At 44.6% G+C, this 71526-nt stretch overlaps 1 protein-coding gene across 1 annotated transcript; it reads right to left on the reverse strand.

The window, feature by feature from the left end:
* Positions 1-12514: 12514 nt before the first annotated feature.
* Positions 12515-34515, reverse strand: LRRC25 (leucine rich repeat containing 25). Its single transcript, XM_075610827.1, has 3 exons — positions 34383-34515; positions 16327-17246; positions 12515-14555 (listed from the first exon to the last, which is right to left on the reverse strand). The coding sequence occupies exons 2-3, from the start codon at positions 17235-17237 to the stop codon at positions 14399-14401; spliced, it is 1068 nt and encodes a 355-aa protein (XP_075466942.1). The 5' UTR covers positions 17238-17246; positions 34383-34515; the 3' UTR covers positions 12515-14398.
* Between the last annotated feature and the right edge of the window lie 37011 nt (positions 34516-71526).

Below are 71526 nucleotides of genomic sequence, written 5' to 3' on the forward strand. Positions count from 1 at the left end.
TGTCCATTTCAGTGTGTCTCTGTGTACGCATCAGTGTGTAAGTAAATGTATGCAGTAGAGCATCAGGTGCTGACACAGTGATCAGCAAATCATTGCTGTGCCTCTTATTCAATTGCTCTGTAATGTGTTGTGCTGCTGCCCTCTTTGGCATACTGTACTGTAGGTTAGTAATTAGAGATGTCATAAACTGTTCAAAATACCTTCACAAACATTTTAAGTGTTTATTCCCCAATTCCATTGCCTACAAACTGTTTTTACTAATCCTCACAGAGCCAATAATGTCGCCAAATTAATCAGCTTTCAGAGAAATATCTGTGAGCAAAATTTGGTGCGTGTCCTATTTATAGTCTGCATTAAGCCAATCAGGCAATGTTTGTGTCATTTTATTAGTGTATTAACCCCTTTAAGGTCCCTAGTGGTCAGCTAGTTATGGAAACTGTAACAGGGACTTATCACTGTTTAAATAAAGCTGCCTCTAGTGGTCTGAAAAATCCAGCAGAGAGCTGGTTAATTGCATCTAGTCAATTAACCAGCTCCACCTGGGTAATCAGACAAGGGGGAAAAAAAAAAAACCCTGCTGGGGACAGACCCAGAGAATCCTTAGCACAGCCACAACAGTGCTGACAGGAGATACTGTATAGGGCATTGTGGCTGTGCAGAGATCAAGACACCATGACACCATTAACCTGAAGGGTCACGTGCTTTGAGGTACAGCTTGAGACTTTGGGGTGGTAGGCTGGTAAGGGACTTTTCCTCCCAGTCTTGCAGATAGGGATGGGGGAAGTAAGTTAGCTCTTACACAGGGATAGGTGTTTTGTTTCTTTTGTATATATGTTTTGCCTTCAACTGCTGTTTAAAGGGACAGGCTAAATAAAGCCATGTTTTAATTTCCCCAAAACTGTCTCCTTGTGTGTACGTCTGCACCTGCCTCTTACAGAAACCCATGACTTGCTGACCACTTGTGCTACTAAGGGGACTACATTTTCTATTACCTATTCCCTGTTGGTTTCTCTTATCGTGCCTATGTATATAATGGCCATTATGTACATAGGTAAGAAAGGGTTATCACTAGCCTGGTTTTTTTTTAACGTTAGCCCAGTTCTAATAAATATCAGGACTTGATTACTAGCATGAGAATTACAATTTGCTGTATTTAGTCATTTTGGTGCCGGCCCCAATATTTTTATCAGCCGTGGTAAAAAAAAATGCGTTATTTTTACCGGTACCAAGTTGATGACTTGCACCATAAAAATTAACACTAACAAATATTTTGCTTAACGAACTTTGATTACTCCAGGCCTCCGAGTCAACCACAGCTTTTTTCACGACTCAAAAAGGTTACATGGTTGGCAACATAATGGGTTTTGCACATCTCTAATGGTAATATACAAGCTATTAGTCCTATCGTCCTCCCCTGTTCTTAATGCTCTAAGCCAGGGGTGGCCAATTCCAGTCCTGAAGGGCCACCAACAGATCAGGTTTTCCAGATATCCCTGCTTCAGCACAGGTGGCTCAATCAGTAGTAGCTCAGTCATAATGACTAAGCCACTGATTGAGCCCCCTGTGCTGAAGCAGGGATATCCAGAAAACCAGACCTGTTGGTGACCCTTGAGGACTGGAGTTGGCCACCCCTGCTCTACGGTGATAGCATTCAGAAACCTTAGGCACAAGGTATAGAGGTGAGCAAGGGTTATCTGAGAATCGTAAAGGCTAAGCAAATCCTACCCGCTGTCAGTAAGTGATGGGTCACCGTGAATCAGAAACACTATGGAATTTACCTTCTCCCTTTTCTGTTCATGACTCAGTCCAACTAAGCTCCAGAACATGTACTAACATTCCCCTTTCTTTAATGTGGTTAAATATACCAATAAATAAATAGCACTACACACCTTCAGAACAACAATGTGTAAACTTTGGATTCCTTCAACGGATGCTGTGAATCAAAATGTATTACTCCTATTGAGTAGGCACAGGGTTATTAAAAGAATGATATCTGTGGAATGGAGACATAATGGTGTACGCCTCCTCCAATACAAATATGAGGTTTCTGTGGTGAATAAATATTAACACAAGGCCAGGATGTTTCTGTTACAAAGCAAGACAAGACTGTCATTGACTCATTGGGGCCAATTCACAAAGCAGTGATAAGTGGTTTTAAGTGCGATAAATACTTTTATAGCGCGATACTGCTTGCTGCGCGTTTCACAAAGCAGTGATAACTGTGCAGTATCGCGCTATAAAGGATTTTTATCACCAGTCAGTTGGAAAAAAAAGTCGCACGATCGGCCAAAAAAATGGCAAACGCAGTTTTTTGCCAGTAACTGCTATTCACAAAGCAGTGATAACTGATTCGTACTATAAATGCTCACCATTTCTTTCCACCAGCTAAAGGCTCATGCAAAAGAGATAAACAAACAAAATAGCTGCACAGTATTGATACCAGAGGCTGGTGGGGGCTTCCGGGTGGTTCCCATGGGTGTCTGGGGTCCTTCAGATGGTCCCCACGGGTATCTGTGGGTCCGCAGGTGGTCCCCGTGGGTGTTGGGGGCCCTCGGGTGGTCCCTGCGGATGTCTGGGGGTCCTCGGGTGGTCCCCGCGGGTGTTTGGGGTTACTCAGGTGGTCCCCATGGGTGTCTGGGGTCCCTCTGATGGTCCCCGTGAGTGTCTGGGGTCCTTAGGTGGTCCCAGTGGGTGTCTGGGGGCCCTTGTGTGGTCCCAGCGGGTGCCTGGGGGCCCTTGGGTGGTCCCAGCAGGTGTCTGGGGTCCTGAGGTGGTCCCCGTGAGTCCCTGCCAGCCTGCGGTTCCAATCCTGAGGGCACATTTTCCACCCCAATAAATTATAATAAATATTCCCCTCCCCCACACCCCCAACACAAACAGTACTGTAATGGGCAAAACAACTATTATCCAGATATTGATAATAGCTAATTTGCCCATTGTAAAATAAAACCAGCCAGCATAAATAAAGTAAATAAACCTTTCTATTTACCCCTGCCAGCATGAAGGGCATCCTGTAGGCTGGTGCAAAAGACATGCATAAAAGCATAAACAAACAAAATGTCTGCACAGTATTGATACCAGAGGCGGACGGGGCTTCCGGGTGGTTCCCGTGGGTGTCTGTGGGCCCTCTGGTGGTTCCCGTGGGTGTCTGTGGGCCATCTGGTGGTTCCCCCCCCAATAGATTGCAATAAATACACCCCCTTCCCCTCCACCCTTTGCCTTTCACCTGCCTTGACCTCAGAACCGGACCTGACGACCATTTGCCAGCCACCTGCTTCGACCCCGGAATGTACCTGATTACCCTGCATCCCAGGCCTCTGATCCCAGGCCAAGGTCGGTGTATTACTCCCTACCTCTGCCCTGCGGGTCCGTATCCTGTTATGCAGTCGGCAATGTTACACGTTGCACGAGCCACGCAATGGACCCCCGCAGAGGTAGCGAATGCCGTTATCCGTCAGGGCCAGCTTCTGGGCACCCATACCACCCGTCTAGTTACGCTGGATCAGAAACTAGATTAAATCTCTGCTACACTGCAGACTCTGTGCAGCCACCTCAGTACCCCCAGGGTGATCCCATCTATGTCCACGCCTTTAGCTAGCAGGGCCGCCAACAGAAATCATGGGGCCCGGGACTAAAAAAACAAGCAGGCCCCCCCCCCCGAACCCATAGTGCCCCCCAATGAAACCAAAACGCCCCCCCCCGAACCCATAGCGCCCCCCCCCCAGAACCCAGAGCGCACCTACCACGAAAAAAATATTTTTTAGCGCGCAACCTTTACTTAACTGTTTTCTTATTGTGATACAGAAAAAAACATTACAATGCAACCTGTTTATTTTTATATTTTCAACAAAAGACAGATGACTGTCTGTCTGGGTGGGTGAGTGAGTGAGTGGGTGAGAGAGTGAGTGGGTGGGTGAGTGAGTGGGTGAGAGTGAGTGAGTGGGTGAGAGAGAGAGTGAGTAGGTGGGTGAGAGAGTGAGTGAGTAGGTGGGTGAGAGAGTGAGTGAGTAGGTGGGTGAGAGAGTGAGTGAGTAGGTGGGTGAAAGAGTGAGTGGGTGGGTGAGAGAGTGGGTAAGTGACTGGGTGGGTGAGAGAGTGAGTGACTGGGTGGGTGAGAGAGTGAGTGACTGGGTGAGTGAGAGAGTGAGTGACTGGGTGGGTGAGAGAGTGAGTGAGTGACTGGGTGGGTGAGAGAGTGAGAGACTGGGTGGGTGAGAGAGTGAGAGACTGGGTGGGTGACTGGGTGAGAGAGTGAGTGACTGGGTGGGTGACTGGAAGAGTGACTGGGTGGGTGACTGAGTGACTGGGAGGGTGACTGGGTGGCTGGCTGGGTGAGTGACTGGGAGGGTGACTGAGTGACTGGGTGGGTGACTGAGTGACTGGGTGGGTGACTGAGTGACTGGGTGGGTGACTGAATGACTGGGTGAGTGACTGAGTGACTGGGTGGGTGACTGAGTGACTGGGTGGGTGACTGAGTGACTTCCTGCTTCCTTGCCGCTGCCCCCTATGTCCCCTTGGCAGCTGCCTGGGGTGGGAGGTGGGCACGGGGGGGAGGGCACGGGAGGTGGGCTCGGGGAATGCACAAGAGGGGGGTGCACGGGAGGTGGACTTGGGGGGCGCACAGGAGGTGGGCTCGTGGGGCGCACGGGAGGTGGGCAGCTGGGGGGGGCGAGATGCCGGACGGCTGCAGCATCCTCCGCGGATGCTGCATGGGGAAGGAGGCGCACGCTGGGGCTGCAGGGTTGGCGCTTCCCCGCCCTCCGTCCCACGTGGGGATCAAGGAAGCGAGGGGGGGAGCGGGCCGGGCCAGGCCAGGCCCACAGGCAGCAGGCAGGGCCCACAAGCAGCAGACAGGACACCCGGCGGGGCCTCTGCTCTGCGCATGCGCAATCGCCGCCATTTTTTATTTTTTTAAACTTTTTTTTTTTTAATATAACGGCCAGGGCCGCGCAGGGGCCTGGGATGCCCGTGCCCTTTGTCCCCCCCCCTTGTTGGTAGCCCTGTTAGCTAGTGACGCTGCACCAGTATCTGTGGTCCAAAGGGAGCCTCGGATCCCTACTCCTGTCCGCTATGGAAGGCTCCCCTCGGCTTGCAGGTTTCCTGAACCTGTGCTAGGTGCAGTTCGACACACAACCATCATCCTTTTCTACCCACTGCTCTCGAGTGGCATATATCTTCTTGCTCCTCACGGATGAAGCATTAGCTCGGACGTCACGTCTTTATGAAAAAAAAATCCCCCTTGGATGATTCCGTTGCCTTCATGCAAAACTTCCGAACAATCTTTGATACCCCCGGCTATGCGGCTTCTGCTGAATTTGCACTACTACAGTTAAAGCAAGGCTTTCACACTATGAGACAATATGCCATCGAGTTTAGGACCCTGGTAGTGGAGACCAATTGGAACGAGGGGGCTTTGAAGGCTGCTTTCCATCAGGGCATTGAGGAGAGGCTGAAGAACAAATTGACGTACAGGGACCTACCCGCAGATCTGGAAGGACTGATCGCCCTTTGCATGTCTCTGGACCTTTGGATGGGGGAGAGACATCAGGAGCAGGATATACCCATAGGTATCTCTTCCATTGATGGTAGACCATTGGGATCAAGGGTCGTATCACAAGAGATGGTCCAAATCAAGGCTACAGTTGGTGTTTTGTACAATGAACTCATCCAGCTGGACGTCATCAATTCCCCAGCCATCGATGTGGTTCTAGGACTTCCCTGGCTACGCACCCACAATCCCCAGATCGACTGGCTTTCAGGTCAGATAATAACTTGAGGATCTGCCTGCCATGGCAATGTCTATCACCATGTCATCCCGTGGGTACTCCTGCTACCGGCATTGGAGGATTTACTCAGTCTCCCGGCCTGTTACTATGATCTTAAGCGGGCAGGCCGAAGAATTACCTGTGCATCGACCGTTTGATTGTGCGATCGATCTCCTTCCTGGGATGACTCCTCATGGATGTAAGTATCCTCTTTCCGAACCGGAGACAAAGGCGATGAGGACCTACATTGATGAGAACCTGAAGTGAAGATTCATTTGCAAAACCTGTTCTCCTGCTGATGCAGGCTTTTTCTTTGTGGCAATGAAAGACAGATCATTGAGACCCTGTTGTATTGATTATCGGGGATTGAATAAAATGACTGTGAAGAACAGGTATCCTCTTGCTCTGATCACCGAACTCTTCGATCGTCTACGTGGGGCAACAGTTTTTACCAATCTCGGTTTATGAGGGGCTTATAACCTTATAATATAAGGCAGGATGACAAGTGGAAAACCGCTTTCAACTCATGCGATGGTCACTACGAGTACTTGGTGATGCCCTTCGGCATATGCAATGCCTCCGCAGTATTCCAGTTCTTTGTGGACAAAATTTTCAGAGACATGTTAGACTCCTCAGTTATCATATACCTTGATGATATCCTCATCTATTTTAAAACCCTGGAACAACATCATCAGCAGGTGAGGGTGGTCCTTAAATGCCTCCTGAAGAACAATCTCTTTGTTAAATTCGAGAAGTGCGAATTCGAGAAATCTTGTCTTTCTTTTCTCGGATTCATCATCTCTGCCCAGGGCCTAGAAATCGATCCTGCCAAGGTTGCTGCTGTTCTGGACTGGCCAGTACCAAACGGATTAAAAGCCATCCAGAGATTCTTGGGTTTCGCAAATTATTACAGGTGATTCATTCGGGATTTTTCCAAAATCGTTTCACCCATCACAGCCATGGCAAAAAAACAGGCAGGTCACATGAATTGGTTTCCGCAGGCTCAGGTGGCTTTTCTGAAGCTCAAGATCTTTTTTTCCTCTGCATCCATCCTGAAACACCCCGATCCTCGTCATCCTTTCATCGTCGAAGTGGATGCCTCTGACGTCTAAGCAGGTGCAGTCCTATCACAGAGAAGTGAGTTTCAGGGTCGGTTACATCCATGTTCCTTCTCTAAAAGTTTTCTCCTGCGGAACACAACTATGATGTGTGGCAATCGTGAACTTCTAGCCATTAAAACGGCTCTGGAGGAGTGGAGACACCTTCTTGAGGGAACCGCCGTACCAGTTACGATTCTTACCGACCATAAAAACTTGGAATACCTCGAGGGGGCACGCAGGTTAAACTCTTGCCAGGCTAGATGGGCACTCTTTTTTTTTTTTTTTTAGTCGCTTTAATTACGTGATCTCCAACCGCCCGGGTTCCAAAAATGTAAAGGTGGATGCCCTATCATGCCAGTTCTCCACGGATGACACTGATTTGACGGACAAAGGTCCCATCATTCCCTCCTCTAAGATTGTGTCTGCTATTTCGATTCTTCATCCTATTCAAAAAGCCCAGGCCAAGGCTCCCGCTGGAATAACGATTCCCCTATCCAAACTTTTCATTTCCCCCTCTCCTTCGGCAGGAGGTTCTTCGATGGGGACATGAATCCAAGTTCGCAGGCCACCCGGGGGTTCAGAAAAGATGTGATCTCCTGGAGAGGACCTTATGGTGGCCAGAATTAAAATCAGAGGTACAGTACTTCGTCTCGGCCTGCAGTGTGTGCCCGAACTAAGGTTCCTCGAACACTTCCTCGTGGGCTTCTGCAGCCACTGTCTATACCTTCCAGTCATTGGACGCACCTTTCCACAGACTTTATTGTGGAACTTCCACCCTCTCAAAGCATGACCACGATTTATAATATACCGTTTGCGCGTGCGTACGAGCAGTTGTCCTGGTTTTTGCCGGGACAATTATGGTCACCCTAATACATACACACACACACTCACACACAATCAATGCATCATACACACACATTAAATACTACATATATTCATATATACACACTTACTTCCCATTACCAGCAACACACTGCGGGCAGGTCAGGACAGGAGTTGCTGGCTTTTGCTGCTCCACCTGCTGGCCAGAACGTTAAGCACGCACAAACACAACTTTTCTCCTCTGCTGCCTGCCGGACCAATATTTTCCAATCAGACCGGCCAAGGGGGCGGCAATTTCCCTCTGGCAGCGATATCCTACTGTATGTAGCCACTTTTTGGGAGATTCATTACAAATCAATGTTTTAAGGGCCCCTTAAGGGGGAATGTTTGTAATCAAGTATTTCCCCTACCCTTTATCCTAATCTTATCAGAGACCCAATAAAGATAAGGCAAATGGGAGTCTTCCCTGTGCAAGCTCTTTTTTTGGGCACACAATGACATCAGACAATAGGGAGCAGCCAGAAGAGATCAACCCCCTCCCAAGTCTCAGCTCATCGTGCTTACAAACTAACTTTATAAAAAAATATATTTAAAATACTTGTACAGTAGGTGTCAGATTTGGGTAAAAAATGAATCAATCTTCCCCTAAATGTGTTACTGGCATTATTAATCACATTGTCAATCGAATGTGCAATAAATCAGCAAATGCAAATATCTTGCGTAGTGACCAATTTTGCAGAAATGGTTAACAAACTTTTACTTTGACAAATGTGAATATTAACATCAATTAGAGATGCGCACACAGTCACAACTCTCAGAAATCTGCAAATGAACGAGTAGCTTTTGTTCCAATATTTTGCAAACTTCTTAAACCGTTTGCGGGAGCTTTTTGCCGAGTGAAATAGGACAGGTTTGCACATCCGTGAGTGAGACTGTGAGATGCCGATGTTAAAATCCACTAACACCGACTGCAAACCAGTGAGACCGGCAGAAAATGAGAGGTGATACAGCAGCAGGTCTGCAATAAGGAAAGGGAGAAATGACACAGACACAGGTTTTGATGCCTGCTGTTATAACAGGCGTGTGGTTTCCATCCCATAACTCTTCCCCAAGTACCAAACTTATTTTATTAAATGTGCTGTGAAGTCTCATGTCAGCGCTGGAGGAGAACTCGATTCCACTCTACTGAATGTGTCTCTGATATTCTCCAGCACAGGGGATTTGCTTTATAACGTAATAATAGATGGTTTAGGGCCTAAATTGTGTTGATAGTTGGGAATATATTTACTAAAGTCTTCCATCTAGCACCGTATTTCTGAGACAATGAATCCCATTTAGTAATTGGAGTTTTCCGAACAAAAAAGTATTATTTTGTGTGATAAAACAGTGACCTCTAGTGTCCAAATTGGACATGTGCTGTATCAGATCAGTGGGATTCGTTCTAAGAGGCCAGGTATTGCAAACTTCCAGTCATGGCCAGTGACAGATTTCCAAGGGGCCAGGACTGACCTAGCCCCAGCTTATTGGGTGGAAGGGGTGGAGGGGGATTTCCCATTAGGCCCGAAAGGCCTGGGCCAAGGGTGGCAAAATTTGGGCCGCCGCCATACACAAAGACGGATGTCCGCTGCGTCATTTGACGCTGCAATTCCGAAGAAGACTGAGGGCGGCAGCATGGAGGAGGCGGCACCGGGTAAGTGGCTAGGGGCGGTGAATCTGCAAATCCGCCGCTGTGGTATATTTAACCATTGCTTGGAAAGGGTGGTAGGTTAGGTCAGGGGTGCACAAACTTTTCTCCTGCACCCCCCTGCCTGCTCTCCTCCCCTGCTAGCGTCCCCCTTGCTCGGCCCCGCGTCAAATGCCGCTGTGGGATCATGTGATGTCGCGTTGCCATGGCAACGCAATGCGGCATCATTTGATGTCGGGCTACCATGATGATGTGTCGATGGAGGCCAAGGTAAGTTAGTTACAGAAGAAAAGCAAATGTTTGGTGCTCAGAAAAAGAAAACTATGAAGGTACCAAAGGAACAACAATTAAGATAATACTTGATTGAAGAATCCTGTGATGTATACTCCCCAGTGGAAGAATAAGGGATATACCCCAGACAATAGAACAAATAACAACTCCAAAATATAACCGACTAGTGGACTAGGATCCCCACAAGCACTGTAGTGAGGGACCTCACAATAAAGTGATCGAGCATAATATATCGGAATGGAGAATGTCCAGATAAGAAAATAACTCACTCTGAGTAGAATTGTCATCCAGATTGTTCTGTTTTCATCCACAGAAGGGGGGGGGGGGTGTGCTTCTGTTTTTTCAGTGTGCTGTCAAGGATTGCAGATGGGAAAAAGCAGGCACCAAATACACAGTTTTCTCCTGCGGAACACAACTATGATGTGGGCAATCGGGCAATATATGTTGCCTTTGATTCACTTTATTGAAAACTAATACCGGGGTTACTTAAATGGCTGCCTTTCCGTATCAAATTAATCCTCCAGTCAGTGTAACTCAGCAGCTACAATGTATTCTTATATTACTAAAGTAACATTATCTATTGTTACAGTTTGCAGCTCAAACTGTTGTGAATATTGGCACCAAATTATCACAAACAGGAAAGTGTTATAAAGATCTTGCACTGCTTGGGAGGTGGGCTACCGCCTGTTACAGAAATCAAAGGATGCTTAGTATATTAAAACTCATATAAAAATGGCCTTAAGAGTTGAATTTTAAAATTAAAAAAAGGTAGTAAGTTACATAATTACATAGTAGATGAGGTTGAAAAAAGGCATGCGTCCATCAAGTTCAACCTATGTTAAAGTTAAACAGATACTTTATCCTATATTTATATGTAACACCCTTTCCCTCCTCCTAAGGGAGATTTGGCTAATACGGGTGTTATGGTGCTTACCTGTTAGACTTACAAGATGGCTGAGGTTCAGCGCTGGGGGAGCCTGGGATGGCTGGTGCAGCGCCTCCACGTGTGAGGATCCCAGCATTCGCGGTATAGCCCCTCACGGGAACCAGTGTACCTATATGGTATACCTCCAATAACCACAATTCACGCAATGTATATGCAACACTATTTACTATGGTCCCATAGCACTCTCCGCAATACAGTATACCCACACATAATAATAACCAGCAGGTAACAATAACCGTGATTGTCCCCCCACAGTACTGATGGTGCTATGGGCACCTAGAACCCGGTGTTCAGCAGATATGTGAGGGCAGCACTACCCTCCTGCTTGTAGTGTTGGTGCACGTGGGTACCTTCCTGGGTACACAGGTACACCAGGGTATTCTTTAGACAGGCCACGTCCGTGATCCCACGATGCATGGCCTCCGACACAATCCCCTCTCGCCTTATATCCGGTAGCACCGCGCTCCTGTTCCACCTGGCCTAGGGAATCCTCTGTGCGGTTCCGTCTGCTCCGCTGGTTCTCACACACACTAGGGGGGCAGGTCCCTTACTACTGGGCAGCCCTACAGTACTCCACTACGGTGTAGGGGGAACTAGCTGGGACCTACGGGGAACGGGTCTGGCCTAGTCTAGGGGGCTTGACTAGCTCCTTGGACCCTACCTCTTCCTTCGCCGGCTCCGTCAGGACTGAGCACGCCACCTCCAGTCTGCGGAGGAAATCCTGAACAGACAGGACCTCCTCTTCCTGCATGTCCCTGTGGTTTTTTTTTGCACACATATTTTAAAAAGTTGGATCTCTGTATTCTGCAACTCATGAATCTTTATTGCTGCTGGCCTGGACACGTTGACCTTTACAGTGCTAGAGTTCCAATGACACACAGGTTCCCCCAGACTTCTGGGGTTTGTGGCCATGTGATCGCTTTGTTAACATCTGGCCATATTAAATATTTCTGACATTCAAAATAGTCCAGGCTAATGTGAACTGATTTGCTCTGTGATATACTGTAAATACTTTAATTTGTGATTTCTGGATTGGTGCCGAAAACTAGTTTTATTCATCTCTACATTCACAGAAATCTACAAACTGCGTATTGGCAAAACAGATATCGTCAATATACAGAACTAAGCAATAAAGTTACTGTATTCCTTTGCAGTTTTACCAACAGGTAACAGTACAGGCAGTCCTCGGTTATCCGACACAATGCGTTACTCAAAATGGCGTTGGATAGCGAAACGTCTTAAAGCGAAACACGTTTTCCCATAGGAACACTGTTTAAATGAAAGGTTCCGTTCCTGAATGCATTTTTAACACTAAAATACACCAAATATTTTATGCAGGCAACAAGATATGCAGCACACACATAAATTATATAGTGTATAAACTGTATTATATATATAATATAACATAATATATAATATAATAATATAATATATAGTATAATATATATATATATATATATATATATATATTATAACAACATAAACAACGTTGCAAAGCGTTGTAAGAGCGTTGGATAAGCCGTTTTGGCGTTATAAAAATGAACATAGGTATGCATTGCATAGCGTTGGATAAGCCATTCGTTGTAAAACGAAGTGTTGTAAAACGAGGACTGCCTATATTTGTTTAGAAACAGCTAAGTGTTAGTGACATACAGCTCCGAACATTCTCTCAATGGCCCTTACTCAATAACCTCTGAAGTAGTCTTCTCCATGCTTGGGAAATGAACCTCATTTGAATGAATGGAGGGGAAGTCTTCCCAAGCCTGGGTGAAACTGCTTCAAAGTCTAGTAAAGAGGAGTCAATGTGCCTGAAATGTGCTTGTTCCTGACAATCAATCTCCAGGAAAAACCCACATCAAGAACCAAAGCGGACATGTATAAGCAGAATAAAAGAGAGAGATGGGTGTATCATATTGTTCAAGGATAAATCATAGTTATTTATTGCGTATAAACTCCAATACAGGTGACAAGGTAAACAAATATCGCCCATGAAATGGTACAATAGGTGCATGACACTGAAGGGTTTTCAAATTGAGTAGGGTGCCTCCTTTATGTAACAAATAATATTGTATTCTTGATATTAGAGGAATTTCCACTTGTCCTTAGTTTAAACTGGTAGAAGGTGTTAACTATGGGTGCCATGAGTTTAATTATTTTATTTAAAAAAATACAGGGGTATATGTATCGAGACTAAATTGTTGCAATTCTATGGCAAATAATTTGCTCAGTGGTAATAAAGACACAATCCTATTGATTTCAATGGGATGTTTTTCTTTGATACATATGATGCAATTTGCTACTTCAGCTATGCACCATTTTTGCCTTGATACATATTCCCAGGTTTTATACGCACAAAGAGAACTGGACGACATCAGTTGATTTGGGGGGAGGAGATATGTCTATGTATATACATATTATATGTGTCTGTCCAATAACAATTTACCAGCCTTCACACATCATTAAAGCTGCAGTTCAAGTTGTGTGTATATATATATATATATATATATATATATATATATATATATATATATATATATATATATATATATAAATATTGTTTCCCCCATTCAATATGTGCATCACAAGTGATTAGCTAGATTGCGATCGATCCGTTTGGCTCGGGGGTCCTTTAACTCACTGTTAGGGCTGCAGAATAGTGCCCAAGATGCAAAGTTCTGTGTGGAAAATCATGTGACCAGGCAGGCACTCGATACAATTGGTGCGCTGCTAGAGAGAGGGAAAAAGGGGTGTGCCAGAGCCTGTCTCAGAAGAGGAAGGGGATGTGACTTTGTAAATGGTTGCTATAGAAACAAAAATGCTTATTTCACTAGAATACATTAAAATGTCTTTAAAAATTGTTTGTTTGTTTTTTCGAAATGCTACAAGTATTTTCTCATAGTACAGAACTGATGTATTTAAAAAGAAAAACACATGTAGGATATTGCTTGAACTGCAGCTCTAATGCAAGGTCTCCTGACTAAAAAAAATACTAACCCATTGCTTTTAATTCATTTTTCTATTAGAAATATGGTTCATTTTTTGGCCTATTTTTGCAGGCATGACTTTTGAATACATAACTCCCCAGCAGTCCAAACTTGCTTTGAGAAACCTCATAATTATCCATTCAATAAAGCCCTAATGTAATTTATCAGCTTAGTCCAATAATCTGTCAATTATAATGATGACTCTGTTATCTCAAATGAAGCTGCTTCTTCAGCTCTTCTTGGGAACATTTCAAGACTAGACGGTGTATAAGCCATGTAGGAATTTGGAGTAGGCATGCTCAGTAGTTTGTGGTGTGGGTTCAATTCCAGCCTTAGACACTTTATATCAGCTTGAAAAAATGTCCCTCTACTTCCACAAAACACCTCCAAGGATTTCACCCAAGACCCGCTGCCTGAATGTTCCTGAGGAATACTTGGAAGGCACTTTGGAATTGAAAGACACAATGCAAGCACAACAAATAATTACTACTATTAGACTACATAATCACTTATCAGAACATAACAAGAAAACAACAGTGAAACTAAATGGTCCAAGAAGCCTCGAACATTGGTATCATTAATGGATTCTAGGAAGAGGAGAGAATGAGGTTTATATGGTGGAATACACCCTTTAATTTTATACTTCCTGTTTCCTGGAAAAACAGCCAAAATCAATGATTCCAATTAAAAAGAAAATCAGCAGTGGCTTTTGCGATACGGTATGTACAACTGTGAATGGATGTTGGGATAAGATATTGGCCTCCAGAACAATGGTACATGTCCAAATTAGAGGGACACCAGTGGGATCACTGATCTGGCACAATGTACACATCTTCCTCTTCTTTAATTATGGGGCCAGGCTTCGTGTAGCTGTAATACACACCCTGGGTGTTGTTGTAAATAGGCTGGTCACCCTCATGGACATCACTTTCCAAATATATGTCTTCTTCAGTCATCGGATTGCTGTGGGAGAGACAAGAAAAATGCTCAATATGTTGAGTGATAGAAATATCACATTACTTGATTTTTTTTTTTTATCTGAAACTAAACCTGCAGAAGATTATACAGCTATAGCAGGCAAATAATCACAGTATAATACTGAATATCACAGTGTTTCCATAAAGGTTCAACGTCAGTGTTGGTGCAGAATATCACATCTGCGTTCTGAATCTCCAAATAAACAGAAAATGAAACAATGTCTTGTAAAGAGACTTTCTTAGAATAGTGCGGCAACTGCAGATTTCTACCTCGGATTGGTAGTCCCTGAAGTGGTTCCCTAGTACTGTCCTTGGCTGACTCCCATTATATTGGATCTTGTTGACACTACTATGCGTAATGCAAACTTCTCCACGTCCCAGACACACACCATGTTTCTCACCTCAGGTAAGAAACAACTGAAAACTGGTTCAACTACGTACATATAACCTCTACACAAGTGTGAACTAGGATCAACCATTGTTTCAAATGCTGAGTAAGCATCAATTAAATAATTGACAACTTTATTTGACAAATTGTCTTATTATCCCGCTAGATTCAGATTGTCGTGGGTATGACATTGTGACAGTAAATGAGGAAAGGTAAAGAAGTGTCTTCAGAGGAGGATACTGTACTGAGCATTTTTAGCTTTCAACAGCTCTGCAACTGCTTTACCGTACTTACTGTGCGTACTACACCTTGCTTACTACACCGGGCTTACTACTCTGTGCTTACTACTCTGTGCGCTTATAGTTTTTCTCACTAAAGCCCAGAATCACATAGAGTACTAAGCTTTAGCAAAGCTTGACTCTTCATTCAGGGTAAGAACCCTTTGGATCTGGGCCTACTGTACGTATACTGACTCCCCCTAACTCCCAAGTCCTTTGTTTTAGCTTGTTCTAGTTGTAGAGTTCACTAGTACACAATATCTGTTTCTTCTTACCTAGAATAAATACCTCCTGAAAACATGTTATTAAAGCAGCAGTCCAAGCTGCCGGGTTTAATAAAAATCCACTTTAATATGTTCATCAATACAATCCACACAATAATAAGTCATTAGCTCAGTTGACGATCAATACGTTCTCCTGTGATTGATCAGCGAAAATTCGGCTTGGGTGTTCACTAGATGGCTGTCAGTGCAACAGAAGAGGACCAAAGACACAAAGTTCTGTGGGGAAGATCATGTGACCAGGCAGTCACTAGATAATTTGGTGCACTGCTAGAGAGAGGGCAGGGCTCAAAAAGGGGTGTGTCTGTTTCAAAAGAGGAAGGGGGTGTGACTTTGTAAATGGTTGGTATAGAAAAATAAATGCTTGTTACATTATAATATATTTAAAATGTTATTCAGAGTTGTTAAAAAAAATGCTACAAGTATTTTCTCATAGTTCAGAACTGATTTATTAAAAAAAATGCTCATGTAGGATATTGCTTGGTCTGCATCTTTAAAGTGGTAGTAAACAATCACAGCTAGTGAGGGCACATAGGGGGATATAGCTTCAGTAGCTGCTACTGAGCATGCTCAGTCCTAGCAAGGTATGAATTTCTCATGGGAAACAACATGTGACACTACAGTATGTCGGCTCTCGAAGTGTTTAAATGGTAAAGATGGTGTTGCTTTGCTAATGGTTTTCAATTTTTGTGCAACTCCATTATTTGGTACTGAGGGGGACTGCACCTAAACCCTTTTAGTGCTAGTGGTTGATGTCTAAACTATTTGACATCACATCACCCACTATCAAATGGCACTCAAGTTCCTTACCTGTTGGCACCTTGCTTTTGCTTCCCATCCAGATAATGAAATGGCTTTGGTTGCTCAGTCTGCATGTGACCAATGAAAACATTTTCATAGTCCTGCCCCAGCCCTCTGGATTGGTTTAAAACTGTTGGTGCCGTTTCCACTTTCCTGGTTATGTAGTGTGGCTGCACGTGAGCAGGTGACTTGTCTGCAGTCCCTTTGTTTTCAAAATCAGCTGTGTTTTTATTCTTCTGCTTCAGGTAATAAATCACCCCTCCCGCTACAAGAGCCAGAATAACAATGGGAACTACAATGTACACAGCAAGGAGATTTGTCATTCCACATTTCTCTTGGTAGAAATCCTCCACGTCTGACCATCCTGACTCCAGTTTGCACTTGAATGAGTAATCTGGGCAGTCTGTAACGTTGGGGCAACGCTGCAATATTCCATTCATTACAGGGCGAGCCATATAACAATCACAGTCAACAGTCAAGTTGAGAAGTTGGGGTTGAAAAATGGCGGAAGGAATGGAAGTCAATGAATTTCCTTCAAGGCGCAAGACTTTTAATTTGGGCGAATTTTTCAGAAAGGTCATTGGTAAGCTTTCTAGCATGTTGTGCCCGAGGTTAAGGTCTTGCAGTTCCTTTGCGTTGGACAGAAAATTCTCAGGGAGATTTCTAAGTTTATTGCCAGAGATATCCAGCTTAGTTAACATGTTAAAATCGGACTCTGGGGAAGTTTTAACATTTACAATTGAGTTGCTTAAGATCAGTGTTGAGATTTTTTGACAAGTGTTCAATTCCGACCCTTCCGGTTTGCTGCAGTCTGTCCCACGGATATTAAGATTCACCAAAGAACATTCAAATGTAACGCAGTTCCCGTTGGTGTTGGTTATGTAGTATAGAAACAGCACCAGGAGCTGTAGAGCACGCATTGTTCTCCTCTGAAAGACAGAGCAACATCAGTAATTAGAGATGATACCTATTACATGTCATACACCATATCATTATCAATAGACAATAATGTATTGCCAGCCTAATACAAGGAATTAACTATTTGTAGCGCTACTCTATTCCTAATCCAATATACACACACAATTATATAGAAGTGCGCAATTGTGATAGTGATACCCACTTCAATACCCCCCCAAAATATATTAAATAATATACAAATTATTCAATCAATCAAAATCATGAAACCTAATCTATGTGGTAATACATAGCAATAGTACAATATACAATAATCAATTAAATACTCTAATAGCTACAATACTCCTGGTGCAGCACTCTAGATTTGCCCTCCAAGATAAGCAAAAGTCTAAATTGCAAACAAAGTTCCAGAGAAAGTATGCTACTCTGCAGTATTAGGGACATTCTGACAAACTGCCACAACACAGACTGACATAGACAAAACACAGGCAAAACAAAAAATGTCAATATGGGGAGAGAAGAAAAGAGAGGAGACACAATAGTGTAATATGTTCGTAATAAAAAAAATTGGGGTGTGTGCCGAGCACGCGCGTTATAAGTCAAACTTCGTTGTGTTTTGTTTCTCTCAACAGTCTTTCATTCAATCAAAATCATTAAAATCAAAATACAATTTCAGTGATAAAACGCAAAGAAGTTTGACTTAGAACGCGCGTGCTGGACGCACACCCTTTTTTAATAATCATTACCGCTCCAATCTCTGGGCTCCAAGCCTCCTTGTCAAAATGTTGCTTCACTGTCATGTGTATTAGCTCAGATTCACTCTCTTGTTGGCCCAGTACTGCCTCCTTCCTACGCATTTCACCAATCAAGACCCTGATGAAGCCAACTTGATTGGTGAAACGCGTAGGAAGGAGGCAGTACTAGGCCAACAAGAGAGCGAATCCACGGTAGCACACATGACAGCGGAGCAGCATTCTGACAAAGAGGATTGGAGCCCAGAAATAGAGTGAGGAGCACACAACGGAAGCTCTCCCGGCAGAGATGGAGTTGCCAGGAATGCTGAGTAGATGTGTGCAAGCAGGGACTGGGTGGAAGCAGATCATACCATTCAGAGTACCAGTCTCGTGCAACATGAGTGAGTACGCATAAAACAGCAATCTTAGACTTTGTATCAGGACTATGCCTGAAAACCTTGTCCATATGTGAGTGACACTGTTGTATTTTAACAATATTTTTTTATGATGAACACCTTACACTATTGGGTCTCCTCTTTTTCTTTTCTTCCATCCCAATTTTTATTTATTTTTTTGTCTGCGTTATTTGTGTGTCAGTCTGTGTATTGGCAGTTGGTTTGCATGTCCCTCATACTGTAGAGTAGCGCACTCTCTCTGGAACTTTGTATTGCCATCTTAGCTTTGTATCATCATGAGATTGTATTCCAGATTATTGTGAACCAGTATGCACTTTTTTTAGCGTTTACAAGGACTTTACTGTATGAGTGGAATAGTCATTAAACGGCAATAATGCGTATCGGAGTTCTAACACAGTTTAATGAATAATCCCAATGTGCAACATTTGTATAGATATTTTTTTCTTAAATCTAGAATTTATTGGAAACATTAAAGTTGTTCATAATTGTTATAATTCAACCACAGAAGTCCCTCTTTCAGACGTATGGCGGGAATTCTAATTGCAAAAGCTTGTCACACAACTATTATGTACATATGAAAAGAAAACATATTGATTCAGATGTTACAGTTACAGATTATTTTGGAGGTACTAATGACACTGGCTAATTATAATAATGTCTAATAGATATATAGATATATAACCGTTACAGCATTCAAGGTAATGGTCATTAACAATCAATAAAGGTTGTTGCCACTTAATAATTTACTCCCATATCTATTTTCACACAAAAGTGACCTTTCACTGTATTTTTTAAATTCATACATTAAAATTACTAACCTGAAAAATGTCCCGAGAACATTTAAATGCGGTATCTACACCATATTTAAATTTGATTAGATGTAAGAGAATTTCAAATCATTTTTATGAATGGCAGGTTCCTGGACAATTTTACATTGCTGGGATAAATAGCGACCCATGGCTATTTTTATTCAAACGTTGCCACTTTTGCAACTTTTGCCGTATTCACGAAATGTCCAATATTCACACATCTCTATTCACAATTCGTACTTGATGAAGAGGTTGTGAAAAGAAAAGCTAAAAAATACATCGGTGAGGCACATTGGTCATTATGACACTCACTTAACATCACAAGAGTCTACACCAGGGGTGGCCAACTCCAGTTCTCAAGGACCACCAGCAGGTCAGGCTTTCCGGATATCCCTGCTTCAGCACAAGTGGCTCAATCGGTGGCTCAGTCTTTGACTGAGCCACCGATTGAGCCACCTGTGCTGAAGCAGAGATATCTGGTAAACCTGACCTGTTGGTGGCCCTTGAGAACTGTAGTTGCCCACCCCTAGTCTACACGCTCGTAGCCTTCATGATGATGTGAATGCTATGGATTTCTTTCTTGTATCTCATGGAGAATTTGATAAAGGCTCTCGGGTCAGAATTCACTAAACTCTGATAAGTGACCCGAAGGGCAGTTAATGTAGGATTGAGCTTCATTACACCTTATCAGAGTTTAGTAAATTTCCTGCTCTGATAGTCGTTGATATTATCGGAACGAAAGAAGAAAACTTTGGGTGGTGTGCTGCAACAATGTGATTATGCTGCTAGAATGTCTATGTTGGTTCTGCAAACATATTGGCACCAAAACTGTTACGATTATCACTCCAAAAGAGTGTAAACACCAAGAAAGAAGTGTCATGTTGGTCCCATTATAAATATCATAGAGTGAAATAAATATTATATTTTATTATTACAGAAAGTGGAACACATGTTTTGCTTCGTAATAACACTGGAATGACCTGCTGTGTTTACCATAAAAGGAGGACCAAAGATTAAGGATTTGAAGAAGGTTCTAAGCACATTCTCAGTTCCTATTGTGTTGTGGTCAATTTCATGTTGAGCTTATCTCAAATATAAGAGAACCATGGTTTGGGTTTTACACCCACGCCTCCCATTTCTCTATTAGTTGAAGCAAACCTTAGATGTTACAAAGTGAGTTTGTATTAGGTTTGGGGAATTATACGCATAAACGTGCTTAGGGATGTGTGATTGTATAAGTAGTGAGACTGTGTGGATGCCTATTACCTGAAGGACCTGTCAAAAGCCTGGAATGGTCATTAAGATCTGTCCATTGGGCAGCCAATCTACAGTACCTACCAATTTGATAGGCTCTGAACTCAGCCAAAGTGAGACTTGTGAACTTTGCTATGACTTTTTAGGTGGCAACACCCAGTAGAGAATCTGGCTTGGGGAAGTTTGAAGTATCCCTCCACCATAAATGAATGCTGTTACAGTTTTGCCAAGTCTGGCATCCAGAGGGGGTGCTAAATATTTATCAAACTAAACCATTGTCTTTCATGAAGTCTCTCCTCACCTCTCTCATCTGGTGTTATCCTTTGTTTGTTCATGCGTACATTTTTATGAAGGCTACACTTTAACAGCGAATGCTTAACTGTAGTGTTTTACCCACCCAGACACTGCAAAAGCCCTATTTGAAGGGGCAATCCCTCCTAGGACCAAAGTAAGCCAATGGAATGGAGAAGTGTTTGTCAATAGCGTGTTTTCTTTACTCTTAGCCCTGCCTGTCCTTATCAGAGAGCCAATAAAGATAAGGAAAGGGGGTAAGAGGGTGCTCTTACTGTGCAGAATCTTGTGGAACGTATAGTGATATCAGACAAAAGGGTGCAGCCAGAGGAAATCAAACCCTTCCCCAAGGAGCCTATGCACTAAAAGTTCATAAAAAAAATCACCGGGCCATTTAAATCGCCATTTTTGTGAGCGTTGCTATCATGGTATTCAGAAAGCCTCGATTACCTTTGATAGCAAAATTCACAAAACGAGCGAGTAGCCGGCAACGTGAAGATCAACCCTCTGAAAAGGCCTTACCCGGCAAGTTCTTTCTGCTGCAGAGAGAGCTGCTCAGAGATACTGTAGCCGCCTCTCCCTGTGCGCATCTCGCCCGAAATGAAAGTTTTTTTCATTTCATTTTTATTACTAGTGTAGATGAGCAGGGGGTCTCCGGAGCAGAACCGCGTTGATTTCAGGTCCGGGGACCCCATGCTTCCCGAGATACAGGCCCTGTTATGGGGTGCCGGTATCTCCTATGCATTGAAATGTCCCGGTCACATGACCCGGGACATTTACATGCATAGGTGAAACCGCCACCCTATAACGGGGCCTATATCTCGGGAAGCAGGGGGTCCCCGGACCTCAAATCAACAAGGTTCTGCTCCGGAGACCCCTGCTCATCTCCATTAGTAAGAAAAATTAAATTAAAATATGTAGTAAAACCAATACACAACCCACCCCCTGTGCCCTCACATAAAACCATTATTTATTTTTTTAGACACAGGTTTAATACCACAGGCCAGCGGGGGTGTGCGTGTGCTTCATGGGCCCTCGGGTGGTCTCCGCTGGCCTGCGGTACCATTCATGTATTTAAAAAAAAAAAAACATGGCCTACATTTCAATAAATACACCTCTCCCCCCCCACCAAACACATACAGTACAGTAATATGCAAAATAACTATTATCCAGATATGGATAATACATTATTTGCCCATTATTAAACAAAATATTAGCCAGCCAGCATAAATAATGTAAATAAAAACCGTTCTACTGACCCCTGCAAACATGAAGGGTGTCCTTGTCAGCATACTGCAGGGCCATGTCCTCCGATGCCAGTAACAATACATAAAAAATACAATCTAATTGCCCATAACCCCTTAATCACTTTAGCGGTTAATAACCGCTATAGTAATTAAATGGTTAACCCACCCTCCCCCACTACCCACCTGGGAGGCCTAAACACCCACCCCGGATCCACTATACCCACCCTGTACCCATTGAGTGGCATAGTAGTACATCATACCCATATAATATGGGCATGATAAGCTACTATAGCAGTCAATGGTCACCCTAATCCAAAAGCATTGGATGTCCAAAATACACAAGAATACCTATACAACAATCACCTAAACCCCCAAAAACACAAATTACAAGCACTAGCCAACCAATCAATTACCTAAATAAAACCACAAACCAATCAATTAAATAAATAAAACCACTAGCCAATCAATTAAATAAATCACACTACTAGCCCAAAAATAAATATAATACCTAAAAGCGGTAACCAACACAACAATTAATTAATACAACCACTAGGCAACACCAATTAAAACCAGTGGCCAACAAAATACATCATAAAATAAAAACGCAAAACTATCTGAAAAAAAAAATTCAAGCCATCACAATTCAAAACAATTTAATCTAAACAATAAAAAGAAATAGAAAATATAACAGTCAATAGAAGAAATGCATTTGCCAAAAAATGCATTGGCTCCCACTGTATTCATCTGTATCCTAAACAGGCACAGATTAATGCATTAACAGTCAATGGGCAATGAAAACCATAAAAAAAGAAAAATCCAATCAAAAAACCTGTAAAAATAAAAGTACATACATTCAATATTTATCTTACCTTTAGAAGCGTTGGCCCTCCGAATCCCAGTGAATCAGGAAGCTCTCGTACGGTGACGTCATGAAACACCATCCACATTGAAGATCCGGAACAGATAACCAAATTCTTCTTTCTTTAATCATCTTCTTTCTTCATCTGTGATTATTTCGTGCTTTTCTTTATCTTCTGTCTTTTTATCTTCATCTGTTAATCCAATAACCCCATGTTAAGTCCACAATGTTGACCCGTCGGCTTCTTGAGCTCAAATGAGATGTCACAACCTTAAATATGGCCTGTGACATCACATTTGGGCGGCAAATGGTTCACACGCCATCTGATTGGCTGTGAAAACCATGTGTCCTTTTTTTTTTTTTAATGTGACATCATGAACGGGACTGAAGCCAGCCAATCAGAATGGCTGTGCTTCCTTTCCCTTTAACATGATGTCACCAAATCCAACATGACGCCGTCACATGGTATTTTAGCCAATAAGATTGTGAGAACTATATCCCCAATCTGATTGGCTGTAGTAGACCATGTGATTCCCTTTGCATGACGTCACATCCCTTCCAAAGAATTACTCTGTCACACGGGGACCACCCGAGGACCCCCGGTCCCCCACGAGGACCACCCGAGGACCACCGGACACCTGCGGGATCACCCGGGGACCCCACCCCCGGGGAGCACCCGAGGGCCCCCAGACACCTGTGGGGATGACCTGGCGACCCCCAGGGACCACCCATGGGCCCCAACGTGGGGACCACCTGGAGGCCCACGGACAGGGCCGCCAAAAGGGGGGGACAGCCGGTGTTGGCGTCCTGGGCCCCGTGAGTCAGGGCCCGCTTCCCACCACCCAGTCATTCACCCACCACCCACCCAGGCATTCACCCATCCACCCACCCAGTCATTCACCCACCCACTCAGTCACCCACCCACCCAGTCACTCAGTCAGCCACCAACCCACCCAGTCACTCAGTCACCCACCCAGTCACTCAGTCACCCACCAGTCAGTCACCCACCACCCAGTCACTCAGTCACCCACCCAGTCACTCAGACGTCACCCAGTCACTCAATTAATACCGCTAAGGTAATGAAGGGGTTAAGTCCACCCGCAAGCTCCCCGCAAGGCCCTAAACACCCAGCAAAGGCCAAATGCAAGCTTCATCCAACCCCGCTACCCACAATAAGCATGGCACTGGTGGTTAACCCCTTCATTGTCTTAGCGGTTAGCCCCTAAGGTAAGGAAGTTGACTGTAAATGCATTTTTCATGCATCTGATTCATGCTGGGGGTCCGTCTCGCCGCTTCTAAGCAAGTTTCCAACACCCTCGCACCAAATTTTCCGCGGTGTGATGATTTGGACTGAAATTCGCCATTCTAGAGCCACGATAGGCGTCGATAACCTAATCACTGCTACGAGAATTGCACAAGTTTATGAACCTGCTGCAAAACGGCAAAAAGTGGCTTCTTGCCGCTCACTCAGCGTTTTTTTTTTAAACACATTTTTGGGAGGCGATTCAGTCTTTTATCGCTCACTTATCGCCGCTTACAGAATCAGAGTAGGCATTTTGGGCGATAAGTGCTCGATAAGTGGCTTATGAACGCTTAGTGCTTAGCCCCCCCAAGTGTCAGCTCACTGTGCTTACAAAATAGCTTTACAAAATGTTCCGGGAAGGGAGTTTCCATTTAACTGCCTTTGCAGTTCAGTTCAAAACTAATGTCTCATTCCCCTGCTTTGCATAACGAGCATAGTAGCAGCAGTAATGATAACGGTAAAATGCATGTAACTTTGTTCCGGTTGCACAAAAACAAAGTTTCTTGCTGTTGCAAAATGCTAAAGTTATGTAATTATAGGAAGTGACCGACTCATTTTTAAATGTAATCGTTTACATTTACTGTATGGAGCGAGATACTGACTGCAAATCGCGTACCAAGAAGGGGTCAGCCAGCCCTTATTTTCCAGCTCTAATTCCATCATGTAATCAAGGAATGCCTCCTTATGAGAAAAATATTATCTGTCGAGCTATAAAACTGGGAATGTCCACGGGTTATCTGGCACCACATATGTATTGGATACCCTTGTTACATAAGGGGCTTTTCAGTGATACTATGGCTTGCAGCAGATCAATAGGATGCTCAGACTAGCATAGAGGAGAAGGACAATTCCAGGTGATTTCCAACTTGTCATTCAGGTGGTGAGATATTGCCAGCAGCTGCAGACTAGTTGTAAATATCAACTCTGACAGCTTAGGCCAGGGGTGCGCAAACTGGGGGGTGCAAGATTTTCTGGGGGGTGGGGGGGCGTGGCGGTTACAGAGGCCCCACGCTTCCCCGAAGGCATTTAAATCAAATGCCGGGGATCACACGAGGCCTCTGTAACTCCACTTACCTTCAGGAACACATCGCCATGGCAACCCGGCATCAAATGACGTCGTGGGGTCACGTGATGTCGCGTTGTTGACATCACATGACCCCACGGCATCATTTGACGCCGGAGCTGAGAAGGGGGTGGGGGCCGTGAGCAGGGGGGGGGGGAGCAGGCAGGGGACACAGGGAGAAAAGTTTGCGCACCCCTGGCTTATGCTGTGTATGTGTGTTTACAGTATGTGGTGTCTCTGTTGTGCATATATGGTGCAGGTCTGATTATAGGGGCGAATTACGCCGATACTGGCGTTGACCAAGTGGCCGAGTTTGTTGCTGTGGCTGACGTGCGGGAACCCTTGATGACAAAGAGATGGGCCCCAGGACACAGACATTGACAGCTCACACACAGCGCCTGATCCACGAAACTCTGCTAAGTGACTTAACATACCGTTAACCTAACTTAACGTTACTTTATGCCTTACCAAATGTCTTTAAAAGTCTATAACATAACTTTTGGCAATGTTTTCTCCTGGAAAGAGCATTGTGGTGAATACTGTATCAATGTTCACAATCATTGTTTACCCTAACATCGCATATACACTAAAGTCCACTAAGGTTTTTGCAGTGACTTATCATGAAGTTAGTTATGTCAAAATGAAAAAAAACAGACGATTGGTGGGACTGCAACCCCGTGAAATTGGAGGAACTCACCAGATGTAAAAAATGAAAACTATTTATTGATTACATAATAAAAAAAGCACAGAACAAAATACACATAAAGACAGAGAATCTTCTCCCACGCGTTTCGCACCGGGTTGGCGTTTTCTCAAGGAGTAACAATATATGAGTAACTATAGTTGGTTATTTAGTTATGTCATACCTAAACTTGGCGTTACTCCCATCCAGACATTGAGAAAAGTCTCTTTCTGAGGAGGGAGAGACTAAGAGTGGGGGGTGAAAGTGAGAGGAATTAAGTGAGTGAAGGAGAGGGGAGAGTGTAAGGCTACCGCCCCAATGTTGGCCGCTGCAAACGCGCCTGGCATCGCGTGCACAGCTTAAAGCCATGATCTGCAGTCTGTAGGGAGTTATGGGAGATGCGGGGTGTGTGGCCAAAATGGGGGGGGGCATTCTTCTGGTACTGATATCCCTCTGTTTTCAGAGCTTCGGCTTGAATGGATAAAAGCTGCAGCTAGCAGCAGATACAAACATTCAGGCTTTTTTTTAATACAATTGTGTCCCCCCCCTGGCTCCCCGCACACCCCGTGACCGTGTCATCGCACGGGAAGAGAACATTCTTGTCTTCCCTGCTGGCTGACACGCCAACGCGCTTTGTGAGTGCCAAGAACATTAACTACTGGGGCCTGCCTGATAGAGGTGAGTGTCTGGTGTGTGGCACGCACGCTGTGACCACCGGGGAGTCAGCCTAAGGGGGAGTGAGAGACACAGTGAGGGGTAGTGAAAGAGAGACGGGGTAGTGAGAAAGAGGGGGGGTAAGAGAGGAAGGAGTCAGATCGAGAGAAAAGCAGGGAGGAGAGGAAGTCATGGAGGGCAGGAGAGAAAAGTAGAGGGGTGAAAGGGGGGAGGAAGGGTTAGAGAGGGGTGAGGGGAAGAGGGGGGATGTTGAGGGTGAGAGGGGGGAAAGGGAGCGTGAGAGAGGGGGAAAGGGATGGTGAGAGAGAGGGAAGAAAGGGAGGGTGATAGAGAGTGGGGGAATGGGAGGGTTAGAGAGGAGGGAGGGTGAAAGAGGGGGGTAAAGGGAGGGTGAAAGAGTGGGGGGAAAGGGAGGGTGAGAGAGGGGTGGAAAGGGAGGGTGAGAGTGGAGGAAGGGAAGGTGAGAGAGGGGGGGAAAGGGAGGGAGAGAGAGTTGGGAAGGAAAGGGAGGGTGAGAGTGGAGGAAGGGAAGGTGAGAGAGTGGGGTGGAAAGGGAGGGTGAGAGTGGAGGAAAGGGAGGGTGAGAGAGAGGGGGAAAGGGAGGGTGAGAGGGGAGGAAAGGGAGGGTGAGAGAGGGGGAAAGGGAGGATGAGAGAGGGGGAGGGAGGGTGAGAGAGGGGGGTAAATGGAGGGTGAGAGAGAGAGAGGGGGGTGGAAAGGGTGGGTGAGAGGGGGGAAAGGAAGGGTGTGAGGGGGGAGGAAAGGTGAGAGATGGGAGGAAAGAGAGGGTGAGAGAGAAAGGGGAAAGGGAGGGTGAGAGAGAGCGGGGGAAAGGGAAGGTGAGAGAGAGCAGGGGAAACGGAGGGTGAGAGAGAGCGGGGGAAAGGGAGGGTGAGAGTGGGGGAGGGAGAGTGAGCGAGGGGTGAAAGGGAGGGTGAGCGAGGGGTGGAAAGGGAGGGTGAGAGAGTGGGTGGGTAAAGAGGGGGAGAGAGATAGGGGGAAAGGGAGGGTGGGATGGAGGGGAAAGGGAGGGTGAGAGAGAGCGGAGGAAATGGAAGGTGAGAGAGGGGGGAAAGGGAGGGTGAGAGAGAGCGGGGGAAAGGGAAGGTGAGAGAGGGGGGAAAGGGAGGGTGAGAGGGGGGGAAAGGAGGGTGAGAGAGGGGGGAAAGGGAGGGGGAGGGAGAGGGGGTTAAAGGGAGGATGAGAAAGTGGGGGGAAAGGAAGGGTGAGAGAGGGGTGGACAGGGAGGGTGAGAGAGAAGGGGGGGAAAGGGAGGGTGAGAGAGTGGAGGGGAAAGGGAGGATGAGAGAGGGGAGAAAGGGAGGTTGAGAGGGGGGAGGAAAGGGAGGATGAGAGGGGGGGAAAGGGAGGGTGAGAGAGAGGGGGAGAGGGAGGGGGAAAGGGAGGATGAGAGAGGGGAGGGAGGGTGAGAGTGGGGGGGGAAAGGAAGGGTGAGAAAGTGGGGGGAAAGAGAGGGTGGAAAAGGGGGGTGAGATAGAGAGGGAAGGGAGGGTGAGTGTGAGGGGGGAAAGGGAGGGTGAGAGAAAGGGGGAAAGGAAGGGTGAGAGAGGGGGGAAAGGGAGAGGGAGAAAGTGGGGGGAAAGAGAGGGTGAGATAGAGAGGGGGAATGGAGGGTGAGTGTGAGGGGGGAAAGGGAGGGTGAGAGAAAGGGGGAAAGGAAGGGTGAGAGAGTGGGGGAAAGGGAGGGTGAGAGAGTGGGGGAAAGGGAGGGTGAAAGAGTGAGGGGGAAGGGAGGGTGAGAGAGTGGAGGGAAAGGGAGGGTGAGAGAGTGGGGGGAAAGGGAGGGTAAGAGAGTGGGGGGAAAGGGAGGGTGAGAGAGTGGGGGGAAAGGGAGGGTGAGAGGGTGGGGGGAAAGGGAGGGTGAGATAGGGGGAAAGGGAGGGTGAGAGGGGGAAAGGGAGGGTGAGAGGGGGGAGGAAAGGGAGGGTGAGAGAGGGGAGAAAGGGAGATGAATGGGGGACATTCGATGAGTAAAGGCTGCATGCGCATGATGCGACGGAGCACATAGCCTTGAGTACTCCTGCAGCCCCTGCAATCTGTGAACTTGGCTGCAGGAGGATGGGGAGGCATGGCGAACGCGCCACGAAGCTGGTTCGCCCTCATTGGCTGAACCGCTCACGTGACGCAGACGTCACGCGGCCACGCTTGAAAAGACAAAAAATGTTGTCTCTTCAAATTGTGGTCGCGCCATCGCACTCCGTCGTGCGCACTAGGAGCGGCCTCATAAGTATTAGGCAATTTATGCTTGTCTCGCATACGCTAGCACAATCGCGCTGACTATAAGCTCAGCCTAATGCAGCGCACTGATCGTAGTGTTTAACAACACCCATACACATATAGTGACACAAACAGTCACCCATACACATAATAGTGACAAACAGCCATAGCTAGAAGTACACATAGTAAGACAGTCCTATATTTAGTGGGGCAGTCCCTAATTTGAAGGGAAAGTCCCAGTTCAAGATGTTTGAGAGCAGAGTGTCCCAAGTTTGGAAATAGCTTATCTTTCTTTGACCTAAGCTTAGACCAGGCTGATATGGTCTGAAAATAATAATATCCTTTCATATATAACGCTCCCAGTGTATGCAGGCTGTACGCATAATTTTGCAGACACAATAACTCCCTGTCCCAAAACGTTTACACTGGCACTGTACACACGAGCCATCCATACATACAGTACATAATGATGACACACAATCACCCATACATCTATAATGACACATTAGCAACTACACATATAGTGACTCACAGACATCCATACACATACAATGACACACAGTCAACCATACACAAATAGTGGTAGTGACACACAGTCACACATCCACATATACTTAGACAGGACTGCCACCACAGGGGAGCTGCCAGGACAGCTGCTCCATGGCCCAGGACTAGAGTTTCCATCTGGACCCCTCCTGTCAGTGGCTCTGCATGTGTCCCCCTCCCTTTCTCTTACACGTCCCTCCTCACTCCCCCCCCCTTTTCTCTTCTCTGCCGCTCACTTCTCTACCTCTCTCTCACAAACCCCCTGTCTCTTTCTTAGTCCCACCCTTTCTTTTTCACCCCTCTATTTCTCAAACCTCCCTCTCTCTTTCTCTCACCGTTCTCTCTCTCCCCCCCATCTCTCTCACCCTTCTCCTCTCTCTCTCTCCCCATCTCTCCCTCCCCCCTATCTATCTATAGCCCCCATCTCTCTTTCTCACTCCCCTTCTCTCCCCCCTTCCCCCCCCCGCCCCTCCGTCAACGGCACAATTCGGGGGTGGCCAGGATGAGCTATGGTGATGATGATGAGGGGCCAGGATGAGCTGAGATGATGATGTGGGGGCCAGGATGAGCTGAGGTGATGATGATGGGAGGCCAGGATGAGCTGTAGTGATGATGATGGGGGGCCAGGATGAGTTGAGGTGATGGTGGGGGGCCAGGATGAGCTGAGGTGATGATGGAGGGAGGCCAGGATGAGCTGAGATGATGGTGGGGGGCCAGGATGAGCTGAGATGATGATGGAAGGCCAGGATAAGCTGTGGTGATGATGATGGGGGGCCAGTAAGAGCTGAGGTAATGATGGGGGTCCAGGATGAGCTGAGATGGTGGGGGGCCAGGATGAGCTGAGGTGATGATGATGGGGGGCCAGGATGAGCTGAGATGATAATGATGGTGGGCCAGGATGAGCTGAGGTGATGATGATGGGGGCCAGGATGAGCTGAGATGGTGGGGGGGCAGGATGATGTGGTGATGATGATGATGATGGAGGTCAGGATGAGATGAGATGATGATGATGGGGGGCCAGGATGAGCTGAGATGATGATGGGGGTCAGGATGAGATGATGATGGTGAGCGAGATGATGATGATGGGGGGCCAGGATGAGCTGAGATGATGGGGAGCCAGGATGAGCTGAGATGATGATGGGGGGGAGGTGGGGGTATATTTTATATGTATTGGGGAGGTGGGGGTATTTTTAAAATGTATTGGAGAGGTGGGGGTATTTTCTAAATGTATTCGGGCGTGGGGATATTTTTTTATATGTATTCGGGGGCGTGCGGGTATTTTTTATACAGTTGTGTGAAAAAGAAAGTACACCCTCTTTGAATTCTATGGTTTTACAATCATCTGTTCAATCCTGTTCCTTAGCAGGTCTTAAAATTAGGTAAATACAACCTCAGATGAACAACAACACATGACATATTACACTGTGTCATGATTTATTTAACAAAAATAAAGCTAAAATGGAGAAGCCTTGTGTGAAAAACTAAGTACACCCTTACTGCTTCCATAGGAATTAAGATGCTAAGTAGCAGACAGGTGCTGCTAATCAAATGCCCTTGATTAATTGATCATCAGCAAGTGTGGCCACCTCTATAAAAGCCGAAGTTTTAGCAGTTTGCTGGTCTGGAGCATTCAGGTGTGTGTTAACACAATGCCAAGGAGGAAAGACATCAGCAATGATCTTAGAGAAGCAATTGTTGCTGCTCATCAATTTGGGAAGGGTTATAAGGCCATTTCCAAACAATTTGAAGTCCATCATTCTACAGTGAGAAAGATTATTCAAAAGTGGAAAACATTCAAGACAGTTGCCAATCTTCCCAAGAGTGGACGTCCCAGCAAATTCACCCCAAGGTCAGACCGTGCAATGCTCAGAGAAATTGCAAAAAACCCAAGAGTTACATCTCAGACTCTACAGGCCTCAGTTAGCATGTTAAATGTTAAAGTTCATGACAATACAATTAGAAAAAGACTGAACAAGTATGGTTTGTTTGGAAGGGTTGCCAGGAGAAAGCCTCTTCTCTCTATAAAAAGAACATGGCAGCACGGCTTAGGTTTGCAAAGTTGCATCTGAACAAACCACAAGACTTCTAGAACAATGTCCTTTGGACAGACGAGACCAAAGTGGAGATGTTTGACCATAATGCACAACGCCACGTTTGGCGAAAACCAAGCACAGTATATCAGCACAAACACCTCATACCAACTGTCAAGCACGGTGCTGGAGGGGTGATGATTTGGGCTTGTTTTGCAGCCACAGGACCTGGGAACCTTGCAGTCATTGAGTCGACCATGAACTCCCCTGTATACCAAAGTATTCTAGAGTCAAATGTGAGGCCATCTGTCCGGCAGCTAAAGCTTGGCCGAAATTGGGTCATGCAACAGGACAATGATCCGAAGCACACCAGCAAATCTACAACAGGATGGCTGAAAAAGAAAAGAATCAAGGTGTTGCAATGGCCCAGTCAAAGTCCAGAGCTCAACCTGATTGAAATGCTGTGGCTGGACCTTAAGAGAGCTGTGCATAAACAAATGCCCACAAACCTCAATGAACTGAAGCAACGTTGTAAAGAAGAGTGGGCCAAAATTCCTCCACAACGATGTGAGAGACTGAAAGTTATACAGAAAACGATTACTTCAAGTTATTGCTGCTAAAGGTGGTTCTACAAGCTATTGAATCATAAGGTATACTTCGTTTTTCACACATGGCTTCTCCATTTTGGCTTTATTTTTGTTAAATAAATCATGACACGGTTTAATATGTCGTGTTATTGTTCATCTGAGGTTGTATTTACCTCATTTTAAAACCTGCTAAGGAACAGATGATTGTTATTATGTCCTGATATGTAAAACCATAGAATTCAAAGAGGGTGTACTTTCTTTTTCATACAACTGTATACACATATGCACATGCAGCATGCACATTAAGGTAGCTCCACAATATCTGTGGCTCTGGTATATGTAACAGTTTTTAGAAAATCACACAGGCAGCCACAGTTCCTGCAGCATATGGTTTTACATCAACATTTGTCCAGCACAGATCACAACTGAATAAAAAGGGGAAGTGAAGGCACTGTGACAACCCATAGTTCTCCGACACTGCTCACTATATACATATATATATATGGGGAGGCCATATCTTTATCTATATATCTCTACCTCTACTTGAATAGCGCCATCCACGTACATAGCACTTCACAGCAGTAATACACGTGACAAAGTAAAGCGCTAGAGACATAAAAGTAAACATTAGGGATGAAGAAGCGCCTCCGCGAAACGGCCGCCGGGATCGTAGCCACACACTCTCCATGAGTTACTAAGTGCTATTAGAAGCACTTATTATACTATGTTCTGAGTCTGTTATGATAATACTCTGTGACCACACTGCACTGTGACTGTGAACTGATGTGATACTGCACTCATTGATACACTAGTACTGCAAGTATATCAGCGTTTTTCATTGATCTCATGACTGACTTTATATACACATGGGTTTTTTTTTGTTCAGCTGGTACATTATCACCTTTTTTAGTGCTACCCTTATATACCCATACAGAAACATTTACTGTATCCATTCATGTGCCCAGATATAGGACACGATAAATCAGAGGGTATTAACCCTCTATTTTCCTATGGCTATGGTAGGGGGAGGAGGGAGTAATTTTCTCAGCTCACAGCACTTTAACGGTTTTTTTATTGTTCACAGCTGTTCTACTATACAGGTTTATGTACACAAGCGTACTGTCCATTCATCAGTCACCTATCTGTCACTCATCTGCAGCTACCCATGGATGTTACATTTACTGCATACCTTTTCAAAGTATGGTCATTTCTGTAATATAGTATCAATTGCAGAGTGGTCGTGGGAGGGGGGAGCTTGATTAGGAGCTCCCTTCCTGCTAGTAGACTCAACTGTCTATTTTTGTTAGCCTATCCAACCATGACATACCCACTGTGGGTTACAGTTACATGCGTACTGTATTCGAGCTTCCCTTTTTGACCCCCATTTTTGCTCTGGGGATTTTTTTAACACCCTTTATTTTAACTTTATATTATCAATAAAAGTGTTTTTATATTACACACATCATATCATTACTGTTATTGGGTGCTCTGAGCTCTGCCTTTCATGTTTGGTAAAACCGTTATTCTCCATCACATAGTGTGATTGAGTGCTGTCATGTAGGGGACCTTACTGGACTATTGGCCCCTCTTGGGTCGGTTGCTCACCAGTGTTTCTAATTGTGCTCACCCCATAACATTTACCATTGGCTGCCAAAAATATATTGTCGGCAAAATACAAACGCCTGGAATTCAAAGGGATTTTCTGTTTGACTCATTTTGGTTCTTTTTCGCTCCCGGTTTGCAGCCAGGAGACTGTGATAAGAGAGCATGTTGCAAAACGAGTTCATTTTTGTGGTGATATGTTTTCTCTCTCTTGACAATGAGTAATGAGGGAGAGGAAGTAGGGGGTATGAAACCTCTTATTGGACCAACAAGTAGTTGATATGTTACAAGCTTTTGAACTTCTCTGGGCCTTTCATCAGGTTTGATAGAAATACAGCAAACACAATATTATATACAGTGTCTATTAGAGGGATGTCTTGTTGCAATGGATGTTGAAAGGAAGTGGGAAATAAGGTAAGGTAGAAACTGGTAGTGTGAAAATGAACAGTAAAAACATAAAAGGCTTTTCTCTATTCAATTGCAAAAGCAGCCTAGTTTCTACCTTTTCTTATTTCCCACTTTCTCTCAACATCCATTGCAACAAGATATCCCTCTTACAAACATGGTATATAATATTGTGTTGCTATATTCCTGCCATACCAGATGAAGGACCCTGAGATGTTCGAAAGCGTGTAACAGATCAACAACGTGTTGGTCCAATAAAAGGTACCATACCCTGTACTCCCTCTCCCTCCTTTGCTACTACATGGAAGAAAGGAACGACACAACTACCCATCCTTCTTTGGCTTGACAAAGAGAGACCTTATGTTAATGTAACACAGCAGACATTCCTCTTTGTATTGTCATTTCTTACCTCGACTCTTCGGCCTTTTAAACAGCAGACAGTTCTGTTCCGTGTGTGACTCCTTAAATGCCTCTCAGAGTGTAACTATGTTTTACTTCTACAGCACCAGATTGTTCATAAAATAGGGAAGAAAAACTGTTGGTGTTGCAAAACACTATATACTTCTTCTTCCTGCAGTCTATGTTGTAAGCCAGTAACAGCAGCCAATAGTTTTACTTTCTTTCTTTTTAACCCTCATATTAACCCCATTCGCTGCCAGGTGGGTACAAAAGAACAGCACCAGATTTATCAACATTATCACCGTCTTGGTTAAAAAATAAATGAAAAAAAACGCAGGAAAATACTGCACTTTTTTTTTTAATAACTTAAATTTTATTGAAAACATAATTTTACACACAAGGACAAACAGTTACACATTACAAGTATATCACAGATTTACAGCAATAAGAAAAGGAAAATGGAAGGGGGGTTCAGACACACCGTGGGGAGGAAGGGATGGAAGGGGTGGGGGCTTTCTTGGTTGTAAGGTGTCCTCTCTTTCGTTATCAATTTCCTGACTGGGTGTTACTGTGTGGGCTATGCTTCCACGAGGTTACCATTTAGCGCCAAGCGTAGCTTATTCCTTACCGGGGCGAGAGCTTATGTCATAATTGAAGAAGGGTTTATTCCCTGGATGTCCGATTGGGCTTGCCAGGGTTGCCAAGTTTTTTTTAAATGTTGTGCCCGACTCATTTAATATACTAGTCAGTTTTTCCAGTTGGTATACATACCAAATCCTATTTCTTATTTTAGAAATCGTAGGTATTCCTTGTTGTTTCCATACCAAGGCTCTTTCACATCTAGTGGCGGTTGTAAAGTGGCTAATGAGAGCAAAATCGGTTCCGGGAATTCCCTGGGTCGGTCTGTTGAGCAGGAATAACCATGGGTCAAATGGTAGATCTAGACCCAGTGTCCTTCTTAACCAGTTTCTTATTTTCCTCCAAAGGGAGGCTACTCGTGGGCAGCACCACCACATATGAAGCATTGTGGCTTGGGCTCCACACCCTTTAGGGCAGAGTGGGGAGTATCCCGGTATAAATTTGGATAATATCTGAGGTGTGAGATACCATCTAGTGAGTACTTTGTAAGTGTTTTCCTTCAGGATGGTGCATATTGAGCTCCTGGCGACCGCCCAAAATATTTGGTTCCACGTTTCCTCATCTAGCACAAAACCTAAATCCTAATATTCTAGCCCTGGGTGAATTTGTAAGGAATCGGGGAGCGCGTCCCCCACGGCGCATTCCCTCCTTGCCTGCTGTCTCGTGGAGTCTGGCTATGCCCCTGCTTTCGATGCGCGTCAGCACGAGACGGGTGTGCACCGCTCCCAAGCTACATGTCAACACTCGTTATTATGCCCACCTGTCTCCTGCATCTTTCTCCCTATCAGTGCCTCCGCTCTGCCCCCCTCTCTCATTGGTCATGCTCCCTCATATGTGCTCAGCTGTGCCACTTGCACTTTGGTTGAGCATAATTCCAGTTAGCGCTGTTCTACCACTTCCTGGTTCCTTGTCCTGCCTTGCCTTGTCTCAGTTGCCTTGTTTCAGATTGATCTCCTGTGTACCGACCCAGCTTTACTTTGGACTCTGCACTTCTAGTTTACCGATCCGGCTTACCTCTGACCTTCCACATCTCTCTAATCCTGACCACGGCTTACGGACCTCTACGCTCCTACTGGCTCCAACCCCTGACCACGGCTAAACAGACATTGACCATTCAACCGGCTCCTACCTCAGACCTCAGCAAGTACTTGACCGTTCTACTCTCTCCAATCCTGACCCGGCTGCCTGACCATCCGCACTCCAGATGTGCCCCCATGGCTGTGGGTGGTGTTATACCCATTCCCACCTGAGTAGCGGGGTCCCGCCTTGTTTGTGGTACAAGAATCCACACAAAACAGGAACAGAAGCATGGGCATCAGGAGTCTGGACACAAAACAAAGGCAACGGAGGAACAGAAAACTATAAGGACAGATGACAGGAGCAACAAAAAGTCAGACAGACAGAGGGACCCTGGAGCAGACAGGAAACAGTAGCACACCCGGTGAACAGAGAAAAGAACTGGGAGAGAGGGAGATCTAGGAAAATATATGCCACGGATATTTCCTGATATTACTCCCCCCTCTCCAGGGAGATCCTCCAGACAACCTTCCCGGATCAGCAGGATGTCCTTCATGGAAAGCCAACTTGAGGTAGCCCTCCTTCGGTGGTCTATTGATGGGCAAGGAACAGTATTTGTCCCCTGTGATGGCACAGGAGCAATGCTTAAATCTGTTTCCTTTTCTTTATTTCTAACCTGCACCTGCTGTTACTCCTCCCGGACCTTGTCCAGCTGCAGCTGGGCCCTCTCATTGGCCGTGTGATTCAGCAATTCGCAGGCATCGGCCATTTTGACCTTATAGCGCAGTGTCAGGTTGGCCACTTGACGGACACCTCCTCATTCTCTTCCTTTTTGACGAGCTGTATTTTGAGTTCAGCAATCTGCGCCTGCAGCGCTGTGAGTTGCTGGGATGTGTGTTTAGCTGCCAGCTTTAGCTCTACCACTTCTAGACTTTCCTGAGCAAGAGACCCCTATTCCTTGAGTAAATCATGCAATTCTCCTCTTAGGGTCTTCATCTCTTCACTGTGCCCGCTTTGAGCTTGCTTCCACACCTCCTTCATTACATTTTGGAGCTCTGCCAATTCCTTCAATAGGGTCACAGCAGCTTGCCTTTTCCAGGTTTCATTCTCCTGGGTGTACTGACTGTTGGGGATGGAGCAGTGTCTCTGCTTCTCTAGCTCTTGCTTCAGTTTCTGGACCGACTTGTGCTCCCTCTCATACAGAGTTAGTGTGGCCTTCAGCTCCTCATGTTGCTCTCTGGGGACACACTGGGTAGGCAAATGCTTTTGCAGCATTTTTACTTTGTTAGCAGTCTGAATACTTTCTTCCCGCAGAACTCGCTGCTTACAGTATCTTCAACATTCACCTGTTTTTCCTTGGTGTCCTGCAGATTCGCACGCAGTTCTTGCAGCTGGCTCTGCATCATGTTTTCTGCTTGTGTGCACTGCTCCAGGGAGACACGTTCTCCTTGCAGCACTCTCTCTGCATTCTGCATTGCTGCCGGTACGTCTAACTTTTCCTGGGCCAATTATTTCTTTTCCTCTCCTAATTCATGGAGTCTTTCATCTCCTTCACTGACTCAGACATAGAGATTCTTGCACTCTTGGGTTACAGTTTCAAATCCACTATTTAACCCTTCGAAGATCTCTCTTATTGAACATACAGATGCAGCCACCAGTATTAGATCACTTGCCTTGGAAAATCTGGGGCAATCCCCCAATAAATGCCTCAGCATGCCTCATCATTTCTGTGAGATTCCTAACGGCCCATCATATTAACACAGCAGGGGGTCCCTGCAGTCCAATTCAAACTGAATCGGACTATGTTAATCCGCTGGGCCATTAGGAATCTCACAGAAATGTTGAGGCATGTTGAGGCATTTACTGTGAGATGCCTTAGTTTTTACCCAGACAAGTGATCGGATACTGGTGTCTGCATCTGAAGTTGTGTGGGGAAGTGGCAACTCCTCTCCTTAGAGGCTTCTAGCTCTGTACTACACCTGTGAACTTCCTTCTGAGAGGTTTCCTGCGATGTGCCAACTGATCAATGAAACTGGTCCTGGGCAGAATCAGCGTATGCCTTCTCCAGCTTACTTTACAAGATCACCCTGTCACTCTCCAACTGATACTTTTCTTTCTCCTGGAGTACACACTTAGCAATTGCTGAGGACAGACACTTTTGTAGTGCAGCCTTGGCCTCTTGCTCTTTATCTAATCGTCCTAAGAGGCAATCAATCTCTTTCCATGCAGATTGAAGTGCCTGAGTTAAGGCATCTTTACCTTGGTTAAAGGCATCCTCTTTCCTTTCCACTATTCCTGGGATGATTCTGTGAGTGGCCTTAGGCTGCAGCATATCTCTGTTTTCTTCTAATACAGGCTTTCCTGTGGTTAAAGGGTCATCCCTAATTCCTTCTGCAACTTCCACTGTAATTCTTCTCCTTCTTCTCCTCCTTCTTCTCTTTGAGAATCTCTGAAGAATCAGTGGTAATGTGTTCACATTTATTGCTCAAGGCTGTTTTCAAATTGGGAGCCTAGTTTCAGACATGGGAAAACCAACTTCCCCAAGAAAACCAGTAAAGAGGAAACGTGCCTTTAAAGCAGAAGCATTGTAATGAACAACAGAAATATTAGGCACAACAGGGAGACAAAAGATAGGAGAGCTGACCTTTAGACCTTAGCATCAGTCACAGAAATATCATAAATTGCAAGGAAAACCATAGACCGCATACTTGCAGTTACATCTGAAACTTTAGAATCAGGCACAGGAATAAAACAAATTGCGAGAAACTAAAGACAGGGAAACTTGCAGTTGCATCTGAAGCTTTTAGAATCAGGTATAGGATTATCACAGATTGAGGGGAATCAGCAAAACAATGGGAGCACTTTTGTCTTTTAAAAAATGGACCCTGAGAACCAGCAGTGGTATACCCAAGCAAAGAAATCAAAAGCAAGTCTGTTTTCAGAAATGCAAGTCTGAACATCTGCAGTGGCCCACCCGGAAATGCAGAGAGACACAACCCTTGTCCAGGGAATGAAAGTCTATGGGGGCGATTCACTAAGCAGTGAGCTTTTGTGCCTGATTGGGAAATTTGTAATCCCACGATAAAAAATTAACCCAGGCGCGGGATTCACTAAGAAGTGAAGCGCATTTGGGTAGGTGCGGGCAAAAACATGCCCGATCGCGCAAGCTGTTTCCACCCCCCCCCCCCTGCTAACGTGCTTAAAAATCTGAAGCACGATAGCTGATTGAAAAAAAATCAGCCTGTAAGAGCTGCATGGATACGCTGCGTCTCCATGCATGGCTCTTACAGGCGATCGTACAGAATACATATACATTGTAATACTAGTGTACATGAGCAGAGGGTCTCCTGAGCTGAACCGCATTGGTTTCAGCCTCGGGGACCCCATACTTCATGAGATACAGCCCCGGTATGGTGTGCCGGTATCCCTGTGCTTTTAAAGCTCCCGCGTCACGTGACCGGTGGATTTAAATCCTGCAGGGGGATACCGGCACCCCATAACGGGGCCTGTATCTCATGAAGTAGGAGTCCCCAAGGCTGAAGCCAAAGCGGTTCAGCTCAGGAGACCCCCTGCTCATGTACACTAGTATCAAAACACATATCAATAAAAAATCATTCATTACCATAGTGGCTATCCGCTTTGGTAATGAAGCTGCATTAATGTAATTTGTATTAATAGTGTGCGGGAGCAGGGGGTCTCCCGAGATGAACCGCATTAATTTCAGCCTTGGGGACCCCCTGCTTCCCGAGTTACAGGCCCAGATATGGGGTGCCAGTATTTCCTCAATTATTTAAATGTCCCTCGTCATGTGACGCGGGCACTTTAAAAATGGCGGCGATACTGGCATCTGATGCCCCATACCGGGGCCTGTAACTCGAGAAGCAGGGGTTCCCTGAGCCAGAAATGAAAGTGGTTCAGCTCAGGAGACCACCTGCTCCCGCAAACTATAAAAAAATACATTAAAGTAGCTTCATTACCTTAGCAGCTAGCAGCTAGCAGCTAGCAGCTAGCCGCTAAGGCAATGAAGGGGTTAAGGCCCAATAGCAGTCTTGCAATATGTGATACCCACCCACCCCCTGTGCCCCAAACAACCCCTATACCCCACTAACATACATGACATTTTTTTTTTAAGCATAGGAATGTTACTATAGGCTGGCGGGGGCCCTTGGGTGGTCCCCGAGGGTGTCCGGGGGTGTCCGCTGGCCTGCTGTACCAATCCTGTGCTTTAAAAAAAAACACAAACAAAAATAGGGGGACACTCAGGCGCATGGGAATGAGTAGAAGTAAGTGGTGTACCAAGTTTCCTTTGATGAGCAAAAAAACAAGGTAAGTATATAACACAGACATTTTATTAAAAGAAACTAAAAAAATTTAACCAAAAAAGAATTTCCAAGTAAGGAAATCTGTACCTATGACTTAATTGAACTTCAGCCCGCAATATAGCATACAAAACACAATAGAAAATGGCTCAATTGGAATTGGGTCTCATAAAATAAGACCCCTTCCAATATTGCAACTAGTTGCCTCTGATCACACCAGCAAAGATAGAATGAACACACAAATATTGGACTGCAATATCACCCCTATAAGAACTGTCTTCCAGTGCTGTAAGATAGCAGGATTGTAGTCCTCGTGGAATGTTAGTGTTCAAAATAGCTGGAATTCAATGGTTTAAAAGTTCTGTGTGTGTTAACCTCTTGAGGTCGTCACAATTAAGCATAAAGTCCCATAAGGTGATTGAAGTGTCGGAATTGTTGCAGCAGTTGAGGTTATAATATGCTGTTATAGAGGAAATATGTGACAGTACAGTTAAGGCAATGATGTTGCTGCTTAGGGATAATATGTGAGTAATGCCGTCGGTACTAATTTATACACAGATTCTGCTTCACAGGTTTTCAACAGTATATGCTCCAACCTCCTCTGTTGGATCTAGTCCGATTTTACAGAGGAGTCTGCTTGTTAGGGCTGAAAGCTTTCCCAAATGTGATATTGCTCTGTTGGGTTACCTTATTCTCCTTTGTGTTAGTGCTGTGGTATACTCACAACTTGATGATATCCCACTGCTGCCACTTGTTCCTCCGTAACCTTTAACAGTCTCTCCCCATCTGTGGCCAGATTTACCTTCCACAACATTCTTTGGACTCTATTGCTGGAAAAATGTATTTTGCTCCTGCGTTTGTGCACCGGGCAGATAAGGCACTTATTCTTTGATGGTCTGTTCAGGAGCCACTCTCAGACAAGCAGGAGATCTTCCCGGGCTGTCTCGCTTCCAGCGCCGATACACCAGGCATCTCCTCCTCGGTGATCAGTTTTGGCGCCAAGCGTAGAGGGGCTGATCAGTGGATGCAATGCGGGTGCTCACGGGTCAGTTAGTCACAGGTGTTCCGCCCTACGCGTTTCATCACAGATTAGCCTCCTCGGGGGCATCATCAGCTTGGGGATTTAGTTCCCACGATCTGATTGGCTCAAGTACCATGTGACTCCCTTTGGATTACGTCACATCCTTTCTCCCCACAAACCTCTGTCACGTGGTCTACTTCAGCCAATCAGATTGGGGATTTAGTTCCCACGATCTGATTGGCTCAAGTACCATGTGACGGCGGCCATCTTGCTTTTGATTACGTCATCTTAAAGGGAAATGAAGCACAGCCATTCTGATTGGCTGGCTTCATTTCCTTTACATGACGTTATAAAAAAAAACACAAAATCACATGGTTTTCACTGCCCAATCAGGGCCGTGGGAACCATTTGATGGAAATGTGACATCATAGGCCTATAAAAGTCTATGTCGCCTCATTTTAGAGCAAGAAGCCGAGGAGGACGGACCTCCTCCAGCAAGAAGAGGACAAGGGCGTGCCGGAAGAAGATACAGATGAAGACAAAGAGACAGATGAAGACCCCGAAGACCCCAGAAGAGTGACTGTATGGATTACACATTTTAAAAAAGAAGAAAAAGACTTGTTTTTTTGTTGTTTTTTAACCTGGTTTCTGTGCGTGGATTGGTTCGAGAGAATGCAGTGTCCCCGGGATTCAGTGGGTGAGGTAATCTAAAGGTAAGTAAACAAAATAAATGTATGTTATTTTTATTTTTTATGTGATAGATTTTTTTTAACACAATGTTATTGCCCCTGTATTTATGTATGTCCCCATGGCTATACATACATACATACAGGGAAAATATATGGTTATGTATTTTTATTTTTAATGTCATTGAATTGTTTTTTATGCCCATTTATTGCCCCTGTTTTTATGTATGTCCATATGGATATATATACATACAGGGACAATCAAAGCGTGTATTGCAAATGCTTGTTTGGTTTGTTTTGATGTTTTTATATGTAGTTTGCTTGTTTGTTTAGAACTGTTTCTGCAATGTAATTTGTGTTTTTATTTAGCTAGATGTAATTTTGAGTGCTGTTTTAAATAGTTTATTTCAGGGGGGAGAGGCTTGCTCTTTAATAGTGGCTTCTTTCTGGTAGTTAGATTTTGGCTGATGGTGATTGGGATTTTAATAGTGAATTGTGTAATAGATTTTGGATTGGATTAATTTATGGTAATTTATTTCGGTTTACTTCTTGCTTTGTTTTTATTTTCTTATTGTTTGTATGGCATTGTATATTGTTTGTAATTGTTTCTTTTAGTTTGAACATTTAATGGCATAGTGTTACATGATGCACAGATTATTTGCATCATGTACACACTATCATTCAATTGTTTGATTGGCATTTGTTCAATATTTAATTGGCTATGTGATGTTTTGATTTTGCTATGTGGTGTTTTGATTTTGCGATGTGCTGTGTTTGTTTTTGCAATGTGATGTTTTTTAAATCCTTAACCAAATTAACTTTGTAACAAAAATGTCTTTGTATATTGGTTAATCATGCCCATATTATATATACTGTATATTATATATGGGCATGATGAAGTCACTGTACAAATGAGTGGGTGAAGGTTGGGGGTAGTTGCCTGGGGAGGGTGCTTAGGCCTCGTGGGTGGGTATCGGGGCAGGGCGGGTTAACCCCTTAATTACTATAGCGTTTATTAACCATTAAGTGGTTAAGGGACATTAGAACAGGGACAGGGACCTGCAGAGGTCGCACATCATATTGTGTGGTAAGTAGAACTGTATTTATTTAATTTATTTATGCTGGTTTATGGGTTTAATAATTGGCAAATAATCTATTATCCATATCTGGATAATAGTTATTTTGCCCATTACTGTACTGCATAGGTTTGGTGGTGATGAAGGTGGGGGGGAGGGGGGGAGGGGATTGATTTATTTAAATGTAGGCCATGTTTTTTTTTCTACATACAGGATTGGTGCCTTAGGTCTGCGGGGAGGAGACCACCTGAGGACCCCCCGGATGCCCACAAGTACCACCTGCGGACCCACGGGGGGACACCTGCGGGGAAGAACCGGGAGCCCCACAGCTGTGGAGGCTCCACGGACCCGCAAGGACCACCCAAGGGCCCCAGACACCCGTGGGAACCACCTGAGGGCCCCCAGACACCTGTGGGGATGATCTGGGGACCCCCAGACACTCGCGGACCCCATTGTGGCCCACGGTGACCCGCAGGGACCACCTGGAAGCCCACGGCGCCTAGCAGGGACCACCCGGAGACCCCCAGACATCTGTGAGCACCGCCCTCTGGTGCACTATGGGGCCTGAGGACACCTGTCGGGACCACCGGGGACTACCGTAGGCCTGGGGTATTAAGCCTGTATGTAAAATAATAAGTCATGTTTTTTATGGGAGGGCACAGGGGGTGGGTGGGTTATGTATTGTTTATTAAACATGGTAATGTTTATTGTGGGGCCTAGGAGGTGGGTAGTGGGGCTGTTCTGTGTAGTGTTTTATTGTGGGTAGTGGGGGGGGGGGGGTGATGGGGGTATTGTCCCCAAGTGTGGGTGGGTAGGCCTCCCTGGTGGGTAGTGGGTGAGGGTGGTTAGGCCTCATGGGTGGGTAGCGTGGGAGGGTTGTTAGGCCTCCCGGGTGGGTGGGTTAACCCCTTAATTACTCTAGCGGTTAATAACCGCTAAGGTGATTAAAGGGTTAGGGGACATTATATTGTCTCTTTTTATTCTTGTGTATTTTTTGCAGCATCGGAGGGCAGGGACGGGGTGAGGGCGGCCTTCATCGTGGGTGCCTGGCAGGGGTGAGTGCAAGACGTGTTTATTTTATTTATTCTGCTTCTTGTATTTGAAATGGGCAAATGCATTATTATCCATTTGTGGATAATTGTAATTTTGCCCATTACTATACTGTATGTGTTAGGGGGCGGGGGTGGGGATGTTTTTATTTAAAAGTATTTATAATTTATTTTTTGGGACACAGAATTGGTACTGCAGGCAAGCGGAGACCTCCGGAGATCTGCGGGACCAGTCGAGGGCCACCGCCGGCCTGTAGTATAATTCCTGTACATAAAAAAAATGTACTGTATGTTAGGGGGGCTGAGGGGTTGTTGGTTAACTTATGGTTAACCTCTTCATTGCCTTAGCAGTTAGCCGTTAAGGTAATGAAGTGACTGTAAATGCATTTTTCCTGCATCGGATGCATGCCGGGGGTCTCTGGTGCTGGTATTAATGGGAGTTCCATCTCTCGTCGCTCCTCGCCGCTTCTCCCCACCAACTTGCCAACTTTTTGTGGCGGGACGTTTTGGAGAGGAATTCTCAATTTTAGAGCAGCGAGTAGCGGCGAAAAGCTGATCGTGGCTACTAGAATTCAGCGAGTTTGAAAAAGTGGAGAAAAGTGGCTTTTTGCCGCGCGTCTGCCTTAAAAAAAATCGGCCAAAAAAAAAATCGGCCAAAAAAAAGCCCAGTTTTGCTTTTTTTGCCAGTTTCTCGCTGCTTACTGAATCGCAGCAGGCATTTTTTGCGAGAAACTGGCGAAAAGTGCCTTTTCGCCGTTAACTGCATAGACCCCTATGTTGAAACATTCAGTGTACCGTAAGCTTAATAGACGTACAGAATGCCCTACAAGCGTCCTACACATCAACAACCGCTTAACCCAGAGGTTCTCAACCCCAGTCCTCAAGACCCCTGCACATCTCAGGCTTTAAGGATATCCCTGGTTCGACTGAGCCACCTGTGGTGAAGAAGGCTCTTCGACTGAGACACTGAGTGAGCTACCTGTGCTGAAGCAGTGATATCCTGAAAACCGGACCTCTGGGGGGTCTTGAGGACTGGAGTTGAAACCCCCTGGCTCAACTCTTTCACTGCCAGAGGGGCTGCAACGCTATGTATTTTATGCCCCTATAACAAGATGGGTCTGTCACGATAGGTTATGACAGGTTGTAATTTACACCAAATAACTGGGTTTGAACTGAACGAGGCTTAGATATAATAAAGTATATTTATTCTTTTGGATAGGTGAACACACAATATAGTACAGTAACAGGCAAGAAGTACACTTACTTTGGGGATGGGGGATGAGAAGTATGTTGCATAGCAATTCTCCCACAATCAGGTACAATCAAGATGATATCAGAAGACAATGGGTATAGGGAGTACCACAGTTTATATATCTTTTGTAACTCTATCCCTAACATTAAGTACAGGTGATTGGTTTTCAATTACCTGTAGCCACTCTCTAATGTGGGAACACATTTTGATACATGCCTCCCTGCTAGTAGGCACATGAGCATTAGAACTCTGGGGTCTCATTTCTGTAGCCCCACATTTGCATCAGGGATGCCAGCCAGTCTACTAAATGGAATTTCTGGCAGGATACTCTTTGTTGTAAGGTGTGAAATGGGACACTTACAGACTGCTCTGGTTTGAGTCATCTCCGCCCTCCTGTAAACAGTGTAGGTGATAAACCCCTTTGAACAGCACTTAAATTCTAGACATTAGGGCGCTTCCATGGCCATCTGCTGCCTTATGGCCACAGGAATTTCCTCTGGTTCCTGTTCATACCTTGGGATACAGTGTTAAAGATAAAACACAAACATATTAAAATATCCGGTTCCGTTGGGTCCAGCGGGTCCAAACTTCCCAGTTCTCAATGCCGGAACTGGGACACCCTAGGGTCCAATTTGCGACTTGCTACGACCCTCGGAACTGGAGTTACACAAATACACCTTAAACCGTTTCCTATTTTAATACAAAAACTCCGCTGTAAATTAAATCACGGTTTTTCACTAAATCCCCATTGATAACAATGGGTTCCGCCGCCATAGACTTTCAATGGCAAACCGCCGCCGTTGGCGGCTATGGGAATCCGCCGCCATAAACTTTCAACGGGGCAACGCCGCCGTTGAAGTCAATGGGGTTTTTCCGCCATAGCCGGTCAATGGAGATTGGCCGCCATTGAAGTCTATGGGAAAAGTCCCGAACTTCCAAGGGGGTCCATACTCCGTCGGGTTGGTCCAAGACGGTCAAGGATGGTTCTGCAGCGATGCCGGAGCAGTGACTACAGGTACCCCAAACCCTGGCCCTCTGGACCCTCCGGAACCGGAGATATGGATTCCTAAATTTCATCTTTTTACACTTAGCCATTTTCTTGAGCTGTTTCTGCCGCCGCCATTGGAACCTATGGCACGACCTGCTCTTCTCGGTTCGACCCTTATCGGGGGTCCAGGATTCGGGGACCCGGTTGTGGTCGAGTGGGGGGAGGCCTAGGAACTAGGGGCAAAAAGAATTTTATTTCTAGGAGCTCTAGAACTGTTTATTCCCACGCCACTTAACATTGAACTTGACTGCTAAGTGATCAAAGCTCTCTTTTAGAAATTGTATCCGCTTTGCGGTTTTGCGGTTTGGACTGCAGCCAACTCGTTCCTGGAAAGCGCCATCAAGGGATCTCCATTAAAGTCAATGGGCCCATTGACTTACAATGGGAAACCGCCACTCCTCCTCTCGGACGCCACCTGCTGGTGTTCACAGGAAACAGGACCAAAACAGCAAGATTCGCCATTGAAACGCATGGAGCTCCAATGGCGGCCTATGGGATCCTGCAAAATGGTGCCTGAAAAGGCGGGAAATTACACAAAGGGCTATAATCACTAAAGAACTATTAACCCTTGTACTCCCGGATGGACCCTAGTGTGTATGTGATGCAGACACTGATTAAACCAGATATTACAATAAAGCATGGGAACAGGGGAATACACATTTTCATGTCATAACAAGGGTTAAATCACATTTCTGGACCTCAGCCCAGTTAACCCCTTGTCTCCCTGGTGAGGTCAGGGGATGGCCAAATGAGGTGCAACCCCTTTAATACCGGGCCACCCCCTTTCTCCCTCTACAGGGTCCTTTCCCCAGAAACATATTTTTTCATGGGGGCTGTAATGGCAGATAGAGTACATAGCTTTAAGAAAGAATATTTATACAGGGATATGCTGAAGAAGTTAAACGTAGGGAGGATGTTAATCCAGGTAATTATCTGTATGCAATTACTGGGGTCATGAAAGCATTGTCTCCCCCTTTATGGGAGATAATTGGCAAATGTTTATCTATTTTTTTTTATTTGCTTCTTCTAGATCAATAGAACAATAGAACTATAAATACTATGAATATAAATATTAAATACTATCTCCCCCGTTAGAATTGAACAAAGGTTGAAGTTGATGGACATACAGTTTTTTTTTGGTTTGTTTTTTTAACCCTAATCTACTATGTAACTATGAAATAGCAATAAATTGATAGCACCCAGAAATATAAAATATTATGGCCCAAATTTACTAAGCAGTGCTATTCCATAAGAACACTCCTGGCGCTGGAAGACACTTTATGGCCTAGTAAAGGGACTGTAAGATTGTTTTCTGGCATTTACAGTATATGTCCCTTAAAGTCATTATTTCAAATACATGCAAATATAGCCCCATTAACGCCTGAGAAATATTAATACAGAATGTACAATACATGCTGCCCAAAGTGTACTTCTTCTCGCCCCTTTTGTGTCTGAAGTCATCTCCCGCCTTAAACCTTTCTCAGTGACTGCCCCACACCTCTGGAATGCCTTTCCCCTCAATTTCCAACTAGCACCCTCTCTATCCACCTTTAAGATCCACCTTAAAACACACCTGCTTAACGAAGCATATAAGTAGCTCCATGGCTGATACTTTGCACCTCATACATAAACCTTGGCCCCTTGCAGACGCACTGACCAGAACACCCTCCTACTGTCTCTGTACGTTCCTGCTACTTACCAATTAGATTGTAAGCTCTTCGGGGCAGGGACTTCTTTTCCTAAATGGCACTTTTGTGTCTAAAAACACTTCTTCCCATTGTGTTTTTTTGTATTATTTGTTATTTATATAATTTACACGTGTATTACTGCTGTGAAGCGCTACGGTATGTACATTAATGGCACTGGATAAATAAAGATATACATATATACATACATACTGGCAGGGACATGTTGGTTACATCTGGGTGACTGATCCTTTTTATTTATATACCAAAATCTAACACCTATAAATATTTTTGAATATTTTTTTTTACGTTGGTGTGTAAACATTATGGACGGAGATTTGAAAGGGGGTTGATTTCCGTCTGAAGAGTGGGTTGGTCGAGGTGGCCGGGTCGAGGTTGGAGAGATCCCAGTTGTCGTAATACTTGCCGAGGTCAGAGTAGGAGAGGTCCGGATCGTAAAAGGTACTATAAGCCAAGTGGAAACAAAAGAAAACAGCGCACAACGCCAAATGGTGAAGCAAGTTCAACAATATAATTCAAATTAAAGGGGTAATATATCTGCGTACATAATAAAGGTTGGTAAAGTGCATTTAGTGTGTATCACACTGTTTACCACTCGGCAGCTGTTGTCAGGAGAGTCAGGTGCTTGCTTCTCTCAGCTAGTGCCACTCCGTTGGTTCTGGGGCAGGACGTCAATCTTTTGCTCCCAAGGGGGTTTCCCTTCACGCAGCCAGGTTCAGCTGAAGGTATTGGTGCTCGGTGAGATCACTCCGGCTTCCAGGCCGTCTGGAGCAGCTCCTATACCTCAGCAGGTGGATCCTCTGCACGGAGGTTAGACCGCAGCTTGCAGGGGCACACTCGGCGTGCCACGATGCCGCTCCGTCGCGGGACACTGTGTGATGACGTCCCTGTCTCCACAGCAGTGGTGGAATCGGCAGGGAGGTGATACAGTCTCTCAGAGTCTCTCACAAAGGCCCAAAACAGCACACAGGATTGGTAAAATCAGGGCAAAGCCAATGAATAGAGAGAGAAAGAATAGGGGGAGCAAAAGGGTTTAGAGCATATTAACCAGCAATAACAATCTTAATACAGGTCACTGTCTCTGGAGTGTCAATATACAGATGATAAATCAATACTCACACGGCCCTGTGTGAGCAAAGTTGCATAGGGGTGTCTTGATTTTGGGGGTCTGGTCTGTCCACGTAGTTAGTGGGGTTAAGGGTATACATAAGTGAAGCAATAACCATAAACACTTACACGGCCATGTGTAAGCACAGTTGTTGAAAGGTATCTGTGGTATACACCTAAATTGCCCGTCCAAAGTAATCCCAGGGGTGCTGTGCACGCTGCTGCTGGCAGGCAGGGGGTTAAATACGGGTCTCCGTCACGGTTCTCCCGTCCTGGGGTTCTTTCCCTCCCCGTTTCAGCAAGGGTATTGAGTGAGGCAAAATTACAGTGTGATATCAGCAATGATCTTTAAAAACGTAAACGTTTATTAAACATTGAATCACAACAAATGCACTCACATAAAATAACACTGTCCCGGCATGCTCCCGTGGCTGTGGTTCGCAGATGTTCCTGGCCGCACTCTCCTCCGCGTCCGGAGTCGGAATAGATGGCGGTTCCTGGTGCGGCTGTGTCTGCAACTGCTTCCACCAGCTACGGAAGCCCCAATAGTTCAAAAGTCTTCACCGAAATAGAGCTACGCGTTTCGCCGTGTAAAACGGCTTCCTCAGGCTCAAAATGTGGTTTGAAGGGGGTCAGTATGGTTTATATAGACCCATGTTAATTGATACTGTTAACAGTTTAATGTTTATTAGATTTATATTTAGCATTTGTCAATGCAGTGTCCTTTCAATGCTACTAATGCCCAATAAATAAACCGAGGGGCTACTATTTCTAAAGCACAGATACTCATTAATTAAAAGGGTTAAATCAATACAATTGTGTCAATGTTTGATCTCTAATTAAAACTCCTAGTTAAGTGGCTGTTCTAGAAGGTTCACAGAGGCTGTTATCTCTGTAGTGTTTCCTTCATGATCTAAAGTGCAATATATATTCTTACCTATCAGCATAACATTTTCCAAAATTTAATACATTACAATTCATCAAAAAATACAGTATGGTCATAACATAAAAACCTAATACATTGCAAAAACACATTTTAATCACTGATATAGTTATAATCTAATTTTCCTAAAAATACAATGTAACACTCAATCTAAAAATGAATAAGTTTTTACTTCTGAGCATGAAACCCGATTAAATTAAAAATTAAAAATTAAGATTTTTTTTGGCAATTGACAGTTTTCCTTATATCTAGAAGAAAGATAAAAAAGGAAAGGAAAAAAAAAAGGAGATAAAAAAGATAAAAAAGAGATAAAAAGGGAGTCAGAAACAATAGTAATATGTTTAAGTACTAATCTCAAAATCCCTTATATGTTAGAGGCAGGTTTTGATTAAAGGAGAAAGCCCAAGGGTGGCATATACAGAGATGGGGTTCTGCTCTGTTTTACACAAATGCTGCGATATCTAAATCAACATTCAGGCCGTTGGGAGCTAGGGTTTTTAGTTGGTATATCCAAAACGTCTCCCTTTGTCGGAGACGCCGGAGTCTGTCCCCCCCCCTCCAGTTCTCTAAAACCAATTCTATTCCCCTGTAAGTTAGTCCAGAGGGATCACCTCCATGTATCTGGCCAAAATGCAAGGGGACGCTGTGGGTTGTTACTCCTCTTCTAATATTGCCTATGTGCTCCAGTATGCGGACCCTTAGACTTCTCGTGGTCCGGCCCACATACTGGAGACCACACGGGCATTCCAACAAATAAACAACAAAAATGGTTTTACAATTGATAAATTGTTTCGTTTTAAAACATTTCTTTGTTATTTTTGATGTAAAGTTTATTTTTTCGCGCGATGCATGTTTGCATGCCTTGCAACTGGAACAGTTGAAAAAACCTACCGGTTTCGGCAGCCAATTGGTCCCTTGTCCTACATCCTCCCTTCTAAATACACTTGGTACTAGTTCCATTTTTATATTATTGGCTCGTTTAAAGATCACCCGTGGGGCTTCCGGAACTGAATCCCCTTAAAAGTGAGACTTGATGAATCTTTATTATGGTGTACCAAAAAGTGCCTGGATACACTATGTTTTTCGAAACCATTTTTAATATTCCTGACGTGTTCCTGGATACGGACCTTAAGGCTGCGTTTGGTTCTGCCTACGTATTGATACCCACACGCACATTCCAATAAGTATACAATATGTGTGGATGTACATAAAATAAAGTCATCAATATTAAAAACTTCCTTTGTGATTTGCGAATAAAATGTATGTTTGTCAGGATGTTGGTATTTACAAATTGTGCACTTACCACAGATATAGTTGCCCTTTGGTTTAGGCCCTAGGGGATTCAGTTTATTCCTGTAAATAGAAGAGGTGGGGACAGAGTCAAAACACTATCTTCCAAAGAGACATATTGGATACACAAGTTAGATACTATGTCCCCTAAGGGGTTAAATGAGGATGTGGACATTTGGGCACTTTATTAAATCTTTAGCCCTCCGCCCCTTTGAACCTAGGGGATGTACTATTGATCTTTGTATCTCTGTTTTCCTTGCTTCGTTCTATTCTTTTTTTCTAGCTACATCTTTTTATATAATTAATGATGGTGTCTATTTTAAGTCAACTGATATTGTGTTTCTTTTATTCCAGCATGTTTTTAATTATTTATGCTAGGTTTTGTCTATATGTAAGTTTTAATTTAATATGTATTTTTCCTTTTGTTAATAAAGTTGTTATTTTAAAAGTAAGTTACACATCTTCCCTATCACACTGACCATTACCTATTTTAGATGATTGGTTTATTCTTAATTGGTCAACCAATAAGGTATCTCTGTGAGGTATATAAGACCTCTGGGTAATGGCCTAATTATTCCCTGAAGAAGTAGTTAATTCTACGAAACGCGTTGGATGTTATTTTCTATTGCCTTATATCTGCCTATATTGGCTATTGCCTATTCATTGGCTTTGCCCTGATTTTACCAATCCTGTGTGCTGTTTTGGGCCTTTGTGAGAGACTCTGAGAGACTGTATCACCTCCCTGCCGATTCCACCACTGCTGTGGAGACAGGGACGTCATCACACAGCGTCCCGCGATGGAGCGGCATCGTGGCACGCCGAGTGTGCCCCTGCAAGCTGCGGTCTAACCTCAGTGCAGAGGATCCACCTGCTGAGGTATAGGAGCTGCTCCAGACGGCCTGGAAGCCGGAGTGATCTCACAGAGCACCAATACCTTCAGCTGAACCTGGCTGCGTGAAGGGAAACCCCCTTGAGAGCAAAAGATTGACGTCCTGCCCCAGAACCAACGGAGTGGCACTAGCTGAGAGAAGCAAGCACCTGACTCTCCTAACAACAGCTGCCGAGTGGTAAACAGTGTGATACACACTAAATGCACTTTACCAACCTTTATTATGTACGCAGATATATTACCCCTTTAATTTGAATTATATTGTTGAACTTGCTTCACCATTTGGCGTTGTGCGCTGTTTTCTTTTGTTTCCATTTTCTTAGTGTGTGTGGGGTGCTGAGCCACCCCCTGTGTTTACAGCAGCAGACGCCTGTATCCTCAACACGGTTATGTGATACAATTTATTTATTTTTTATATATCTCACTGTGGGAGCTGTGGTATAATCCTTTATCACATATTTTATGGTTTAGTCACTGCACTGTGTATATTCATATACTATAAAACCTAGTAGTTAGTTAGGTAGTAGCGCACAGTATTTTTTCTGTTTTTACTATAAGCCAAGGTCGGGATTGGAGATAGTAGAATAGTTGTTGTCCGAGTGCTGAGGTCGGGGTTTGGTGAGATGCGGAGGGTCAGAGGTAAGCCAGGGTCAGTAAGCCAGAGGTCACGTGCGCGCACCACACGCCATTGATGACCGACGCAAACCAAGGCGGGACCTACCCCCGCAGTACCTGGTGACGTCACCTGTGCGCGCCTGCGGATGTTTCCCTGGAGGTAGTCCCACGCGTGAACGGAGGTATTGCGGGAGCGTGCCGTAGGCGGCGCAATTCCTGAATCATCACACAGGGTGGGATAAGGGTAGATACAATTCTTGATTGATTTACACTGTCAGGGCCAGCTTGATGGCGGAGCTATCGGTGCCACTGCACCGAGCCCTGCTGTTACAGAGGCTGTGCGCTCTTACCCGCAACACTTAAACTGATTTCAGGGGGAGAGCACTGGGCCTCTGTAAGGCTATAGCCCCAGTACTCAATGTTGCATGCGTGCCTGGCGGGTGGCGGCACGTGCACAATCTGCGGTCTTATATGAGTCTCTCAGACGGGACGTGCATCGAGGGGGCGTGGCCAGGACGTAATAGAATTGAATAGTACAATTATCCATAATTTTTAATTTTTGGGGGGTTCAAATTGGCACAATTAAATTGGCACAAATAGGCACAACTACTGCAGAGTTCTCCGGGGAAAAAGTTTCTGGTCACGAGCAGCATGCAGAAGAGTCTGCGCTCTGATTGGCTGCTATTTCCTTCTCTATGATTGGCTTGAGAAACTCTTCCCTATCATTGGTTGTCACGGACTCACATGATGCTGTCGCTAGTTGTAAAGACAATTTTCTTGTCTTCTGAAAATCTCGTCGTGCAACGCGGCTGCAAATTGCACACGAAGGCAGCCAGTGGGCCCGGCCCCATTGAGGGGCCCATTGTTATTGCGCTGCAGCAGGCACTGGGGACCTAGCCTTACTCTCGCACCTTCTGATTTGCCGTGGGAGAGTGGCGTCTCCTGCAGCGTCTCTCCCAATTTCTCCTGTATACATGATTGATTTATATTTAAAATGTTATCCTTTATTTTACTCCATTTTGTTTCTTTAACGGTCCTGCGCTAATGTGTCCATCCTCTTCTATTTCCAATCATCATTCCCCAACTGTCTTACTTCCCCAAATACGTTCTCTGCCCTTTAAAATTGCATAACACTGCACTCCTATTCCCTGGCCCCAGACCATGGCACATCCAGGGGAGCTCCTGGACTGTGCGACTATGAGCCTCCTATAGCACATCTCTCCGTTGCTCATCTAACTCTGCAAACCACTTCAAGGAGCCCACAGAGCTAATGTACTCCCGGGAAGGGAGAGTAGAGGAATAACACTTTGGCCCGGACACCTCTGAAACCTTTCCCTGGTAGTAGGGTCCTCAATGCATTGCAGGCCTCTGGGCAGCGAAAGGATTAAGCAAGTTGTAGAGAAGTTGTCGGTGTGATTCTGTAACAGAAGGTGGAGTTATTTACCACATGACAGCAAGGAGGCGCTGAAGCACACAAAATAAAACCTGCTGTATTGTTTATGTACTGTTACAAACTAACTGATATATGAAAAAGCTGTGCGTGTGTTTTTGTACAGAGGTAGTGTGTGAGTTTCCATAGGAATCAATGGCAAAGTTATATCACAATATAAAGTATTGCAACATATTACACCAGAGAGAACAATGAAAGCTGCTGTATATGTTTTTATACACACACCTACACACACACACACACACACACACGCACATACAAAAATATACTGTGTGTGTGTGTGTGTGTGTGCGTGCGTGCGTGCGTGCGTGCACACCATACATCCTGGTTTAGCCAGGACAGTCCGAATTTTCACTCAATGTCCCGGTGTCCCGACAATTTTCTCAAAATCATTCGAAAGGTTCCGTGTCACAAGCGGCACACCTGTGAGCACATGACTTCTGTATGTGACAAAGGTTAATACACACAGCTATCTAGCCGACTCACTTCTCTCCCTGCAGGGTCCCTAAAATGAGTAATATCTCCCCTCAATCTGTCACACTATATCTCATCCCATATTACTCGATCTGCACTGGCTTCCAGCAATCTTCCGGGTTTGGTTCAAGCTGGCCGTAATGGCCTTTAAAACCGTGTATGGTCAAGGGCCTGCCTATCTGCAATCTCATTCGAAGCCACAGAGGGATACTGGCTATAATCTGAGGTCCTCAGGAGGTGTCTGCCTCTCTGTGCCAAAGGTACTGCACGCTATGCTGGGTGGTCAGGCCTTCTCATGTGCAGCTTCAGGGGTCTGGAACTTGCTACGACCAGAGCTTAGGCAGCACAGTCCTCTGTGCTTAAGACAGCTGTTCCTGTGAGTCTCTTGCTGGCAACACAGTCCCTCTGTGCTCAAGAGAGATCTCCTGCAGCTCAAGCAGGAGGCTTTTCTACCTGACTGATGAACTAGGTGGAGACTGGTTAATTGTCTGTAGCTAAAATTAACCAGCTCCCTGCTGGATTCCACAGACCAATACAGGCTTTTTAGACATGAGGTTCTGCCCTGTCACGGGGGCTTGCAAAATTTTCTATGGGGAACGCCAAACCGGGTCCTGTGCTTACAGAGGCCCTGCGTTGATTGACGGGGGAGTGCAAGGGGCCTCACTTACTACTGGAACGGTCATTGGCTGGCAGTATGATCAGATTTGGGTCTCACAAAAAATGTAATGCTGTTTGAATTATTCCCCATATTGGTGTCATTGGTAATATGGGGTTTGCAATTATAGGGAAAATATATACGATTTAACTTGGGAAGTTTTATCAATAAATATACTGACTGCTTATTCACCCCCAGGGGTGAGATTATTAAGCTTTTAATAGGTTATGCAACAGGTGGAACAATGGGCAACAAAATAAGGCCTGTAACGCTAGGTTGGATGATTTAAAATTTAGAAAAACTGGATAGTGTTTGTGTAACCCTCCTTACCCAGCTCTAAAGGAGATAAACTATACACATTGGCAGTGCTCAGACTCTCGGGTCTTTGCAGGGTGCTGGGTCGGTGCAGGCTGGGCGTGAATTAGCAGTTAGGAAAAAGGATGGGTGCCAGGAACTTTTATAAAACAAAAAGTTGCTTCATTTGACAGCTGTTAATAATGCTCCATAGGTATTGACATATTTGGTAATTGACGGAAACTCATGGCAAACAATAGACATTGATACTTCATCCCATGTAGCTCTCACTCCTATACTGGGGAGGTACATAACTTGTTACCTTGTGTTAAGAAACTGAGATAAATCAAGAATGCAGCATAAATAGGGATGCTGTTAGACAAATATCATTATAATATTTATTTTTAAGTGTTGTCATTTATTTTCTAAATCCTTTTTTTTAATGTGGCCAGGTGTCTACTAAAAAGGGCTATTTTTGTAGTGGAACCCTGACGAACTGAGTTCAAAAATCTTTTCAGAAATAAGAAACAAACCCTAGAGTGCTTAATAAAATATTAGGAATGTATGTGTGTATTTATAAATATATATATATATATATATATATATATATATATATATCAAAAAATAAATAGATGATACCGTTCTGTGGCTAACTAAATGCTTTTATTTGTGCGAGCTTTCGAGATACACTGATCTCTTCTTCCGGCGATGTTACAATGAATGAAGCAAGCAAACGGTACACTAAAAAACAGTGTCTCTTGGAATGTTATCTGTGCTTGTCCTTCCCCCAGTGTGGATGAGATTTATGGCTAGAGGTGTTAAATTGTTCCTGAAAGTAAGTGATGTAAGAGTGTGTGTGTATCTGTGTGAATATAAATAAATGGAGAGCCCACAGTGTATACACACCTACCCACACCATTTATATTAACTCCCACTCCACACACCCCTTTTGTATAGCACTGTGGGCTCTCCATTCATTTATATTCACACAGATACACACACACACTCTTACATCACTTACTTTCAGGAACCATTTAACACCTCTAGCCATAAATCTCATCCACACCGGGGGAAGGACAAGCACAGATAACATTCCAAGAGACACTGTTTTTAAGTACAACTTTTGCTTGCTTCATTCATTGTAACATCGCCAGAAGAAGAGATCAGTGTATCTCAAACGATTGCACAAATAAAAGCATTTTGTTAGCCACAGAACGATATCATCTATTTATTTTTTGATTATTGAAGCTCGGCTAACACGGTACTGATACCTCTACATGAATATATATATATATATATATATATATATATATATAAATATACAGTGTTCGACAAATCACCCAAAAATCTACTCGCCCAACCAAAAAATCTACTCGCCACCTAGTCCCGCCCCCAACCCCGCCCTAGTCCCGCCCCCAGGCCCACTTTAAAAAAACAATGAATAAATTCATAGTAAGAACAACATTCGTTTTTGACATTAGTTTATTTATTGTATTACATTATACTACAATTAGTCCTTGTTACGTGTGTGTGTGTGTGTAAATGTTCCTGAACCCCATAACTAGTGCCTGGACGCCCCCCGCGTCACAATATCTAAAGCAGCAATCCCGCCTGGGATCTTACCTGATCCGCAGTCCCTCAATGTCCAGGTGCCCTCATTCCTGCAATGTTATACATTGGAGGGGAGGTGTTCCCTACCTGTATTCTGGTTTAGGGGGGGTTCCGATGTGTGAAGCTTGAGTCAGAGCTGGAATAAAGCAGTGTAGGTTATTTCGGTGTAGTATAGGGCAGTTAAGATATATAGGGTAAATAAGAGATCCAGAGTGTGAGAGAGTGTGGGTGACAGAGAGAGAGACAGAGAGAGAGAGAGACACACACACACAGAGCGGCGCGCACACACACAGAGAGAGAGAGAGAGAGACAAAGAGAGAGAGAGAGACACACAGAGAGAGAGAGAGAGAGACAGAAAGAGAAAGACACAGAGAGAGAGACACACACACACAGAGAGAGAGAGAGAGAGAGAGAGAGAGAGACACACACAGAGAGAGAGAGAGAGAGAGAGAGAGAGAGAGAGAGAGAGAGAGAGAGAGAGAGAGAGAGAGAGAGAGAGAGAGAGAGAAAGAGAGACACACAGAGAAAGAGAGACACACAGAGAAAGAGAGACACACACAGAGAAAGAGACACACAGAGAAAGAGAAACACACAGTGAAAGAGAGACACACAGAGAAAGAGACACAGAGAAAGAGAGAGAAAATGAGAGAGAGAGAGAACACACACAGAGAGAATGAGAGACAAAGACAGAGAGAGTGCGACAGAGAGAGTGCGACAGGGAAAGGGTGAGGGCGACAGGGAAAGAGTGAGGGCGACAGGGAAAGGGTGAGGGCAACAGGCAAAGGGTGAGGGCGACAGGGAAAGGGTGAGGGCGACAGGGAAAAGGTGTGGGCGACAGGGAGAGGGTGAAGGCGACAGGGAGAGGGCGACAGGGAGAGGGAGAGGGTGACACAGGGAGAGGGTGACAGTGAGAGGGTGAGGGTGACAGGGAAAGGGTGAGGGTGACACAGGGAGAGGGTGACACAGGGAGAGGGTGACACTCTCACAGACACACACACACAAACACTCACAGACACATACACTCACAGACTCAAACACACACACACACAGACACACACACACAGACACTCTCAAACACACCCACCCACACCCACACAAACACACACTCACTCACAGACACACACTCACAGACACTCACAGACACACACACCCACACTCACAGGCACACACAAACACTCACAGACACACACACACACAGACAGACACACACCCACACTCACAGACACACACACCCACTCACAGACACACAAACACACACACCCACACAAACACTCACAGACACACACACACAAACACACACACAAACACTCACAGACACTCACGCTCAGACACAGACACCATCCCACACTCACACACACACACACTCACAGACACACTCACCCACTCACAGACACACTCAGACACACACTCAGACACACACTCAGACACACACTCAGACACACACTCAGACACACTCACTGGGTGGGTGACTGGGTTGGTATTCATTGGAAGGGAGGGGGCCCACCTGTTCCTCCAGGGCCTGCTTGTCCTCCACATGCTGCTCCACATGCCAGGGGATTGGGCAGGAGTTGCGGGAGAATCGGGGGGGCCAGCGGGAGGATTGGGGGGGCCCGCAGGAGGATCGGGGGATCGGGGGCCAGCGGGGGGATCGGGGGGCCAGTGGGAGGATCGGGGGGCCAGCGGAGGGACAGAAGAACAGGCACACGGCCACCAACCTCCCCGATGGGAAACGTGGCAAGCCGCGCGTGCGCCCAGGATGGGGGTCAGGCAGCCATGCTGGGGAGGTCAGGCCGCCAGACAGGAGGTCGGCATTAGTTGTGGGGGGATCGGGGGGTATCGGGGGCCAGCAGGGAACAGCCGCACGGCCACACCAACCTCCCCGATGGGAAACGTGGCTGGGAACTGTGCCGGGAACTTTGCCGGAACCCCATCCCCCCTTCCCTCTACCTCCCGCCCAGGCTGCTTCCCTTCTTCCCCACTCCTATCACCCTGCCCGCACGGGTGCCAAAGGAGCGTGGGACGGAGGGGAAGCGCCTACCTTGTCCTCCAGCCCTGGGCAGCAGCCGCGGGGATCGGGTGCACGGGGGGTGGGGGGGAGGGGCTGACCCAGAGCTTCCTCGCGTCAGGCCAATCAAGGAGGGGGATTACTTATTTATTTAAAAAAAAAAAATTGGCGCGAGCAGGAGAATTCATAGTGCCGCAGCAGCGGCCTAAATCCACTCGCCACGGGCGTGTGGTTATCATTAATTGGCAAACACTGTATATATATATATATATATCATAATACTGAGTTAAGTTATGGTGAGTAAAAAAAGTGACAAAAACCCTCCACAGGAAAGCAAATATGCAAATACAACTGTATGCTCATCTGCATGTCTTAGGCAGGACTGCAACCCCACCTTTCACCATTATCACCCAGCACACAGCCCTTCCACTGCAGTAAGGGATTCTGGGAAATGACATGCAAATGAACCCTGGCTGTGCTCAAAGCTGTGACCATGCAGCAAGCTTAAGCCTATAGGGAACCATGTTAAAAATGGTTTTTGAAGCAAAAAGTGGCACTGCGTGCTCATTTGCATGTCATTTCCCAGAATCCCTTGCTGCAGTGGAAGGGCTGTATGCTGGGTGATAATGGTGAAAGGTGGGGTTGCAGACCTGCCTAAGACATGCAGATGAGCATACAGTTGTATTTGCATATATATATATATATATATATATATATATATATATATTTGCTAATGTTCGCCTTGGCAGGAAAACATACTTGCTATTCTTACTTAAAGTTGCAAAGAATGTATCATTGCCACTTTTGTTTCAGAAAGAACAACCAAGGCCAACTGTGAAATTACCGGTAGTTTCAAACAGGATGTAGCTGAGAGCTTCTACGTTACCACATCCTTTATTGCAATTTACGTGGTAAAGGTTCTTTTAACTGACTTACTAAAAATTCAAAATACAATCTAATTGGTCACAATTATGAACAAAGGGAGGCCAGGTGTCCAATGAACAGAGCATACACCTCCCCTATAATTCAGATGTTTTTTTTTTTAATAATGGGCCATATTTACTAAGCAATGTTACTCCATATGACACCAGTATAGCTTAGTAATTATGCCCCATTATCTTTTTAAAAAAAGAGGCAAATCGGTTTTAACTTTCTTAATAGTACCAACAATATATAATATAGATCTTGGTATGCAAGAGAAGAGACTCCTCGCTCGACCTGACAGCGAAAAAGTGGGTGCTACCTAGGAGATACTAGAAACCATATAGAGTATGCGCAGAGAGACACCCTAACGAGAGATCCCATATATGGTGCACACCTACTATACGTATTTAGAGAATATTGTTGAAAATGATTATCAATTAATAAAATATAACTTTTAATATAGCAATGTACAAACATCTAGCATAAAATAAAAATGCTTCCACTCACAATGATAAGGGGTTTGAATTACTATTGATTGTAATTAATCAGCACTCTCTATGAGTGAACACTGAGTGTTAGTATAAGAACTTCAAAAAACCCACAGATGGCACCATCATCAAGCCAGCCATGGTTACCATAGCAACCCTGCTCTGCTGGGCAACGCCCTCGCATGAAAGCCCTGGTCCCACATGTGCCGCCAGTGGAGGGAAAAGCAGAGCCGCCCGTCCACAGCAGGAAGAGGAGGAGGATGACCGCCATGGAGGGTGATCCAAGAAGCCCCCCTTATAGTGACACAACAAATCCAAGATTACCGCCTTCTGACTTGGGATAAACAAGTAAGTATACCTTCATCCTTTTATTTTAAATTCAATGGAAACAGGAATAATATATAAACACTGGGCATTCATTAAAGAAATCTATCAATAACGTACAGTAATACAGTATTATCATTCTTGTTCGCGTGTCCAAAACAAACACGGTGATTATGATGCTGTAGTCATATCTGCAAATGCATTGTGGAATTTCTCAATTACCCGTGTTGTAATGCATCGCCTCAGTGCGCCTCTCAAAATATGCTTCAATGTAACACAAATCGGCAATGTCAATCTTCTTAGTGATGGCTTTGGAATTTACACACTCATGGCTTCTGTGTTTATGTTCTCTGTATTGTTATTTACAATAGTACTAAAGTACAAGTGAATGTTTAGTGTTATAAAAATAATTCCTCATTGGGACAACCTGTTTATTCCACATTTCATGTGAATTTGAGAATAGTGTAAAATGGTGAATATATAAAAAAAAATATGTAAACAAATTCCTTGACAGACATTTTCAAAGTATCAAATGACACAACTATCAATACAGGGTATATCAGAGATGAAAAGCCTTATTCTATATAGTCCGATGCAGCCGTTCGAGGTGTTTTCAGGAGAAAGTCATAATTAAAATCGATGGAATATTCGCCAGGAAACAGCTAGAACTGCTGCACCTTGATAAAGAGCTAACGCTTGAAACGCGTAGGTGGGGGCATTTTGCCTGTGTATGCTGTGTCTCCCCATGCTGCTAATAAATTAGCTTTGTTTTTCACTTTGGGAATGCTCCCCCTGCCTGGAAAGCAGTGCTTTGTCTTTTTTGGTTCCTATTTCTGCATTTGTATAAAGACATCAGCACACCTGTACCTGAGGACGTGGAGGATGTGAATTACCATCCAAGGATGCTGCACTACATGAGTCTCTTTTACCATTCATTACACTATATCATTTCAAATATGTGTCTGAACACTTTATTGTGCCAAGTACAGTGCCAAGTGGGATACTACAAGTTGATTGGTTTTATAGGAGATTACCTCATTCATTGATACCGTAAGGGTACTCCAGCTAAAGGATTCAAATTATCATTACCGTATATACTTGATCACGCTGAGCATTGCACAATTGGTGCATCAATTTATAGAGTTACCCTCTAGGAATGTGCAGCTTTGCCGATTTAAAGTTTGTTCGGAACTTCAGAAGAAACGTTAAACTTAGAGCTACTGTAAATGCAAACCAAATCTTGGGAAGAGGTTATTTATGTAATTCTTTTCAGGGGGGGTAGGGGGCAGGGGAGGGGTGTTGGTGGGAGGCAGGGGTTGAAACTAGGCAAATGTTTGAATACCTACAAATCTTCTCCAAAAGTTAAAAGTTCAAAAAGCTTTAAAGATCATCCTGCTTGATTTTAGTTTTTTTTCTGTAATTAAAAAATAAACAAAGAAAAGTTTCTGCAATTAGGCAGAGGCAACATGATGGCATGGCCCGGGGGCCCTGCTGGACATGGCAGGGTGGGAATATGGGGTCAGGAGTTAGTGGGGGAGCGGTAGGGGGGATTGTGGGCCGTGGCAGCAGGAGGAAGTGGCCCCTCCCTCCCTGTGTTAACGTGCTTATGTAATGTTGTTGTGGTATAGTCAACAAAGAGACAAGAAAATTAAGCTCTATTGAAATTCAAAAAAGGGAATGGACTGATATACAGAAAAAAAATATTTTAATAAATACATACAGTATATGCGCAATTAAGAAACTTGTACACATGGTTAAGCTCCCGGGGAATAACCCAGACCCGATAAAAATACAAAATGGTACAAGACAGGCATGCCCATTGTCCCCTCTTCTTTTCGCTCTAACCATTGAACCAATGGCTGCCACGATCAGAGCAAATATTAACATTCAAGAAATGACGAGTGGAAAAACAAACTACAAAATCTCATTATTTGCAGATGATATAATTTTGACTTTAGCCAATCCCCAAACCTCCCTGCCCAACCTTCAAAAAGAATTGTCAGATTTTGGGAGAATCTTAGGATACAAAATCAACAATGACAAATCTGAGGCCCTAAATCTGAATCTCCCAGATCTAGAGATTAAACTATTAAAATTAAATTTCAACTATAGATGGAGCTGTACGCATGTCAAATATTTAGGAGTGAATGTGACTAGGCACTATCATTCTTTATACCAGAGATATTACCCACCTCTATTTGATAGAATTGAAATGGACATAACTAAGTGGGAGGGGTATTAGATCTCGTGGATAGGAAGAATGGTTTCAGTTAAAATGAACATACTCCCGAGACTGTTATATCACGTCCAAACCCTCCCTATCCGTATTCCAGTCTCAGACTCCAGACTCAAATTTGCAAAATAAAATATTTCATTTCATATGGCAAGGCAAAAGACCTAGAATAGCCAGATCGGTTATGATGGCTTCAAAGATGAGAGGGGGAATGGGGGTCCCAGATATCTCAAAATATTACCAGGCTGCCCAATTGAGACAAGTGGTTGTCTGGAACGCTGACCCAACCCAAAGCTGCTGGTTAGCTATCGAAACCCAGTATGCGAAAACGCCTTCTCTGCCGATAGCCCTCTGGGTCGATGGTAAAAGGGATACGCAGTCAAAAAGGTTTGAGCTGGGTGCTATGAGACATACCTGGGAGATCTGGTCAAAATCTAAGAAGAAATTCAGGTTGGTCTCGGCCATCCCACAGCTCACCCCGCTTTTTGATAACCCTAATTTTCCCCCGGGTTGTGACCGGAAACAATTCGACCAATTCAAGATGAGAGGTATTGAGGTAGTTGCTGATCTTTTGAGTAAAGGAAAACTGATGAGCTTCCAGGAACTCCGAACCAAGTATTTTACATTTTATATCACAGCATCTCTCTAGTATGTTTTTTTCTGGTAGTGCGTGGTACCATCAGCCTTCATTGGGCGATTTTTCTTGTTACAAGCAAAAAGGGCAGGTATAAAGTGGTACCCAAATGATTGTAGTGAGTATAGAACTTAACCCTTTAATTACAAAAAGCTACGTGTGTCATACAAAGATATATATGTATATGTATATATATATATATATATATATATATATATATATATATATAGCGCACTTTCCCCCACCCCCTGGGAAATATGGCGGCTATCGTGTATGTGGTGCGTTACCTGCGGCTCACAGGAGGGCCGAGCCTCCGCTGCTGGGAGCCTGGGGTGTGTCTGATCCGTCTGGTGACAGCGCCTCCACCTGCACGGGATCCTACTATGTGGGATAACCCCGTGACAGGACCAAATACAGTAATACACACACTGATAGCAATAATAACAGTTTACTGCATGCATGAAAAAATAATAACGATAATAACAGAATCACTCAGTCCTCGCAGGGCCACAACCCCACACCGGTGGGGTTTACCCCAAAGTACTGAGGTGCCCCTGGCCACCCAACCACCCTGGTGTCCACAAGTAGCCACCCACCCGTGTGTGAGACAGCGCTGCCCCACTAGCGTGTGTACAGTTGGTGCACTTGTCCAGGTGAGGTCCTGCCGGGTGCGCCAACTGAAGATAAGAGATCCGCTGATCCAGCGACGTTGTCCACGATGGCTTTCACCTCCACGTGGGGTGATATCTGGTTGATGTGTCCCACCGTGAAGATAGTCTCTCATAGGTAGCTGATGGCCTGGTCCCAGACCACCGGAGGCCAGGATGCAGCCAGTGAAGGCTGTATCCTTCACACTGGTACTACATGCGCAGTGTCCCTAACTGACAGGCCTGTCCCTGCAGCAACCACAAGCTGACGTGAGTCAGGGCCTAGCTGGGGCCTAAGGGACTCTCTGGCCTATTGCAGGGGTCACAGACACCCTGCACATACAACCTACCCTATCGTGGTCCCAGCTCCGACTGATGTGGCTGCAAGCGCGCCAAAAGTAAATATATCAGGGAGCAGGGGATTGCTGCAGCCCTATTGGCTGGTTCTTTCCATGTGACTTACAGCCCCTATGCACTATGGGGCTTGTAGTTCCCCTGCAGAGTGTTTTGTGTAATGGCTGCTGCTGCTGCTGATGAGCCTCTGCCGCACTGAAGATGGCGGCGCCCTGCAAAGGGAGCTGCCGGGAGCCTCCGGCGACTCAATCGCCCGCCGCAACTGCCCGCAGCCCTCCCCAAACTCTCCCTATTCTCCACATTCGCAGTGGAAGGTAAGGGGATGAAGGGGGACCCAGAGGGGGCCAGGGCCACATATATATACATATATATATATATAGCAACAAGAAACAAACAGAACACTTATATCAGCACTCTAGTATGTCCAAAAAAATATTTAATTTATTAAAGCAATATCACAAATATTAACAACACATAATAAAATACCTGGGTTCCTTTATACCCCAGGTATTTTATTATGTGTTGTTAATACTTGTGATATTGCTTTTATAAATGTAATATTTTTTTGGACATACTAGAGTGCTGATATAAGGGTTCTGTTTGTTTCTTGTTGTCATATATCTAATTTCCCTTAGCACCGTCAGGAGTGATTACATTCATCACTGTATATACCTGATTTTAGTGTCTATTATTATATGCAGTCTGTTGCGGGTATTTTGTGTAATATATATATATATATATATATATATATATATATATATATATATATATATATATAAAGACAAACAAAAGAAAAAAGCAGCGCCTCTGGATATATGTGGGGAATAATCTAGAAATAATGTGCTAATGGTTTGTCAAATAAAAAAAAAAAAAATATATATATATATATATATATATATATATATATATATATAATAAATATCAAAGAAATATTCTGATACTGTGATGGCACAAAATGTACTAGATGCCTGTGCTCAATAACTAAGGATAACTATACACAAACAAACATTAAACAATGAAAATGCATGTGAATACACAAAAATAAATGAAAGAAGAGGGTAAAAACCAGTCCTCAAATGAAAAGTCCAATGTAGAAATGGATGCTGGTGCAAGGGGTCTCCGGCTGCTCTCAGAATGGACAAACCATGTCCATAGGGAATCTAAAAGGAAAAAAGAGAAGAGAGCGCACGCCCCATAGTGTAAAACTGTATATTAAATGAGGGAAAAGGGAGGAAGGGGGGTTAAAAATGCACTCACAAAGGTACAGATAAAATAGGCATTGTGTGATAATAATCACCACCATCCGGTTGCTGCTTTCCGTCCTGGGGGGATACCCGATCTCAAACAGGATGGGCCAACGTCCCTGCAGATGTCCAGGGCCAGTGGATGTATGATAAAGTTCAAGAGTCAAGGAAAGTGGCTCCGTGTTTCCAGGCCTCTATGGCACCAGCGCATGGATCAGTTCACTCCAGCGCTTCGTGATGACGTAATGTCAATGCGTCCGACTTTATGACGCTCCCAGACGCGTTTCGTGACTTACGGGTAACTTTCTCAAAGTTTGAACTTTATCATACATCCACTGGCCCTGGACATCTGCAGGGACGTTGGCTCATCCTGTTTGAGATCGGGTATCCCCCCAGGACGGAAAGCAGCAACCGGATGGTGGTGATTATTATCACACAATGCCTATTTTATCTGTACCTTTGTGAGTGCATTTTTAACCCCCTTCCTCCCTTTTCCCTCATTAAATATACAGTTTTACACTATGGGGCGTGCGCTCTCTCCTCTTTTTTCTATATATATATATATATATATATATATACACACACACAGTCATGTGAAAAAGAAAGTACACCCTCTTTGAATTCCATGGTTTTACATATCAGGACATAATAACAATCATCTGTTCCTTAGCAGGTCTTAAAATTAGGTAAATACAATCTCAGATGAACAACAACACATGACATATTACACCGTCATGATTTATTTAACAAAAATAAAGCCAAAATGGAGAAGCCATGTGTGACAAGCCGCCAGCTCCCCCGCCCGTAGTGGAGATAAGCAGGGAGCCCGGCTACACATAATATGTATTGTTTTCTGACAGACCTCAGCCCCAAATACTATAAATGCAGGAGCATTTAGTGATGGATTGCAGGAGTTCACAACATGTAAATCATGTAATGCAAAGTCATGCTGACCGTTGCTTCATCTTTAACTTTGATCCTATCAATAGCTAGGCTTCCTAAGGTATAGGCAACTATGCAGTTAAACAGAACACAGTATTTGCATAACCTGTTCTACAGATTGCAATTTAAGGCAATGAGGAAGAATCAACACAGTGTTCATTCACACAACAAGATAGTGTTCATTCCCACCCACCACCAGATTGTGGCTAATTTTAACCTTGACATGTACACCCTGTAATAAAAGATGGAGGCAGGGAGAGTGGTAGTCTTTTTGGAGTGTAAATAAGGTGTAGGAATGAAAGAAATGTTTGAACACAAAGTAATGCACTGAATCTATACAATAAAGAGGGGGGCAATGAACAAGTACAAGGCAGAGAAAGAACAAGAGAGGGTTGTGAACAAGAAAAGATGAGTGCACTGCGAGTCTCCTCTTCTGTTCCGACCAAATCGCGTTCATATCATAATTGTATAGTTAGTTACTACAGTTTTTTCCTAAGATAAATCTGATGCTGTTTTCGAACAGCTCTGGAGTCAGGAGACTTTGATAAATAGCTTCCAAAGAGCTGTGTCTTATTTTATTTATCTTGACCAGATAAAACCAGTCATACCATTCCCACCAACTCACCTCAAACGCCCTCGAAAGAGCTGAGCAAACCGTGACACAAGGACTGAATATATCTGAGGTTTACTTTAAGAACGCTAACTTCCTGAAATCCCAGCCCTTTCACCACAAAGTACATCATGTGTTGTTAAACAACTTTACGGGTGCCTTTCGGTAACTCTAGGAAAAAACAAGCAATCACATAGACTCAGGAGCAGCCCCACCGTCAGAATCCCCCTAAAGTTTGGGCCTGGAGACAAAGGGGGAGCACAGCCTATTGGCAGGGGGTGGTTAAGGCGGCCTGTTGAGAAGGGCCGGTCCCATTGTACCAGCTCTCCACCCCTGAGGGACAATTCACTGATCTCTGATAAGGTGTATCGCAACACCAGCCAGAGTTAACGGCCATTCCAGTCAATCAATGCGGGTGCAGGCTCCCATACCCTTATTGGAGCTTGGTGAATCCCTGCACCAGAGAGGAGTGGTGCGAAAAGTACAAAGCCGTTTCTACTGCTGGTGACATTTGTTTTTGGCATTGCAGATGAGTTGCCGGTCACTCTGCCACTTACATGGTTCTTTTTAACCTTTTTTTGTGGTGGGTTGTGGGGTTAGAGCTTGCAGGGATTGTATGTTTATTTTAATTTTCAATTAAATTGTCAATGAGTTGGTCGTGCCGTGAAGTGGCTGCAGGCTTATATCACTTTGGCCAAAGGGTTTAACTAAATGACCCTTACTCATGAGAATATAAACATTGAAGTCTTTAACTATGTATTTTGTCACATTGGATGTAGCATTGGATATTTTTGTCTTTTGAACTATATACATGGCAATGATAAGTCTCTCGTACCTGGTCAGGGTGCTTTTCTTTTTTATCCCAGAAATATACAGTAGCATTGTTTTGTCTCTGCCATTGCAGCGACTAAGTGAAATCTGGTGCTGTTTTTTTTTGTTTGTTTTTTTACAATAGATTTGCCGCTCAGACATTTGCATGTTAAGTAAAAAAAAAACGACGTTTTGTAAATAATTTACCAAACTAATTGACTTCCAGAATCCAATCCAACCATGCTATAATATATATATAATAGGAAATATTTGTTTCTCTGGAAATGAATTACAAATTGCATTTGTTTGGGACCGAATGGGAAAGCGTTTGCTAATCACATGTTTTCTTTACCCTTAGCCCAGCCTGTTCTTATCAGAGAGCCAATGAAGATAAGGAGGGGAAGAGAGGGGCTCCAGCTGTGCTAACTCTTGTTGAATGCACAGTGACATCAGATAAAACGGAGCAGACAGAGGAAATCAAACCCCTTCCTAAATCTCAGCTCATCGTGTTTACATAATGACTTCAAAAATATACTTTTAGGTGTCAGATTTTGGTACACAAAATCATCAACCACACAGTTATAATGCCTTTAGCATGTCAGTGCCTTTAGTTAATTTTGTTGTGGGAAGAAATACATTTTACTAATGACAATGGTCAATGATCATTTCTAATAGGTTAAGTAAAGCTGGATGCAATTTGGGCCATTTTCAGCCGAAAATCCCCATCAGCTGCTTCAGCGTATGGTTTTCAACTCCAATCCTCAAGACATCCCATCAGGTCAAGTGACATGTTCAATAGGCAACAGGGGTGCTAAACTCTAGTCCTCAGGGGTCAGCAGCTAGAACTGGACACCCCCTAGAAGAGGGCACCATTAAACCGTTAACTGCCAGAGGGACCAGCATCGCATTGCTCTGGATGTTATTACTGTATATTAATCTGCAACACCGGCCCCTCTGGCAGTGAAAGGGTTCCAATTCAGATTTACAGAGAGCATTTTCCATGTCTGACTCCTTGGAAGTAGATTTTGAATGAGTCATTCAGACTGGAACTTTGCCAATCTGCTCTGGATCCCCAGCTCTCCCTGTGCACTGATTACGCTGGGAGCTGAGAAGTGCGTCATTATTATACTTACCGGAGCTGTCAAACTGGAGCAGACAAACTAGTTGAGGAATGTGAAGAGAGCTGATCGTTAGCCAATAGCGCAGCTGCCAAAATATTGTGTCCTCCGTGTACAATAATAAGTAATCAGAAATGCAAAACTATCAGCTGTACCTGGATACAAAGAGGACCCACATCCTTTATCAGCCCAAATATTATATATCAGGGCTAGAGTGCAAATGGACCCAAGTGGGTACATGAAATATAAACAAAAGTAGGAGGGAAGGAGACCCCACACGAGAGAGAGAGAGTCTCTTCTATCTCATTATTATAGCGCTAACAATCACTGGTTGGGTACATGAAATATCCGCAAAGTGGGACCCAACAGGTCAGGTTTTTCAGGCTATCCCAGCTTCAGCACAGGTGGCTCAATCAGTCCCGGCTTCAGCACAGGTGGCTCAACCAGCCACCTGTGTTGAAGCTGGGATATCCTGAAACCCCGACCTGTTGTGGGGGGCGGGAGCTTGAGGACTGGAGTTGCGCACCCCTGATCTAACTTAGACTATGTTTCTCTCTTGCTTTGTGTCTCTTTCCCTCCCACTTTGTGAATATTTCCTGTACTCACAGGCCTTGGATTTAGGTGAGGAATGTGGCTGATCGGGGACAACCGAAGGGCTGCTTTATCATCTGCTCCTTTTACAGAATGCGTCGTCCCTGCGTCATTGGACTCGGCACACACTGTTCCAGGGAGAAAGTGTGTTTGTAGGTACTGCATGTCCCTCTTCAGGGACGGTATTTAACCCCTGCCGTGCCAGACAAAGTGATGCAAACTGCTATGGCCACCACGGGACAGGGTACATATTTTGTAAGCAGACATTGGAAACCTTTCAAAGCCAGAGGGGCCAGCAATGCAATATAATAACATGCGGAGAATTGCGTACCCGCGTAGCAAAAGGGTTAATGGTGACCTCTGCCATTTATTGCTGTTGACCCCTAAAGGCAGGACCTGATGCTCTTTAACCACAGCACAACGTCACTGTCTGCCACACAGATGCACACACAGACACACTAAAACACAGTACGCACATATTAATACAGTGACACTGATACAGCCTAAACACAGACACACTACTACTGTACATACAATGATATACACAGATTTGTACAAGCGCACACACACACACACACACACACACACACACACACACAAAGGATACACTTGTATCAGTGTCTGTGTGTGTCAAATGTATTAACACATCGATCACTTTGTTTATGTGCATCAGTGTGTTAACCTCTTCGTGCCAGAGGGTTGTGCCACGATGGCGCGATTACGTGGTCAGTTCCGGGTTTGGGGCGGTTGTGATGGAGTGTGGTACGGGATCGTGTAGAGCCCCTAAAAAAGGAGCAATTGGCAATGACGTGCATCATAAGGACCCCTTTTGTTAGGGCATTGAAGGTGGGGGTGTAGTGGGTAAAGAGCATCAGATGTTGGCATTAAGCGTCAGCAGCGATAAATGCATTGTAAAAGCAGCAGTCCGCACTGATTGTTCATATTTACTTTAAAAGACGAATTATTGCCCTTCAGAGGGGCTGTTATTTTTAAAATCTGATACTCTGTTCAGGTGATATGAAATATTAAATATTCAGGAGGTTAAAATGGATGTCTCACCAGAGCCTAATAAGAATCATAATAATAACT

This window comes from Ascaphus truei, chromosome 8, assembly GCF_040206685.1.
Source record: "Ascaphus truei isolate aAscTru1 chromosome 8, aAscTru1.hap1, whole genome shotgun sequence".
Lineage (NCBI taxonomy): Eukaryota > Metazoa > Chordata > Amphibia > Anura > Ascaphidae > Ascaphus > Ascaphus truei.

Bases quoted from the DNA above. Each gene is read 5' to 3' on its own strand.
- LRRC25 (XM_075610827.1), bottom strand. From the start codon at position 17,237: ATGCGTGCTCTACAGCTCCTGGTGCTGTTTCTATACTACATAACCAAC. The intron at 14,556-16,326 runs GTAAGGAACTTG...TCTCTCCCACAG, and splicing joins CAAAAGCAAGGTGCCAACAG to CAATCCGATGACTGAAGAAG.